The 72,089-nt window shown below is 36.7% G+C and overlaps 1 pseudogene across 1 annotated transcript; it reads left to right on the forward strand.

The window, feature by feature from the left end:
- The first annotated feature begins 33,970 nt into the window (after window positions 1-33,970).
- On the forward strand, window positions 33,971-34,518 carry LOC116559511 (annotated as a pseudogene). The gene has a single exon (XR_004272486.1). The product of XR_004272486.1 is annotated as a 40S ribosomal protein S19 pseudogene (transcript).
- The last annotated feature ends 37,571 nt before the right edge of the window (window positions 34,519-72,089 follow it).

Raw genomic sequence — 72,089 nt, forward strand, 5'->3', positions numbered from 1 at the left:
CATGTCCACCAAAATGTCCCACCAGCTCATGATTGAGACATGGACATGTTACCCAAGCAAAGGCAATGAGATAATTTCTTCGAATTTTGAATCTTCAACTGAATCTCACAGAGTACAAAACCAGAACCGACCCATGGACCGAACCAAGGATCCTGTCCATGAAAAGATGGGATTCATTAGTTCCCATAACCTAGATTCATAAATGTTCTTTTCTGTGCCTTGAATGGTTATTTTTTTTTGTTCTTTAAGCTACTTATATCTACCTGTATCCACCTTGTATCTTTTTAAAATACTCATTTTATTGCCCAAGTTAGCCAGAGTCATTTATGAAAGCCAACAATGATTACTGATATCCTGGAAAAAATATGCAAAGTAAGTCTTAGAGAATGAGAAACAGTTTGATATGATATGGGATACGAGTTGGTGTGGGATGAGCATGACATCAAGGGCAACAAATGGTCAAAGTAGGAGAAGCAGGTAAAGCCAGGTATGGCTAAAAGAAAGAATGAGTGGATTAAAGCATGTCCAGATATGGGAAAGATACCGAAGTCCAAGAAATAGCAACAAGGATTTCTATATCACCCTAATGCAGTTTAGATTTGACCCTGAAGAGAATATACATGTTCCAGCCAGAGAAGCACGCCTGCAGACACTGAAGAGCCATAGAAGGCTTTTAAGTAACTGTGACTTCACCATTTTTTTTTAATCTTTGGTCTTATTTAGATAAGTTTTGCATAACACAAAATTTACCAATTTAAAATGCACAATTCAGTGGTTTTTAATATGTTCACAGAGTCATGTAACCATCACTACTATCTAATTTTAAAATATTTTTGTCACCCCAAAGAAAACTCAAACCCATTAGTAGTCATTACCTATTTGCCTAGCCCCTAACAACTATTAGTCTACTTTCTTTCCCTAGAGATTTGCCTATTCCGGACATTTCATACAAATGGAATCATACAATATGTAGTCTTTTTTACTGGCTTCTTTCTCTTCATGTAACATTTTGAAGATTCCTTCATGTTACCCTTCTGTATTCTCAGATTCTCTCCATGGCACCACCATAGTAGAGTAGTTAGACTTCCCAAATAGAGTTCCAAGAACCCAAGTTAGTCCTTTTGAAGGTGAGGTCTGCAACTGGCATAGCGTTGCTTCTTCTGTACTCTCGTCAATGATAACAATCACAGGACAATCCAGATACAAGGGGAGGTATAGTGGTCTCAATCTCCGAATTGAAGGAATGTCACAAAATGTGCAGCCCTCTTTGATATGCCTTATATACACTGAGAAAACTAATATTGCTTCAATTCCTTCTCCCTAGCTTTCCATAACTGCCAGTTTTAGGACTAATTTTTCAACCTTCCAGTTCCTATTGTAGCCCTCAAGGGCTGCCAACAAGTTCATGTCTCTGTACGTTGTTTTAATCCAAAGAAGCCAAACTGATGCAGCCTAAGAATTAGAAACTGGTTAGTGAAAAATAATGAGGGAAATAGACTTCCTCTCAGGCTTGTAGTTTGGTAGATTAAAATGACTGTGCTGCCACTCTATGATATATGAAGTGCAGAAGCAAGAGGTTGAGAATAATATAATGAATTCTACTTTTCATAAAACAGTCATTTCAACAACCTTTTGACTATATGGGTGGTAATTGTGACAAAGATTTGAAAATCATAAATACATTGGTGATAACTGAAGCCAACAGCACGGATGAGGTATATAAAATGAAAAGAGAATTAAGCCAAAGAATGAACCCTTTGTAGAGGAGAAATGAAAGAGGAAATGAATGGGCGAGAGAGGTAGAAATCATGAATGGAAATACTTCGAGCTGGTTTAAATCGGGGGTAAAGAATCAGGATAAGGGGAGAGTTGAAGATCCAGTAGAAGATAATGGACTCACGGGTTTTCTGTGGGGAAAGAAGCAGATGAGATCCAGACTAAAATGGAAACGTTTTCACAGAAGGATACTTTCATGATTCCGAGATGGAGGGACGAAGTCATCTGGAGAGTTCTTCTTCTGGGGCAGGAAGAGATTGGAGAAAGATAGTTATGGGGAAAGATGAGTCTGTAAATTAGAAAAAACAATTGCTGAAGAAGCTCAGTTATTTGTTGTGTAGTTTTGGTTTTCAGTCTAATGGCTCTATTTATAATACCAATATAAAGGGGATAGGCAAAGCTATCTGTTGAAATCAATGTGAGGCAGGAACTGATGTTGTACATCTTTGTTCCCAGCATCATCTTTTCTGTCTTCCTCCCTTTTCTTCCCAATGTCATGTTTACGCCCTCATTCTAATGCTCTGCCTGAGGATCTCTGTGACACCTGTCTCTATCAGATGTACACTCATGCTTTTGGCAAGTGATCCATTTAAGACACAATTCCAGTTATATGACCACTATATATATATACACGTAAACACATATAGAGACTCAAGGAATTGATGTCTTATTCCCTACTGAATTCAGTGCTATAGAATCTACCACCATGTGCCTCCAAGAATCTACATTTTATTCTTAAATATTTTCTATGCCCCAACTGCTATGGTTTGAATGTTTGTGTCCCTCTAAAATTCATGTTGAAACTTAATACAATAGTATTAAGAGGTGAGGCTTTTAGGAGCTGATAGGCCATGAAGGCTCTACACTCATGAATTGATTAGTGCCTTACAAAAGGACTTGAGGGACAAGGTCACCCCTTCCTTCCCTTCTACCATGTGGCAACACAGCATTCCTCCCCTATGGAGGATGCAGCAATAACATGCCATCTTGGATGCAGACAGCCCTCACCAGACGTGGAAACTGCCAGCACCTTGATCTTAGACTTCCCCACCTTCAGAACTGTGATAAATAAATCTCTATTGCTTATAAATTACGCTGTCTGTGACATTTTGTTATAGCAGCATAAACAAAGACAACAACTAAAATCAACAATTCATTATTCCCCAAGCTCCCCATGTATCTTCTTTCCTCGATAGCTCGGCACTTTTTTGTCTTCCACCTGAAGTGCCTCCCTTCCAATTCTACCTTTTTACATGTGGTCATTTCCTAATCTGAGGGCCTATTATGGGGTGGGGAGGACCATTTGCTTTAAATGTTATATATACAAAAGACCTCGCATTTACTTCAAAGTGATTAAATTGATTGATTGTTATTACAATTCTTGGTGTTAAAAGTATTAATTTCTTATATGTGAAAGTTTAAAATATACCTCCATTTTTTACAATCCTACTGGCCATTTTGTTTATTAATATGCTAGGTGCCTCAAAAAATGAAAAAGACTTAGGTCTTTCTGGAATTCTGAGAATACATGTTCAAGCTTAACAATAATAATTATTACAAATGTTTAATAACTTAATAATTTTTATATAGTGCCTATTACATGCAGGCACTGTTCTGAGTACTTAATATTTTATTTCATCCTTCAACAACAGTCCCATGGAGTAGATGCTGTTATTATTTCATTATTACAAAGAAAGAAACTGAGGTTTACTGAGTGATATAGTGTGTATATTTGTCCCTGCCCAAATCTCATGGTGAAATCTAATACCCAATGCTAGAGGTAGGGCCTTGTGGGAGGTGTTTGTACCATGATGGCAGATCCCTCATGGCTTGATATTGTCTTCATTATAGTGAGTTCTTAGGAAACCTGGTCAATGAAAAGTGTGCAGCACCTCTCTACCTCTTTCTCAACCCCACACCCTCTCTCCTTCTTGCTCCTGCTTTCAGCATGTGAGACACCTGCACCCCATTCACATTCTGCCATGAGTAAAAGCTTCCTGAAGCCTTCACAGAAGCAGATGGCATTAAGTTTCCTATACAGCTTGCAGTGAGCCAAGCAAACCTCTTTACTTATAAATTGCCCAATCTCAGGCATAGAATGGCCTAATACGTTGAACATCGGTAGAATGGTTCAGGTTAAACAACTCAGATGCCATCTATTCATAAGTATTTTTTTTAAATTCTGCTAAATAATAAGTCCAATAATAAGTCCTCTCTTTTTTCTTTGAATCCCCACAGCAAATGTTTGTGAGATTCTCTTTATTTTTGTATTATAGTTTTGTAAAAACATGACAAATCCCCAAAATAGTCTCATAGCTTCTTAAAATTAAGAATTGAGGCAAAACGGGTTTGTCTTTTTTTTTTTTTTTTTTGGAACCCCACTGCCAACGCTGAGCTTTGCACACAATAGGACTTCAATATATCCAGCACATTATTTTGGGGAATTACTGTTACTTAATCACAATTAGCTTTCAAACAAATTCAACATATGTAGGAAAGCAAATGCAGGTCGATGTTCGTGTAATTACTACTATAGTAAATCAATAAGTACTGAAAGCATTACCTCCATAAAGAATACGAGTCCAGTAATGACAAGTAATGGAGAAAAATCTTATGTTTGTTCTTACAGACGTTTTCTCTCATTCTCCATTCCTTTCCACCTATACTTAACCAGCTTCTGGTAGAGTGTTTTATTCTTTTTCCTTTGACATTATATGTTTCAGCACTTGTTGGGTGATGAAAATAATATGTAAAAATGTCCTTGTTTTTGCATTTTTGATTCTAAAAGTGACAGAAATAAACCAAAAGAGTAAGTGACTTAATGGTAATCTGTTAGAAATGATGAAATTTGTTAGATGTTCTCCTATAGAATATAGATCACATTAGTCTTTATTCTCTCCTAACTTTCTGTAATTTTTTTATGTCCTCTTAGAAATCATATTCTATGTTCTTCTCTTTCTTTTCCTCTCACTACCTGGTTGCTTCTTTCTTACCTTTCTTCCTTTCCCTCTGTCTTTCTTATTTTCTAAAATCGTTTAGGGTCTCCTGTGAAAATCTAAAGGACTTAATAAAGAAAATTTTAAAAAAGAATTAACTCTACAACTTGCAAAAAAAATATTTTTCATGTCACCACCACAACTTGGCATACTGAGATGTACATTATTCTCTTTGTGGTAATTATAGCCTTGATGTAGATTTTTTACAACACATCTTTTAGTCATACACTTCCAAATTTAAATCTAAAAATTCAAGAGCATCTTAATGTAAAAGTCCTTGACAACTGGTCACAATAATTCTCATTTGACATGAATAATTTATTCATTTTCATGTTGGTGGTATTGGGCCATTATTTTTCCATTCACAATTTAACACTGGATAGTTCCTATAGCCTTCAAGATAGCCACAATTTTGTTTATGTTATTGTTTAATACATTGTAAAATGTTAGCCAAAGCTTTATTGCACTTGTTCATTTTGTAAATTAATAAAATGTTTTCCTTGTATAGCCTTTGGGCACACAGACCATAAGCAAGCAAAATAGTAAATTGATAGGAGTAAAATATATCTGGTTCTCATTACAGCTTGAATACGATGTAACTAGAACTCTTCTGCCTTTTGCCACAACTTTTCATGAAGCACAAAAAAAAAAAAAAGACTTGGCCCCACCAGTGTACATCTAACTCATCTTCCTTTGGAGGCTGAAAAGACTTAGGGATGCAGTCAGATGTTATCAAATTTCAATGTGTGGAAAAGAAATTTAAAAATAATAATCCAGGAACTATGTGTAACACCACATAATTTACACAGCAATTTCACATATATTATCTCACATGTCATTTCAAGGAAAGCATGAAGCATGTCCCACCTTCTTATAAAAATGGGGAGAGAGGACACTCTTGGGAAGAAACCCAAATTAAGACATAAGGAAGTTTGGCAATGTTTCTAAAATTGAGCCTAGATCTAAAGGAAGTAGGGCACTATTTTTATATGCATACTTAATACATGCCCATTTTTAAATCCTAAAATATAGTTAAGAGCCATCAGTTAAGGTCAGCTTCAGGCTGCAAATAACAAAACAAAACAAAAATCTAGACTCATCATGACTTAAAAAAGATAGAAATTTATTTTTCTCAACAGTCCTGGGCTAGAACAGCAGCTCTTCCAAATCCTCTAGAACTCCTGCTATGTTACTCCAATACAGAGCCTTTATCTTCATTGCAAGACATGACTGCTTGATTCCCAGCTATTACATCAGAGCTCCAAGCCATAGAAGGGAGGAAGACGGAAAACAGACAAGCCCTCTCTTGTGTAAAGAGACTTCTGAAATATCTTATACAATATTTCTCCTTGTACTTTATTAACTAAATCTTAAATATACAACAACCCCAGTTGCAAGAAAGGTATGGAAGTGTGGTATTTTAACTGGTTGGAAATAAACCCACAAAGTTAAAGTGGTACCCACCTATTCAGTGGGTAAGGTAAGCCCACCCACTAAGTAGGTATGGGGTAGGCAGGTGGCAGACCTTGCTATAAGAAAGGATGGAAGAAGAAAGGTGAGAAGAGAGGTAAGAATAAAAGCTACCAGCTCAAATTATTTATTACCCCAGGGATTAATTTCTAGCAAGATTTCCAACAATGAAGCTTTAAAATTTGACTTGCTGATAATTTGGAAAATTATCTGAGTAATATGCTAACATAACAAAATGTTGGTGATGGCATTGTGGGATTGGTAGTATCAGCAGTAGGCTGTTTGTCACTGAATATGTATTCCCAAAGCTATGCAAAACTAATTATCTTTTTATAATGAAATTAAACTTCTATTTGAATAAACATATACTTTTATTCTCAATGCTTTTCTGAGTTTTGTTCTAATTATTTGTAGTTGATGAAACTTCAAAAAGTTGATGAACATTTATACTATAACTAATGGGATTGAAATAGCCTTTTAAAGGCTAAGGTAGTTGGTATAGCTTGTGTTTGAGAAGATTAAACTTGAGGTTGAGTTTACACTTGGGCTCTATCACAGAAGAGCTATATGTTACCTTTCACCTTCCATGATTCACTCTCTAAGCCTCAGTTTCCTGAATTATAACACAGAGAAGACAAACAACCCAAGAATATTTAACTTGAAAGGCTACAGTGAGGGTTAAATAAAATAATGCATAAAATACATATGATTTGGTAAGTGTTCATAAAAATCTTTTTTCAAGATCTTCTAAACAAAGTACTAAAGAGTAATCAGAGATTACTTTTTTTTTTTTTTTTTTTTTTTTTTCTAAAGAGTCTCGCTCTGTCACCAGGCTGGGGTGCAGTGCCACGATCCCTGGCTCACCACAACTTCCGTTTTCCTGTTTCAAGCAATTCTCCTTGGCCTCCCAAAGTGCTGGGATTACAGGCATGAGCCACCATGCCCGGTGAGATTACTTTTTTAAAACAGAATCATTCTAAGGGCAAAATATCCCTGAATAATGTGGTAGTATACATAGAGTTTACAAAAAAAAAAAAAAACTGTAAAGATAAGTACAGTTTTGGGTTTGATGTTAAGGACCTGGGGAAAATGTGGTTCATCAGATAATGCTTTCAGGAAGAAATACGAATATGTATTCCCTATAGCTAATAATAAATGGTTCTCAAAAGAACAGAAATTAAATATTGTCTAACCTAAGAATGGTTCCAAAATATCAATAACTTGTTTTTAATTTATGAATGTGGTATAATTAATAATCTTATCAAATTTTATTTTTTGGAAACCAAATTTTCTAAATTACCAACATCATAATGAATAAGCAGAAAATCTTGAGTCTGAACTGAATCCAAACTCTGAGATTATTTCTCAATCTTTTCTTATTCACCTGACTTGAATGATTGTGGTCTCCTCATCACCACTCATTCAATCTGTCACCACTGTATATCATATATTTGTGAATTAACTTTTCCTAAAGAAATACTTATGGCCGGGTGCAGTGGCTCACACCTGTATTCCCAGTGCTTTGGAAGGCCTAGGCTGGAGAATCACTTGAGGCCAGGAGTTCGAGACCAGCCTTAGCAACATGGCAAGGCCCCATTTCTACACATTTTTTTTTAATTAGCCAGATTTGATGGTGTGTGCCTGTAGTTCCAACTACTCAGGATACTGATGTAGGAGGATCACTTGAGCCCAGGAGTTTGAGGCTGTAGTAAGCTATGTTCACTCCACTAGGCGGCCAAGAGACACAAAAGGAAGAAGAAAAGAAGGAAGGAAGTGAGGAAGGGAGGGAGGGGAAAGGGGGGAGGGGGGAGGGGAGGGGGAGGGGGAAGAAAGAAGAGAGAAAGAAGGAAAGAGAGACAGAGAGAAAGAAAGAAAGGAAAGAAAAGAAAAGAAAAAAGAAAGAAAAGAAAAAAGAAAAAAGTCTTTTAACCCCTTGTAATTGTCAACCCCTTTGGTAATTGGGTAAATGATCCAGTAAATGTCTCTTTCAAAATCAGCCTATGCACGGGTATTTCAAGCTGTGTAAATGTGTTTTGGGTGTCTCTGAGGGGGCTGCAGTGCTCTCAACCTTCTTCATCAATTATCTAGGTTTCCCCTCTTCTTCATGTCCCTTAAAGAGTACCCCCTTGTCTTTCTTTTTTTTAAGCTGCTTCTTTTCTTTTTGTCTTAGACAGCTTCAATTACTGCTATGGGTAACATCCAGAAAATCAAGTCTTTGGAAAGCTAAATAATATACTTATATATCCATTCATTTAAGAACACACAATAAGTACTTATTAAAAATGTACTGCAAATACTAACTATTCACAAATAAAAGACAGTATCTTCAAGGAGTCTACAACTTTGCAACCAACAGACATTTGGCATCACTGATAAACCCAGGCTATCATGCAAGCTTTATCCTATAGGCAGAGTTTCTGAGCTACTCATGGAGCAAAAGGCTTTTGAAGAAGGATGAAACATCTAATCCCATTATATTCTTTGTGGCTTCAGCCTAACTAGATTGTAAGATCCTTGAAGTTCAGATAAATGTATTTTTGCTTGTTTGTTTGTTTGTTTTTGTTTTGCTTTGAGATGGAGTCTCATTCTGTTTCCCAGCCTGCCAAGCTGGAAACCAGTGACTTGATCTCAGCTCACTGCAACCTCCACCTCCCGGACTCAAGTGATTCTCCTGTGTCAGCCTCCTGAATAGCTGGGATTACATGCGTACACCAGTAGGCCCGGCTAATTTTTAGTAGAGACCAGGTTTTGGCCCGTTTATCAGGCTGGTTTCAAGCTCCTGACCTCAGGTGATCTACCCACCTGGGCTTCCCAAAGTGCTGGGATTACAGGTTATTATTATTATTTTTTAAATCTTCTATTCTGCCAAGAGAGTTAGAGGTATATGTTTGCCTGCTGAATAAAGGAAACTATTCAGACTTGCTGATGCTGAGGCTGGAGCATCCCTAAGTGCAAATGATTTTGTTAATTTGTCCAAAGGACAAATTGTAACTTTTTAATATTAGCCATTAGCATCTCAGTATGGATTCATTAGATCTTTTCCTTAGGGTGGGAAGTTGTGCACAGCAAACAATTTATGGAGTAGAAAGAAATCATGAAAATGCATGGAACATGTAGATGTTATTAACCTTCAAGAATTGAAGAAATCACAGAAAGCGATGGCTGGGGGTTCTGGAAGATAAAGTTCGTCAAAGAACTCCTACTCTGAATAAAACAAGACTTTACCTACATCGGGACCTTACTTATGTTTCAGAACTGAGCACTGCCAGCACACAAAACCATCCAAGATACAGTTTTTCTTTTTAAAAGTAGTCTTTAACAATAAGTTAACCTCTAAAAGGGACTTCAAATACTGAATATTCAAGACTAAATGGCAGCATAAGAAATGTTTTAGAAATCAAGTTGTAAAGGATTAGATATTACTCTTAATCAGAAAGATGTGGTAAGGTTATGAAAATATGAAGTAGTTAACTGAATTTTCCTAATTGTAATCACTTCTTAAATTAATAAAAAAGGATATCAGTGTTCCTTTCTATTTTTTAAAACACAAGATTTAAGAGTGATGATAAAATACTGATTAATTGTTTTGTTTTAAAACAATTAGATTAAAATATTGTTTGAAGTTATTCATTTTACCCAATTGACATTTTAATGTATAAATATAATTACAGACTCTTTAAGAATGCTTAATTTTTGCCTTGATATATACGTTTGCAATTGTGTGTTTGAAAGAGAATCGTAAAATGTAAAACTTTATGTTTAATCACCAGTGTCAAAAATTATTAGGTAATAACCACCAGAGAAGAGAATGTGGTAAAAGATACAAAGGCCCATATCTAAGACATAATTTTTCTAATAGTTTCTCTGATTTTAAGATGTCATGGCGTCATATGAAGGTTAACAGGTCAAATACCAAATGGGCTTTTTAAAAAATGTTAAGTGATCAATTTGCACTCATAAAAGGGTTAAGATTACTGGAAACTAAAGTCCTCTTTGATAATCATCTAGGCACATCACTAACTACAGAGACAATATAATTGGCTTCTCCTGAGTCTTCAACTTGCTGAGCAAAAGTAGATCGGAGTACTTGCTAAAAAGAAGATGGCCCCAAAATTGGGAGCAGAATATACGCTAGTGTCAAAACTAGAATTTTGACACCAGAAAATATTGTTTGAACATCTGCTTCATTAATCCTTGTCCTGCTCTTGTTTCTCCCTGTCACCCCAATCACAGTCCTCCTTTCCCCACTATAAGAAGCACAATGCCAGGGTATCACGACTGTGAGGTTGCATCAAGGAAAGAGAACAGTCTTTTGACAAAGCTGATTTGTTTTGTAAATTGCATTTTTTACTGTTGAAAGCTTTGGCTAAGACTGAGTTCTAAATCTATTATGATTGCAAATATAATATATTTTATTCAGCCTGTGTCTACATGCTGACAAACAAAACTTTTGGGTAGGAATAAATAAGAAAAAAGACATGTTTTGAGTTTCCTAACAGTAGAACTAGATTTTCCCAACAAAATATGACACCTAATTTTTTTAAATGCAAGATGAGTGTTTTTAAATTTTTCAGAAATGTTTTTTTGTTGTTTAAAAAACACTTTACAGGGAATATTTTTATAAAGTTAAAGTTAGTTTTTATCAAACTGTGAAAAGCTTCTGCACAGCATAGAAACCAAACAACAAAGTGAAGAGACAACCTGTGAAATGGAAGAAATTATTTACAAATGATACATCTGATAAAGGGTTAATATCAGAAATATATAAGGAACTCAAGCATAACAGCAGGAAAAATGCAAATAATGCAAGTTAAAAATGGGCAAAGGATCTGAATAGACAATTTCCCAAAGAAGATATACATATGGCCAACAGGTGTTTAAAAAACTGCCCAACATCATAATCATCAGAGAAAAACAAGTGAAAAACCCAATGAGCTATCACCTCACCCCTGTTAGGATGGCTATTACAAAAAAGTCAGAAGATAAGTGTAGGAGAAGATGTGGAGAAAAGTCCATTGTAGAGAACAGTATAGACATTCCTCCAAAAGTTAAAAATAAAACTACCATATAATCTAGCAATCCCATTACTGCCTATATATCCAAAGGATATGAAATCATGTCAAGGAGATATCTCAACATGAGATATCTGTTTATTGCACCACTATCCACAATATGGCAACAGAAGTGTCCATCAATGGACGAATGGATAAAGAAAATGTGGTATGTGTACATAATGGAATAATATTCAGCTGCCTTAAAAAGGCTGTCATTTGTAGGATCCATGTGACAACATGGATGAACTGGAAGGACATTATGTTATGTGAAATCACCCAGCCACAAGAAAGACAAATACAGGATCATCTGACTTATATATATGTGAAGTGTTTAAAAAGCCAGACTCAAAGAAACAGAGTAAAATGCTGGTTACCAGAGGCATAAGGGTTGGAGAGTTTGGGGAGATATTGGTCAAAGGACACAAAATTTCACTTACACAGGAGGAATAAAATAAAGCAATCTATGGCACATCATGATGACTATAGTTAATAATAACATATCATTATACTTGAAAATTACTAGGAGAGTCTATCTTTATTTTAATTGTTCTTACCACAAAAAATATGAGATAATTCATATGTTAAATAGCTCAATTTAGCCATTCCGCAATGTGTACATATATCAGAACACTATGTTGTACATCATAAATATCTATAGTTTTTACTTGTCAAATAAAAAATAAATAACTTTTTTGAATATGTAAGCACTTTTTAATTTTTTAAAGTGGTATAGATTTTATCCAAAATCAGGATAAGCAATGTTAAGGAATCACAGTAAATGAAGAATACTTTTGCACTGCACAACTACCTTCCATCATTAGACTAAGTATCTCGCATTCATTTTCGGTCATGTTATGATAAAGACTTAGTGTGGACAGTGTCAAAATATCCAGATGCAAATGAAACAAGCCACACAACCAGGCTGCTTTGCTTAGCAGCTACCCAGCTTCTTGGGTCTGGAGGCATCCAGATGATTGTCTGAAATGTTCATGTTGCATCTGGTTGTTTTAGCATTGTGTAGCCCAACAAAAAGACAAAGTGCTACATTTTACAGCTGTTAGGGTAACACCCTTTTTTTTCTTCTTATGCTTCACAGAAATAATCTGCTTTTACAGGCCAATTTTTATATGAAATTATTCGATAGAATCTGAAAGCCCAGAAAATAGGAATCCTGTTCAGAGCAAAAGGGCAGAGCATCTTGGGAGTAACAATTCTAGTGAAGACTGTGGGTGGGGGAGGTAATGGAAGTCAGAGTTCATTCGGAACACCCAGGTAAAAGATAATCTAATAGGTATGACAGATTTGAGGGAAAAGTTGAAAAAAAAGAAGGAGGAATTAGCAGAAAACTATGTAAGTGAAAATAATGGGGATTTATTTATGCTGGAGGTAGAACAGAAGAAAAGTAATTATAGTATATTACTTAGTGCTGAAGCAACAATAAATGCTACAGATTTAGCTAAGTAAACTAAACTAAAAATATATATAGATATATGTATGACTTTATATATAAATATGTGTGTATATATATATTATATATATATATATATACATATATAAGTTCCACTGAGATTTATCTAGACTGTTGAATCTTTGAAAATGTTAATGACTTTATATTAAAGCTAATGCTTATTTTAAAAGTCTCAAACAAGAACATCTCTTCTCTCTGAAAATATGAGCATTTTGAAAGTCGTTGTTTAGTGGAGAAGTGTGGCATAATTTCTTCAGAGCTTTGCCTTATGATTTTCTACCTTTACCTGAGTCATGTTGATTAACTTTTGTCTTTCTTCCTTTCCCCAGCTACAAAATAAAAACAAATCCTTTTCCTTTCCCTGCCCCAAGTTCTCTTATTCTTTCCAATCTGACAAGCAGTTTGAAATATATTAAAAGCTAAGAAATGTTCTCAGTTGCAGGAAATTGAAACCATCAGACTTTCACTATAAAATATCACATAGAGACAATTATCTTGTTTAGGATAAAATTATCTGATTTAAGTCAGATAAGTTATACTATTATACCTTATTCACAGTGTAATAGAGTATATCTCTATTTTTTAAAATCATCATCAAACTTCTCTTTTCTAATTCATGTGAATTCATGAAACATTCCTATGACTTGGAGTGTATCCATTTAAAGGACATTTTAAAGAAAACACTAAAAAAAGACATAGAAACATTAGGCATGCTTAACTTCTCAATTGAGAAAAAATGTTAAATATATGAAAATAAAATTCCACTGATATAAATATTTTTTATGTAAAAGATGGTTTGTTCTTAGGAAAACATATTAATTACTTGCTCTTCTTGGATATATATTCTTTCTCCCACCTCTAACTTAATTAAGGTATGATGAACAAATGAAAATTGTATATATTTAAAGCATACAACATGTTTCTTTTGATAAACATATACAATCTAAAATGACCACTACAATCAAACTAACATATCCATCAACTCACCTACTTACCATGTGTGTATGTGTGCATGTGTGTGTGTGTGTGAAGAATACTTGAGATCTACTCCTTCCACAAATTTCAAGTATACAATACATTATTAACTAGAGTCACCATGCTGTGCAATAGGTCTACAGAACTTATCCATCTTATAACTGAAAGTTTGTACCCTTTGACCAGCATCTCATTTCTTCCAACCTCAGCCTATGATAACCAACATTCTACTGTCTTCTTTCTATACGCTCAACTTACATTTTTAGATTTCACATGTAAGTGAGATTATGCAGTATTTTTCTATCTTTATTTCGCTTATTTCACTTAGTATAATGTCCTCTAGGTTCAACCATGCTTTTGCCAATGGCAGAATTTTCTTCCTTTTTAAGGCTGAATGGTATTCTACTGTGTATATATACCACATTTTCTTTGTCCATTCACAAGTTGATTCTACACCTTGGATGTGGTGAAAGTGCTATGATAAACATGAGGATGAAGGTATTTCCTTGACATACTAATTTCACATCCTTTACATATATATTGAGTAGCAGAATTGCTGGATCATATGGTAGTTTTATTTTTAAATTTTTGAGGAACCACCGTACTGTTTTCCATAATGGCTGTACCAATTTACATTTCCACAAACAGTGTACAACAGTTCCCTTTTCTCCACATTGTCTCCAATGCTTGTTATCTTTTGACTCTTTGATAATAGCCATCCTAACAAGAGTGAGATAATATCTCACAATGGTTTTGATTTTTATTTCCCCAACGATTAGTGAGATTGGACATTTTTCATGCAACACTTGGCCATATGTATGTCTTCTTTGGGAAAAAGTCTACTCAGGTCCTTTGCCCATTTTTGACTTGGATTATTTGTATTTTTGCTGTTGAGTTGTTGAATTCCTTATATATTTTCAAGATTAACCTTTTGTATTAATCAGGATTGCAGAGAAGCACAACCTATAGGATATATATAAGCATATAAGAGAAGATCTATTATGAGAATTCACTCATGTGATTATGGAGGCCAAGAGGTCTCAAAATACACCATCTGCAAGCTGGAGAACCAGGAGAGTGAATTGTATAATTCCGTTTTAGCCCAAAGGCCTGAGAAAGAGGGATGGGTGTGGTGAGGAACAAATTGTGCTAGTGCAAATATTGGAGTCAAAGACCTGAGAACCAGGAACTCTGATATCTGAAGGCAGTAGATGGATATTCCAGCTGAAGAAGAGAGATTTCATCCTTCCTCTGCCTTTTTATTCTATTCTAACCCTCAATGGATTGGATGGTGCTCACCCACATTGACGAGGGAAAATCTTTACTCAGTTTATTGATTCAACTGCTAATCTCTACCCAAACCATCATCACAGACAAATCAGGAAATAAAGTTTTACCAGCTAACTGGGCATCTTGTAGCCCATTCAAGTTGACACATAAAATTAATCATCACAAGTCTACCCTTTATTAACTTGGCACCGATACCCATCTCCTCAAACCACACTTGACCTCTAAATAAAGACGATTACAAGATCATAATACCACCTGTCATGATACAATTATCCTACATATAATTGAAACCACACTAATCTTTTCCCCAAAAGATGAGGCAAAGTCTGTGAATGATGTTTACCCTTTTCTTGATATGTCATAGCTTATATATGATGATGTAAAATTAACAATATTTAAATACTGATATAAGCTCAATACATCTTATGTTACATGATTCCAGAATAAGAGAGGAATGAAAACAAATATATCTGCTTAATGTATGTATATAGCCAAACAAATGTTTATAATAAACTAAGAAGGAAATATGCATTACAGTTACAGTCATCATTTCTGCACCTATTCAGGTGGTCATAGCTGTTATTTATAACTACATCCCTCTACTGTCCATTATGTATTCCCTTTGTCTTCAGAAAAAATGTCAGCTGGTCACAACAGTCACCTGGCTGGATGACCCAAATTTTTATTCCCGAAAGGTTTGGGCTATTTGTGGTACTGTCTGGATTGGGTTCTTGCAGTGTTCTATTAATCAGGGCAATCAGGTAAGAGTAATATTAAAAGACTCACTAAGGAAATTTCCTGTATTCCAGACATATTATTCTTACCTCCATATGGAGTAGTAGTCCAGTTTCCCCTTGATAGTCTGGATCAGTCACTTCAGCCAACACCATAGCTGTTGGCCTGTTGACTCAGAGACATAAAAAGACCAAGATGTCTGGGTGACAGTCTTAACTTCTAGTGCAGTGGAATCATTTGTTTGTACTGTTTTGTTTTTGCTCTTGTTTTTAGAGATGGGGCCTCACTCTCTTACCCAGGTTGGGAGTGCCCTGGCACAATCACAGCTCATTATAGCCTCAAACTCCTGAGCTCAAGGAATCCATCTCCGGCTCCTGAGTAGCTGGGACCAGGAATACAGGCACAATGCACCACCATGCCCAGCTCTTTTTTCCTTATAGAGGCAGATTCTTGGCATCTTGCCCAGGCTGGTCTTGAACTTTGAACTCCTGGACTCAAGGAATCCTCTTGCCTTAGTCTCCCAGAGACTAAAAATACAGGTGTGAGCCACCACACCTGTCCTGGAATCATTATTGTGTCTGCTGCTTGTAGCAAGCCTCCCTCTTGAACTAAGACCCCCAACATCATCAGCGCACAAAGTCATGGGAACAGGAAGCAAAAACAGAGCACAAAGTCATGGGAACAAGAAGCAAAACTACTGCTAGTAAGTCAGTAAAAGTAATTGTGAAGAGTACCACTCCCATTTCCACCTCTTGATTCCTAGAGATACAGTACCACATATTGGACACTGATTCAGAGAATATACAGTGTCCTAGAGAACCTTGCCGTAGCCCTGCAAGGTATTTATACCTAGCTGGCACCATAACTGCATCTTCAAAAGACAATTTTATAGTTCCATCAGGCAAGTTACCCCAGGATGGTGGGGAACATGATGAGACCAATACATTTAATGAGGATGTGTCCATTGCCTCATTTCTTTGTTGTGAAGTGAGTTCCTTGGTTAGAAGCAATGCTGTGTGAAATACCGTGACGGTGATTAAGGCATTCTGTAAATCCACAGATTGTAGTTGTGGCATAAGTATTGCATGTAGGGAAAGCAAACCCATATACAGAGTAAGTTTCTATTTCAGGAAGAACAAAATGCTACGCCTTCCATGATGGAAGTGGTCCAATGTAATCAACTGATTGCACTGGGTAATGATGCCATATAGGAGGCTCAGTGTTGGTCTCTGCAGCTGACTGTTGGACTCTTAGGGGTGGCTGTAGCCAGGTTGACCTTGGTGAGTGGAATGGAAGTCCATGTTGCTGAGCTCATGCACAACCCCCACCCCTGCTACTATGGCTGCTTTGTTCATGAGCCCAGTGGGTGATAACACGAGTGGCTGGGGAAGGAGGCCAACTTTTGTCCACAGAAAGGGCCATTGTATCCACTTGATTATTAAAATTCTCCTCTACTGATATCACCCTTTGGTGACACGAGACACAAATATATTCGTACTTTTTGCCCATTCAGAGAAGGCTATCCACACACCTCTTTCCCAGATTTCTTGGTCATCAATTTTTCAGTCATGTTCCTTCCAAGTCCCTGACATCCAGCCAAATCATTGGCTACCGTCCATGAATTATTAAATAATTGTACATATGGCTGTTTCTCCTTCCAAGCAAAGTGCACAACCAGAGGCACTCCCTAACATTCCATCCATTGGAAAGATTTGTCTTTAACACTGTCCTTTAGGAATGTCCCAGGAAAGAACTGAAGTGCTGTAGCTGTCCACTTTCAAGTTGTGCCTGCATGTCCAGCAGAGCCATCTATAAACTACACCCAATTCTCCTTTTTCTCTATTAATTGATCGTGGAGAACTCCCCATGAGGCTATAGGTGCAGGCTGAGAGAGAGAACGCAGCATAGCAGAAGTGGTGACCATGGACATTTGGGCCACTTCTTCATATAACTTACTTGTCTTTCAGGGCCTGCTAAGGGTGAATCACATGTATACTACTTCCATTTGATGGAGTGTTACTGTGTAACCGTAACTTTATGGCTTCTTGGGTCAAATAAAACCCAGTTTCTAATGGGCAGGTCAGGTCACATTGGTATCACATTCATCACATCCCTGATCAGATAGATGATTTGCAAATATTTTCTCCCATTCAGTAGGTTGCCTTATTGTAATCATTTCCTTTATTGTACAGAAAAAACTCTTTTATTTGATGTAGCTCCTTTACTTTTGCTTTTATTGCCTATGCTTTTGGTGTCAAAGTGGATTTTTTTTTAGAATAAGAATGAGAATCCCATTTATTTAATTGATTAAGTTATGTAATCAATTATAGGCCCAGCATTGTATTCACATCTGTGGACAAAGAATAAAAACATCCTCCTTACCATTGATTGATTTATAAGTTGATGAGGGCAGGATTACTATACTTTAATATATAAGGCTTGGTTTGAATTAACAATTTATTTAACCTCTCTGAGTCTTAGACTCCTTGCATTTAAAATGTGAACAATTATAGCTGCTCATATCACTGTGTTAGAATTCTCAAGCATTAGTGACAAAAATGGAATTTTTTTTCTTACATTACCAGAAGTCACTTTGTTCCAATGTTCCTCAGTGGTTCCTGGGTTCATTCAAGTTTCCAGATCCTCTGTGATTTAACTGGCATTTGCGTCATAGTTGTTTTCTAGAAGGAAGTCAACAGACTTCTCATTTGATTTCATTGGTCAAAGCTAATAATTAAGCCTATCCCTAGATAACAGCAAGGCGAAATTGGTATAATACAACTAAACCATTCATTATTCCTCCCACGAAGCTAGGATAGCGGCCATCCTTCCCTGAGTTTAAGGTGTTATCACCCACTAACTGAAAAAAATTAGAGTTCTATTAACAAGTAAGAAACCAGGACAGACAACCAACAAACAATGTCCACTATGATCATAAAATTGTGTAAAGAACTACAATATTAAATAAGTTAAGGTAAAATTATTCTCCTAACTCTAATATGTTGTGGACATAATGTTACTGTTGTGGTTATTGTTGATAAAGATGATATTTTTATTATTGCCACTCAACATGGAAATCTGCATTTGCAACCAAAATTATATGTTCACTTGTCCATTACCACTCCACCTCTCTTTGCATCTACACACAACTACTCAACTTAAGGGCACTTTATCCACATAAGAAGTGTTCCTTCCATGTTCTGAAAGCAGCCTAGAAAATGTTATTTATTATTGCCATAATTTCTATTAATCTATAGCAGGTCTGCTTTCATATATCAATTATTATCATGCTAATTTGATTAGATACTTTTCCTGGGATCTGACAGACAGGGCTTGGAACAGAGGAACTAAATATATAAAATACCATCAAAACCAGATGAAAACAGAAAAATTTTAACCAGACATGGTTTCTTCATTGACATAATACCAGCATAGTTTCCAATTGTGCTTCCCACTTAGTTATGGACTTTGTGGCAAAACTTCATTTACCTTCTTCTCTTCACTATGTATTTAATGTCTACTTCTAAGACATTGTGTTGCACAACCACCACCTGTAAGTACACAGAAAAAGAAAACAAATTCAATGCATGTCTGGCAGAAGTAAAACTGATATAAAATTCAAGCAAAGGGTTAAAATGCTTAAACAAATGAGGGGAAGTGTTTAAGAATTTGTTTAAAAATATTAAAGGTATAAAAAAGGTATATGAATGAAAGAAAAAAATTGACATTTTCATTTATTCAAGTCAAAGACTTTTTACTTAAATAAGATTGTTTTGGTGAGAGGTTTTGCAAGGTACTTTCATCAGACAGAGTAATCAATCTGCTCAGAATGTATTAGCTAGATAACCTTAGTTGTTATAGCAAACAAACTAATAAACGGATGGCTTGAAAATGACAGTTATCTCATGTTCATGCAAAGACCAAAGTATCTCAGATTGGTGAGTGATGTCTTTCCAATCAATGACTCAAGAACCCGGGGTTCCCTCCACCTTGTGGTTCTGTCATCTTTAAGATGTGTCTTCCAATTGACCATCTGAGGTTCATCATGTCACAGAAGGGTAACAATCAGGAAGCAATAGGCATGAGTGGATTTTTACAGGCCAGTCCTGAAAGAAACAGAGTAATTTAGTTGGATGTCCACCTGGTCACTTAGCCTTCTTTACCACATATATAATTAAAACTTTTATATTAACCTTGTTTATCTAAAAAATTTCAAGTTAAAATTTAATATTTACATAAAATTAAATTAATTTATATTATATAATATAGATCTTTATAGCTATAGTAATAGTATTAAGAAAATTTTGATTTGCATTTCTGTAATGACCAGTAATGATGAGCATTTTTTCATATGTTTGTTGGCCTCATGTATGTCTTCTTTTGTAAAGTGTCTGTTCACATCCTTCACCCACTTTTGAATGGGCTTGTTTGTTTTTTTCTTGTAAATCTGTTTTAGTTCTTTGTAAATTCTGGATATCAGCCCTTTGTCAGATGGGTAGACTGCAAAAATTTTTTCCCATTCTGTTGTTTGCTGATTCACTCTAATGACTGTTTCTTTTGCCATGCAGAAGCTGTGGAGTTTGATTAGGTCCCGTTTGTCTATTTTGGCTTTTGTTGCCAATGCTTTTGGTGTTTTGGTCAGGAAGTCCTTGTCTATGCCTATGTCCTGAATGGTTTTGCCTAGATTTTCTTCTAGGGTTTTTATGGTGTTAGGTCTTATGTTTAGGTCTTTAATCCATCTGGAGTTAATTTTAGTGTAAGGTGTCAGGAAGGAATCCAGTTTCTGCTTTCTGCACATGGCTAGTCAGTTTTCCCGACACCATTTATTAAACAGGGAATCCTTTCCCCATTGCTTGATTTTGTCAGGTTTGTCAAAGATCAGATGGTTGTAGATATGTTGGGATACCATCTCACACCAGTTAGAATGGCGATCATTAAAAAATCTAGAGACAACAGATGCTGGAGAGGATGTGGAGAAATAGGAACACTTTTACACTGTTGGTGGGAGTGGAAATTAGTTCAACCATTGTGGAAGACAGTGTGGCGATTCCTCAAGGACCTAGAAATAAAAATTCCATTTGACCCAGCATCCCATTACTGGGTATATATCCAAAAGATTATAAATCATTCTACTATAAGGACACATGCACAAGAATGTTCATTGCAGCACTGTTTACAATAGCAAAGACCTGGAACCAACCCAAATGCCCATCGATGATAGACTGGACAGGGAAAATGTGGCACATATACACCATGGAATATTATGCAGCCATCAAAAATGATGAGTTCGTATCCTTTGTAGGGACATAGATGAACCTGGAAACCATCATTCTCAGCAAACTGACACATGAGCAGAAAATCAAACACCACATGTTTTCACTCATAAGTGGGTGTTGAACAACGAGAACACATGGACACAGGGAGGGGAGCACTACACACTGGGATCTGTTGGGGGGAAATGGGGGACGGACAGTGGAAGGTGGGGAGTTGGGGAGAGATAGCATGGGGAGAAATGCCAGATGTAGGTGAAGAGGAGGAAGGCAGCAAATCACACTGCCATGTGTGTAACTATGCAACAATCTTGCATGTTCTTCACATGTACCCCAAAACCTAAAATGCAATAAAAAAATTAAAAAATAAGAAAATAATAATAATAAAAAAAGAAAATTTTGAATAAATAGCTATAATAATGGTAACTCTTGAGTAGTCATTACTATATTCCACACACTATGCTAAGGACGGTATAGAGATAAATCATCTAAACTTCACAGAATATTTCATGAAATAGATGCTATTGTTATTGTCACCATAACTTAGAAAGGGAAATTATAGCATAAGAAAATTCAGCTAACGGCCGGGAGCAGTGGTTCATGTCTGTAATCCCAGCACTTTTGGAGGCCGAGGTAGGTGAATCACTTGAGGTCAGGAGTTCGAGACCAACCTGGCCAACATGGAAAAACCCTGTGTCTATTAAAACCACAAAAATTATCCTGGTATGGTGGCAGGCTCCTGCAATCCCAGCTATTCAGGAGGCTGAGGCAGGAGAATCACTTGAACCCAGGAGGTGGAGGCTACAGTGAGCAGAGATCATGCCACTGCACTCCATCCTGGGCAACAGCATGAGACTCCATCTCAAAAAAAAAAAAAATTAGCTATCTTGCCCAATGTGGTGGGTGATGGGCTGTAAATAAAATAGTAAGACTTGAATGCATGAAATAATAGGACTTGAAAGCATGAAACAGTATGATATGAATGCAGGAAAAAGTTGCCATTGCAAATAAACCAAAAGATTCTCAACCTAAGGTTTGTAATTATCAGCTTCAAATTCCAGTTATAGCAATCATTTTTCTGTGTTCAAAAATCTGCCAAACAAATTCTTACATGAGCATGGTGTATTAAAAGTACCATTTTTATATTCCAGGTAGCTTACCTGCTTGAGATAATGTGATGGGGGCAAAAATGGTTAATAAACCAAATTGTCTTTTTGTCCCCTTTATCCAATACCACCATCCTCTTCCTGGACATTGCCAACACAGCACTTTCCACTACTATGTTCATCCTTATTCTGTATCTAACAGTAGTTGGTAGAATGAAAACTCAAGAAGTTATAGGGGATTAGCTCTTGGTAGAGAGAAAAAAAATGCAGAACAAAAGTTGGGTGGGAGACTAGGAAGAAAACACCTTAGTAGATGTGGTGGGTAGAAAAAAAAATTGATGGAAGAGTTTAGAATATACCAGAAGAGAGTTAATATCCTATTTCAGACAAAAAGAGAAATAAACCCAAGAAAACAGAGGCAAGAAAATTTAAGAAATCTTTGCTGTAGATAATTTTTTAAAACTCTTTTAATTGTGTCCAAGCAATTTTTTTTAATGATTGTAATTACTTTTAACTTGCATTGCAATTTATGGTATCCACTTGTTTTTAAGCGGTTCCAAATTGGTTCATTAGAAGCCCTGTGTTTTCTTTGGGTTACATCGAGATCATGGCAACTCAGAATCTTGGAGTTAAAAGCAAATATAAAGACATGTGGTCTGCTATCTTTCCAAATGCAAAAATTTATTCTTTTCCAACTCAAAATGTGTAATCCCCTAACTACCACTTGAATAGGATTTATAGTAAGATACTCATTCCCTGATTCATTCTCCATATAACTCCTGAGATATTTGAAGATACTCAATATCTTTCCTTCAAATTTAATTTTCTTTGGCTTATTGATAGAATTGTACTAGGACCTTATTTCTCACCCATGTTCAACTAGTCACCCTTGGATGAGGTTCACTTTCAAATACGTTATTCCTGATTTCTCCGATATATGTTTAACAACTTTCCAACTATTTCCCCATGTATCTTCAAACATATAGACAGTACCGCCTAAGACCTGAAGATATAGGTAGAAAAAGTGGTTGCCAGTGGAAGGAGAGAATTGTACAAAGTCAACTACCTTCTGAGAAGGTACATTGCCAGCTCAAGATAATTCACAGGGAAAAAAACAGGAAATAAATGTATGACCTCATTCTTCTCACTTCCACCAAGCACTGGAAGGCTGTCTGTATTTACTGAACTCAATCAGAAGCCAGAAGACCAACCTCCCAGAGCAGATAGAAAGTATGAAGAGAGGATACACAGAAAGAATTGGAAGACATCTGATAAATTTCATAATGTTGTTATGAGATATCCCAAAAAATAGAATCTTCTGCTCTCCAGAAGGGGATCTGAATCTTTCAACTAGTTATGTTGCTGTAAGAGATTTACATTGTATTCTTTCTGCTAAGCAGCACATACTTTGGTTTCTTTTTGCCACTTATTATAGGCATATAGAAAGCACTCCCCAAAGTAATCATAATACCAAACTGATGTGTGTATGGTTATATTCTTGACATTTCACATATTTTTTTAAATTTATTTTATTGCATTGTAGGTTTTGGGGTACATGTGAAAAACATGCAAGATTGTTGCATAGGTACACACGTGGCAGTGTGATTTGCTGCCTTCCTCCTGATTGTCCATAATGAAATTTAGCCTTCTGGTGTAAAGTGGCATATTAGAGTCCGAGCATGGTGGGCTATCATGGTTATTGATACTGCCTGTTATAGCAAACAATACTAAAAAAAAAAAAAAGAAGAAGAAGAAATTAAACTCCTAATAGAGGTAGATTGCTTTGTTTTTTGTATAAATGAAAGCAAGGAATGGTTTGGATTCCAAGGGAGGAACAGAGAAATGAGCTGGGGAATTGACAGTAGAATTGGCTACATGCCATCCCTTTTTAATCTATGCTTTAGTAAGCTTTTTGCCAATATGGAATACAATAGACTTCTTTGCATACTTGATGTTATTCTGGATAATAGCCCAAACCTTAAGAAATCTCGGCTGGACACATAAAAAAACCTAGAAATATTTGCATTTTTTAAAAATCTCTGACTAGAAGTGGTTTTTACATAACCAAGACCATTATTTATAAGTTCACTCATTTGTTGAAAAATGTACTTTTTTCTTGCCCATCCACTTGCCCTTAAAAAGAGTATATATAAAGCAAAATGAAATAATCCAATGAACTCCCTGTACCCATTATAGTACTTAAAAAAGAAAAAGAAAACATTCCATCAGAAAGCTGAGAGTGCCTTGCAGATATCATCCAATTTACTTTTACAGAGTTTCTGGGATATGGCTAGAATAGTTGTCATCATTCCTGGGGTGCCTTCATGCCTTTGTTGCCTAGTAAATTACAAAACAATTCTGGGCCTAAAAATAAATACTTCAATTCTTGGTACAGCCTGGTCAAATTCAGCGCTCAATAGCTCATAATGTTCCCTCAAATCAAGTATATCCTATTTCGTGTTTTGCTTCTCTCTTGAGATTCATTTCAAACTTGTAAAAATCATTTATTTCAACCAAGTCGAAGAATCTCAGAGATGGTAGGTTTTAATGCTAAAAAAGAATTTGGCAGCTATTTCCATGATTGGCTTGGGAGTGGTATTCCAAGTCACCCTTCATAAGCCCTTGCTCTGCTTCTGTTCAGATTCAAGTCACAATAAGAAGTAGGAAAAATGTCATAGAGAATAAAAAGAAAGTCAAATAGGTTGATATTTGAAATGAATTCTGCTAGAAAGCACAGCAAGTATGAGATACCAGTGGCCAAATTTTATTCAAATCTGAAAGTAAGTAATTTTTATGTTAAGCATTGTTGGGAGGAGAGGAAGACTGATGTGGATGTGTCAATGTAAAATCATGGTTGATAGACACCTACAAATGGGAGCATAAACTTCAGTTAGCTCCTGTCGGCAGAAGAGCCCAACAATGCCTCCAAGGACCTTAAAGGTTAACAATAAAATCTCAAATTGAATCCTCATTCTCAATGTGAGCCAATCTGTTATAAAACAATGAATTGGCATGAACATACCAAGGCCAATGAGTACAGTTAAGCAAGAGCCTGTCAGCATATCCATACTTTATCACCCATGCAGAGAGTAACTCTCCATGACATTAAGGATGCTGTATTTGATGGAATGTCACAGTTAGTTGACACTGGCCTTATCCTGGATTGTAGATTCTCTGTCACATTCTGCCAGTTTAGAGCAGGACCTAATGATTACAGTGTTTTACCTTATAAGCCATGGTGGGAAACTAAAGCTGAGTTTAACTGTGTAAATTGCTGCCCAGTATCACAGTTGCCAACTGGAAGTGATTGATAAAGGGTATGACCAGCCATATGGAAGAAAAGAAAGTGAAAAATGTTTTCAAGATCAGTATTGTGCCCTCATCATGAGTAGAAAAGTTTATAATCTAATCAAACCAAAAGAAAAGGATTATAAGAGTTTAAAGGATCTTTGAGACTGCAGATCATTCCATTCTTTGGTCACTTGAATGTAACAAAATTCATCTGCATGGTCAGAGGGCAGATAATGCCCACAAGCAGACAGCTGTTTGAATGGATTATTTTTAAAGGATTTAATTACATAAACATCTATTGTCTATTATGTGTAGGTATTGGGAATCTAGGACAAACCCAGAGCTGCATAAGATCAAACAAGCACAATTCATGGGATCTATTCATAAGATGACTTTAATTTTATGTCCTACCACCCCCTTAAATTTATCACCCTCTTAAATTTAAGCATGCTGGTGCTTCCCTTAGATGAAAGCTCAGACAGTTTGAAGCCTTTTCTGATGAGTATTAGGCCATGCAAATTGTTAAATCTAAGAATATAAATGTCTGTTTTCATGTGATAATCACATAATAGTTGATTTAAAGTTGAAACTGCTACTTCTCCAGTTTGTTTTTGCTGTAGACAGGGAGCCTGCAGGTGGGGCAAGCATTTTATGCTCCACTTCTCTATTTCCCTGCCTTGAAGTTCTACCCCTCCTAACTCAGTTTGCAAACCTCAGATTTGGACTGTGTCAGAATTGGAGCAGGGCATGGAAGAAGAAAAGGATGCAAGGATGTTCTCACATGATGAGTACTGTTATGAGGACCCAGCATGCATGCTCTCTGGGCTTGGCAGAAATTGAAAGATGACTTTTTATCTTAAAAATATTTTTGTCAGTTCTTTGCAAAGCCCCAGACAGTAGGCATCTCTCCTGAAGTCCACTTGTTGTGCGTGAATGGATCTCCATTCCATTTGTGGAGGACCTTGGAAAGTCTAAGACTTCCTCCAGGCCTTAGATTTTCCAAGGTCCTCCACAGACTTCCTTCCATTAAAGCACATTTGCCGATCTGGGGACCCCCACAGCAGCTCCCTGTGGCATATAGTCCAAATCAGCTCCACAGGAAACATTCATATATCTTTTGCTCTGAAGATAACCAGTAGTATAGTCACTTCTCAAACCACAAATCTCTACTCTAATACCACGGGCTCCTTTGCCCAGACACTCAATTTTCATAAATCTCCCGTGTGTTTTAGATATCCATCTTCTGTGTTATCCAAGTCATACAAATCTAAACACAGGAATCAGGACATCTGCAAGGCCCAAGTGACCACTCATTATTCTAATCCAGCGGTTCTCAAGCAAGTTTAATTTGCCTCCTGGGGGATATTTGGCAATGGTTGGAGACAATTTTGGCTGAAACAACTAGAAAAATGCTACTGGCATCTCTAGTGGGTAGAGACCAGGTGGCTGGTCCACATCCTATGATGCAAAGGACAGGCCCCACATCAAAGAATTATTCAGCCCAAAAGCACAATAGTGCTAAAGTTGAGAAGCTCTGTCCTGTTTAAAAAAAATTATTTAAAATTTTTTCTTGGCCAGGCGTGTTGGTTCATGCCTGTAATTCCAGCTCTTTGAGAGGTCAAGGTGGCTGGATCACCTGAGGTCAGGAGTTCAAGATCAGCTTGGCCAACATGGTGAAATCCCATCTTTACTAAAAAAAAAATACAAAAATTAGCTGGTTGTGGTGGTGGGCATCTGTAATCCCAGCTACAGGGGAGCCTGAAGCAGGAGAATCACTTGAACCCTGGAGGAGGAGGTTGCAGTGAACTGAGATCGCGCCATTGCACTCCAGCCTGGGCAACAAGAACAAAACTCCATCTCAAAAAAAAATCTTAATTTGTAAGTGGAATAGAACTATAATAATAGTTGGGACACTTCCTCAACTCTTTATAGTAATCAATTCAGTAGCCATAAATATTAAATATTTACTAAGGGTTGGGCACTGTTAACAAGGCTGAGGATATAGGAGTTCTCATAGAGTTTACACACTAATGGGTGATACTGTAAGACAGTAAACAAGAATCAGTGAACAAATACATCAACGATATAACAATATAGAAATAATGCTCTAAAGACAAAAAATCAGATAATGGGACAAAAGCATTGAAAAGGGATGTCATCACTTTGTATCAGAGTAGTCATGGAAGGCCCATCTGAAGAAGTCGTAACTGGACCAAAGCCAAAGGATAATATGGGGCCATTCTCGGGGAGAAGCGTCCTAGAAAATACAAATGGCTAGTGGAGAGGCCATGGCACAGAACAAGCTTGGGATGCTACAGTGACATGATGAGATACCATGAGTGAGGAGGAGCATGAAACAAAAGGAGGATAGATCTGATTATAAGTGGGCACAAGATCTGAATAGACATTTTTCAGAAGAAGACATACTATGGCAACAAGGATATGAAAATGTGCGCAGCATCATGGATCATCAGAGAAATGCAAATCAAAGCTACAATGAGATATCACCTCACTCCAGTGAGAATGGCTTTTATCCAAAAGAAGGCAATAATGCTGGCAAGGATGTGGAGAAAAGAGAACCCTCATACACTGTTGATGGGAACATAGATTAGTACAACCACTACAGAGAACACTATGGAAGTCCCGCAAAAAAACAAAAATAGAACCGCCATATGATTCAGCAATCCCCCTGCTGGTAATATACCCAAAAGAAAGGAAATTAGTATATGGAAGATATATCTGCTCTCCCATGTTTATTGCAGCACTACTCACAATGGCCAAGGTTTGGAAGCAACCTAAGTGTCCGTCAACAGATGAATGAATAAAGAAAATGTGGTACATACACACAATGAATGCTATTCAGTCAGAATAAGTAATGAGATCTCACTTGTGACAATATGGATGGAACTGGAGGTCATTATGTTAAGTGAAATAAGCCAGGCACAGAAAGACAAGCTTCGTATGTTCTCACTAATTTGTGGGAAGCAAAAATCAAAACAATGGAATTCATGGACATAAATAATAGAATAATGGTTACCAGAGGCTGGAAAATGTAGTGGGGTGTGGGAGGTGAGTGGTGATGGTTAATGGGTAAAAAAAATAGACAGAATGAGTAAGATTATTATTTATTAGCACAGCAGAGTAATTACAGTCAACAATAATTTATTGTACATTTTAAAATAACTAAAAGAGTATAATTGGAATGTTTGTATGAAAAAGAAATCATAAATACTTGAGATGACTGATACTCCATTTACGCTGATGTAATTATTATGCCTTGTATGCTCGTATCAAAATATATCATGTACTCCATAAATACGTACACCTAACTTATACTCATAAAAATTAAAAATAAAGAATGATAGAGAAGACTCCAGAAACCCAGACTAGGTAGAACCTCCTGGAACAACAAACAGGATGTCTTAGATGACCCCGAAAGAAGGCGAAGATTAATAATCAGAAACCTGTTGTTTGCACAGAGTAGAAATCTATGTCTGGTTGAGGATTTTTACTGCTCCTCTCAAAGTATGTCTTAAGTCTATAAGGAAGCACAGCCCTATTTTAGGAAATTTATAAGATCTGGGTAAATTCCAGATCCTGGAAGCACTCATTTATCTGATATCAAAGCTCCTATCTTATTGTGATTCTAAAAGATATGTTAGAAAGCAATTTCTAAACAAAGTAGGGACCACAGTTATGCCCCCAGATTACCTACTGTAGTAGTTCGTTCTCACACTTCTAATACTTTCCCAAGACTGGGTAATTTATAAAGGAAAGAGATTTAATTGACTCACAGTTCCACATGGCTGGGGAGGCCTCACAATCATGGTGGAAGACAAAAGATCAAAGTCATGCCTTACAAGGCAGCAGGCAAGAGAGAGCATGTGCAGGGGAACTCCCCTTTATCAAACTGTCAGATCTCGTGAGACTTATTCATTATCACCGGAACAGCCCGGGAAAAACCTGTCCCCATGATTCAATTGCCTCCCACTGGTTCCCTCCCACAACACGTGTGAATAATGGGAACTACAATTCAAGATGAGATTTGGGTGAGGACACAGCCAAACCATATCCCTAAGAAGTTAAATGCCCTTTGTCCCTGAGAAAGAGGGATGGGGTGTCAACCTGGATGCCCTAGAGATCTCCAGAGAGAAGAGAGAAATGTTCCCTTCTCCCCTCTCTCTAGGATAAACAGCCACCAACCCTCTGACCAGAGGGTCTCCAAAGAATATATCATTTTTTATATCCCACCATACAACCCCTTTCTGCTGAACAATGAAATAGCATGGATAGCTTAGAGAGCAGGATCTGAATGCAATGGGGATAAATTAAATTAAAGAGAATAAATACCAGCAGCCTGAAGCCTGGGGAGCTAGGAGGCATTCCATAGAAAACCTAGAGCGAAGAGTGGCCAGAGCAAAAGGAAAAGGACAATGCCGAAAGAAATGACAATATCCAGGGAGCAGAGCCAGTTTAGTTATGGCAGCTAAATAATTTCAAACCACAAAAGGAATTTTAGGCTTCAAAATTCCAGCTCCCAAATAGTGTTATAATTAGTATTATTTTCAGATTAAAGAAAACACCACTTTTGTGTAACAAATTACCTCCATTTTAAAAGCAAAAATAATATATTTCACTTCATAAAAAAATGCCTAAATGGAAGCATTCTTACATTAATTATTTCACTCTATTCAAAAAGCATATCCCTGCTTGCTTTTTATTATGCCTTCCAGCTTCTACTTTGAAAAACACGTTAAGAAGCTGGAAGGTATTTTTTAAAAATGAAAGGAAAAATAAATAATCTTTGAAGCAATTAGAGCCAAAATATAGAATGCATAAATATACATGTATATATTTTTTATTTGCCCCCTAGATTTTATTCCACATTTTCTTCCACCTCCCTTTTTGGCATCAGAATATGAAGCATCTTTCTTTCCTTGAGCTTCAACAGCAGGCAAATGTTTGCCCCAGAATTAAATCAGATTCTGTTTTGTGGATTGATTGGCAAGAGTTTTCATAAAGGAGGTGGGGTCCCCAGAGGGCAAATACATAATTTTCGTAATGTATTTCTTCCCCCTCCCCCCCGGAGGCTAGGAGCCTAAGTCTATTTCTGAGCCATTTTGTCTGAGAGTAATAATTAGCAGTGCATTGCAAAAGACAAAACACCATCGTTATTGCTTCGTGGGGTCTGTAGTTGCTCTTGTAACATTACCAAGAATATAATTTTACTGTGGGAACAAAAAACATATGTAAAGTAAATATTGTTACAGATTTTAGAGTTTTGAGAAGAAATTTTTTAATTTGAATATTATAGAAAACCACGGGAAATGGAATTTAAAATGGATTCTTCCTGCACTTTCCTTCACTCAACTGACTGTGGCTAAGGTAAATGTTGTCACTTGGTGACATCAAGGAAAGCTTTAGCACAGGCCTTTCTAAACAGGGTATCCAAACACTTGAACTTAAATCATCTAAAAACTGAAGATATTCCCCCCTCAAATGAGCCCCAATATCCAGAAGTCAATCTACATTGAAAAACAAATATGCTATCATCATTTGACTTTAATATGAAAATATTTTAAAATATATTACTATTTAAAATGATCTTTACATGTAATAGATCTTTAATGGGAATAGGAATAAGAAGGTGAAAATCAATTTGTTATGATAGCATTTGTACTGGGATTAAAATGTTGACTGTGCCCTGTATACGTAAGGAGACGTGATTATTTTTTAACCAGATTTGGAGGAGCATGAGCTCTGATGAACTGACAATGTTGCTCAGCTTTGAAAACAGGTAAAATCAGTGTAGTAACATCCTTTCTGAAGGTCAGGCTTCTGACAACATCACCTATCCAAAACACAGGTATAAAAGAGAAAGCCCCAGCCCTACGCCCTAGCCGGTGGGTTCCAGAAGCTCTTCTCAGGTACCAAGCAAGAGTTTCCTGACTCAGATTTTTACCCCTAACCCTTACAATGCTGCAGTCCGATTCATCACAGCACAGCACATTAGTCAGTGTGAATTAGAAATGAGGGTTGGGGATACCACAGGGGCAAGGACTAAGCTGCCAATATGAGAGACAGCAACAAGAAGAAGCAATGGAACTACTGCACCGGAATTGATGGTCATTAAGATGAGCTAAGCCATCAGGGAAAGCAAAATTGTCCTCTAATACTTCACTTATGAAAGAAGGATATCATACCAGAAGTCTTCAAATCTCACTGAATATCGGAATGACCTTGAAATATTCTGATTCAGGTGTCTGTATCAGATGTGCCTAACAGCATGCATTTTAACATGAGTTGGGTGACTTCAGATTTAGCTGATCTAAGGAATGATGTTTGGGAGTGACTATACATGCATTATCTAATGTCACAGATGAGGAAACTGTGGCACGTAGAGGTTAAATAACTTGCTCATGGTCATCTGATCGGTAATATGTAAAAGAGCTGGCACAATGCACATCAGCTCCAGCCAGATTCTTCCAGGGTTCTTCTGCTTTTTATAGTTTGTTGGATCCTTAGTTTGGCTTGAGTCTAAGTTTTTGTATCTACTAACAAATGGTTGTCAAAGTGCATCACCTGGGAACTTGTAGGAAAAGCAAGTGGTCAGGTCTCACCCTAACCTTGTGAATCAGAATCTCTGGGATGGGACCCAGCAATCTTTTTTTTTTTCCTGATTTCTTTTTTTAAAAAATTTTTTATTGCATTTTAAGTTTTGGGGTACATGTGAAGAACACGCAAGATTGTTGCATAGGTACACACGTGGCAGTGTGATTGATTTGCTGCCTTCCTCCCCATCACCTATATCTGGCATTTATCCCCATGCTATCTCTCCCCAACTCCCCACCCCCCGCTGTCCCTCCCCATTTCCCCCCAACAGACCCCAGTGTGTAGTGCTCCCCTCCCTGTGTCCATGTGTTCTCATTGTTCAACACCTGCCTATGAGTGAGAACATGTGGTGTTTGATTTTCTGCTCTTGTGTCAGCTTGCTGAGAATGATGGTTTCCAGGTTCATCCATGTCCCTACAAAGGACACCAACTCATCGTTTTTGATGGCTGCATAATATTCCATGGTGTATATGTGCCACATTTTCCCTGTCCAGTCTATCATCGATGGGCATTTGGGTTGGTTCCAGGTCTTTGCTCTTGTAAACTGTGCTGCAATGAACATTCGTGTGCACGTGTCCTTATAGTAGAATGATTTACAATTCTTTGGATATATACCCAGCAATAGGATTACTGGGTCAAATGGAATTTCTATTTCTAGGTCCTTAAGAAATTGCCACACTGCCTTCCACAATGGTTGAACTAATTTATACTCCCACCAACAGTGTAAAAATCTTTTTTAAAGAAAATCTCCAGGAAATTGTGATTCACTCTAAAGTTTGAAAACCACTGTACTAATTCACTTCAGATGTAATTTAAATAAATCTTAAAAAAAAAAAAAAAAGAGAGGAAGCATAATGTGTCTCATTTGGAGCTTTCATTGGTACCCTATCTTCTTGGTTTCTACAAAGGGCAGGTGTGTCCCCAAAACTTTCTCTCTGTGCATTTCATCTCTTTGGTAGGAATTCTTATTTCCAAGCCTAAGAACCCCATAGTTCTTATATCCTCTTATTCCATGGCCTCTTAAAAGCCTTTCTCAGTGAATAATCTCTCAACAATATCTTATCAGTCAAGGTTCTTGATTAGAAAAATAGAAGCCAATTCCCAATAATTTGGGATGGGGAACTGATACTCTATGCTTTATTTTCTTTTCAGTCCTTTACCAAGCTGCTAACCCTATAAATTCTCTAACAATGGAAAGACAAATCACTTCCCAGCTCTGAAATCTGTGCATGCTTTAGAAATAAATCAAAGCCTATCTCAATCATCTGTTTTAAAAAACCAAGGTCATCCCCCATCACAATTGATAACTACCTAATTTTAAATCCTCTCTACAGAAATAATTTGGATATAACATCTTTTGCACATTCTCTATTTACTTATTGAAGAAATGTTTCTTGAGAACCTATTTGGGGCCAGAAATAATAACAAGTACTAAGTATACAACAATGCTTAAGTATATCTTACCTTCAAGATGCTTTCAGTCTATTTTAAGTGTTCTTAACCTGGGATCCATAAATGCACTTCAAGAGTTTTGTAACTCTCCTGAAATTATTTACAAACTATTACTATTTTCACCTATCTTTCTTTCTATAAATATACACTGGGAATGGGAAGAATGGGTAGAAATCCCACACTTTTCAATTTGCTACTCAAATTGATCTCAGTTCCTTCTCTCCCTCGCAGCCTCTCTGATCTTACCTCTCTGCTCCTACCTCTCTGCTCCTGTACATGGCAGGCAGAAAGTGAGAATTCACATCCCTCTCTCCAGCAGCCATTAATCAAGAACAGACTGAGTTAAGGTACACTCTACGTCTCTCTGCACAGCTGGTGAGACAGCTCCCAGACTCCAAGAGCTCCCCACGGGGATTAAGCTCCAGTTACTCATAGTGGAAACTGCTCGATAAAGTATATTTTGCCGTTTTCCCCTGGCTGGCAGTGCGGAGGCCGCATGATGCCTGGAGTTACCGTAAAAGACGTGAACCAGCAGGAGTTCGTCAGAGCTCTGGCAGCCTTTCTGAAAAAGTCCGGGAAGCTGAAAGTCCCCAAATGGGTGGACACCGTCAAGCTGGCCAAGCACGAAGAGCTTGCTCCCTACGATGAGAACCGGTTCTACACGCGAGCTGCTTCCGCAGCGCGGCACCTGCACCTCCAGGGTGGCGCTGGACCAAGTGGTGCTTGGCTCCATGACCAAGATCTATGGGGGACGTCAGAGAAACGGCGTCATACCCAGCCACTTCAGCCGAGGCTCCAAGAGCGTGGCCCGCCGGGTCCTCCAAGCCCTGGAGGGGCTGAAAATGGTGGAAAAGGACCAAGATGGGGGCCGCAAACTGACACCTCAGGGACAGAGAGACCTGGACAGAATCGCCGGACAGGTGGCAGCTGCCAACAAGAAGCATTAGAACAAGCTATGCTGGGTTAATAAATTGCCTCATTTGTAAAAAAAAAAAAAAAAAAAAAAAAAAAAAAAAAAAAAAATTTTGCCGTCCACCTTCTCTTCTTTGCCTCCCTTCCTCAATCCCTCCTACCCATGTTTCCAGGGATCACATCTCAAAGACACTGCTCCCACTAGAATCCTTGCCTCAAGGTCTGTTTCTGGGGGAACCCAAACTAAGACAGGATCCTTGAGCCAAAGAAATTCAAAATCTCTAGTCTGGTGGAAGACAAACAAACCAGAAATTTCAGTTCTCCCCTAACAGGATAAGTGTTTTTAAAGGGATGAACATGGGGGTAATAGGAAAACCCCTGGGGGAGGAAAGGGAATTAGAAAGGAAAGGGAAAGGACCTCACCGGGTAGAAACAAAGGAAAGCACTTATCCAAATATTTTTAACATTTTCAATCATTTCTCTCTACCTCACGTCATTTCCTAAAGTCAAACCCTCAACTCAGAGGACAGAGGAAATTTGCAAACATTATTTATGTTTGATGAGGGAGAAAGTGTTATCAGTGCTCTGCAATAGCGACAGGTAGTGCCTCATCCAAGGCTGAGCTTTGTGAGACACTGGGGATCTGTCCTGCCGTGTGGGTGACAAACCAGCCAGCAGAGCAGGAATCTGAGCATCACCTATTTCCTTGCCTGCCTGCTGAATGTGGAGTGGAGTCTAACATGATAGGAACTGTTTGTTATATTATTTACTATGTGTCTCTAATCTAACCTTTTCATGTGTACAGGCTTCATACACAGAGAGGAGACAAATCTGCTCCCAGAAGAGACGTTACAAGAATGTTAGCTGAAATGTTGAATAACGATAACTTCCTTTGAGTTCCTTGCAATGTTCTAATCCACCATGATAAAACTTTCATGTTTTGTCAGCTATTGTAATTTTGCTTTCACAAATGCAATACAAATTCTTCTCATATAAGTGACTTTCACGTTTAGCGGTAACTTTCAGGAAAATTTTACTATTGTGATTTTAGATGGCATGTGTTTTAGGAGCTCTATAAAACACACACACCTAAAAGGTTTATATTTGAATTCCTTTCATTTTAGTCAGCTGTAGACAAGTTTTAGTCAACATTTTTAAATAATTGACTCCATTATATTTGATAAAATATAGGTTAGTTCTGAGGCAATAGTCAGCACTTACTTAAAGAGGTATTTTTTTTCTTTTAATATTCAGAAAGCTTGTAAACGTAAAATAATTTTCAGGTCCCTGTGAGGCAAGTAAGGAGCTCCAGAATTCCCAACTTTTATAAAAGAAAACTGAGGCACAGAATGGAGCTCAAATTGAATTAAATATATTAAAGGTAAAGGTCTTAAAGGGGCAAGTGTTCTCTGTTTGGCTGAGCCAAAGTTGCTACATTTTGCACCCCTCTCATCAGCATCTGTTGACATAAGGAGAAACATCCAGACTTGTAATAATTGTAGAGGTTAGAAGCTGTAATTAAAACTACATAAAATTAATTGATGGACTTAGAAAGATTTATGTGCCTTGAAATAAAAGTACTTTCAATGAGTTTAGATTTATATCTGTGACTTGTCCATTTCGCATGAGTGTGACATTTTTAAAACGAAGTAAGTATGCAGTTATTCAAGTGTGCAAAAAGGCTTCTGATTTCTCTGAGCTACTGGCTTACACCAAAGCAGGATAAAAGAGAGCCATTTGAGCCATGCCGTTGTGGGTCTCTACCATGAGCCATGATTGCCATTTTAAAATGACTATGTCTAATCTATAGCAAGCCACAATTCTGTCAAACCAATACCTTGGAGTTTTATGGATTGCTCTGCCGTTTCCTGATACAGGATTGTATCTGGCTGATTTTCTAAAATCAAATTATCCTAGGTTTTAGAGGGTTGCCCAAAAGGTGGCATAGAAGTGAGCAGAAGAGAAGTTACAATAATTTTCTAAGCAGCAATCACTTTTCCAGTTATTCTCTACCTTTGATCTCATTATCTCTGATTGACCACCCTTATTAATTTTTTTAGCTCATGTAAATTACTGTTTGGAATTTTAAACTTTTTCTATGTAGTGGTTTCTTAAAAGAGATTTTAAAAGACTATCTCAAAGGTTGTACCTGTCATGTTGTCCTAGCTTTCAAGTCCCTAAAATGATCAGATAAGTATTAAGATTGCTAAACTTAAAAAAAATACTTATTATTCTGGATAGTTTTTATTGTGAAATCAAACTTACACATATGTAAATGTCTCTACTTGGATCACTTAATGGCAAACATTTTATCATGTTAAATGTAAATGAATAGTAAGGCAGTGGAAATTTTTTTCAAATCCTTACCCCCTTCCCAATTAAGAAAACACATTTTCCAGATGGAAGCAGGTGGTTCAGAATGTGACTGGTATTTCCGGTGAGTGCTGTGTTGGAATTGTGAGTGCAGGAGTAATCACGCTCCTTACTAAAAGAAGGAGCTATCTTCACATCTCCATTTGCATAATTGATCCAGTATGAAGTAAGTCCTGTAGCAGATGAGCACTCTGGGGATCCCTTGTTTGTCTCGGCATGTTCAATGTCTGTGAGGCATTACCCATCAAGCTGATGTATAAGTGCATCCTCCTCCTGGCTTACCTGGATTCTTAACCAACCTTCTTAAACTAATGATAGTATAATCAGAGAAATAAAAATGCTTCTTTTGGACAAATTTGTCATGTTACAATGATAGAGTGTTTGTGACTCAGAGTCACCCCCTTCGCTGCCACCGCTTTATTTAGCAACAGCAGGCAGTATAGGGAAGCAGGCAGCTGCAAAAGTTTCCTACCAAGATGAAAGTCACGAAATTCTTACTAAACACGGCTTGGCTATCAATGATGAAACAGGTCTGGATTCTTGGGGCTGTGGCTCACAGAAGCACCATTGTCCCCATCTCTCGTCTGAATATTTTAAGGTCAGATTGCAATTCAGACACAAACAGGTGGGAATCTCAAAAATGAGATGTGGTTTTATTAAACTGACCATGTCGTTGGGGAAACTCCGTGGTGGTGGTTGGTTTTCATTTTCTATCAAGCTATTTATGGTACACATATAGAAGCTAGAATCTTGCAGGGCAATGGGGCCAATCAGACATACACAAATTTTAAAAACACACACACGCAACTCTACAGGAGTGCCCAGACCATGAGCAGTGGTGGCCACACACTTTGAAAAAGTTATAGCAGAGATGCAAATGTGGAAATGCCTACCAGTAAACGAAGCAAGTAAATTATTTAGAGTGTAATTGTTACACATTCATATACTGAACTAAAAATGACTTTGATGTGCACAAAATTAAAGGTCTCATCTGAAGCCTAAGAGAATTACCTTCAAAGTGTCAGGAGGCTGGAGCCAAGCCTAGGATGTGGGGTTTTGCGGGGCATTGCTCTCTGCCCTAGAAGCCTGCTTGCGAGTATAGAAGGTGGTTGCTGAGGATTGAAGAGGGAGAGAGTGGGTGGGCTGGACGGTGTGTACAAAGGCCGGGTAATAGAGGATATTATCTACATTTCAGGGAGCTTAAGGTTTATCCTACAAATAATGGAAATTTGCTAAAGAAGTAAAACAAACAAAAGAATAAAAAGTATCATCAAATCTGCCTTTTAGAAAGAGTTCTACATATGCAGGATAACTTTCTCAAGGGTATAATTAAAGGAAAGAAAACAAGTTAGAAAGCTGTTTCTAACTCAAGTGATTTGGTGAACACTGATGTCATTGGAAGATTTAGGTAGGAGAAGCAGGTTTTAGAGAGAACATAAAAATTCACCTTGGATGTGGTAAATTTGATGAGTTCTTAGCATATTCATGTACATGTATAAATGATTGACTGAACAAGTAAAAACAATACAATAAAAATATTTGAAATATTGATTGGGGACTTATCAGCACAGAGATAATAGTGGGTAAACATAAACTAAGAACTAATTGATCAATATATGTAGAGTACTTAAAACTGCAGGGAGATTAGTGAAAGAGTGCAGTATCTGTTACAGGATGAATAAGTTCTGGAGACCAATTGTACAGCCTGCCAACTATAGTTAATAGTAACGCATTGTATTACTGTTTCCAAGAGAGTAGATCTTAACTGTTCCCACCACACACAAAAAAATAGCTATATGAGGTGATGGACATATTAGTTAGCTTGATTGTAGTAATCATTTCACAACGCACACATATTTTAAAACATCACAATGTTTTGTGTGATGCCATATACTACATCATTTACAATTTTTACTTGAGGTTATATCTCAATAAAGATAAAAAGAAATACTTAAAAGCATTTCTGGCACATAACACATAGCACACAGTACAGTTAGCCCTCTATATTCATGGGTTCCACACTCACACATTCAATCAACTTTGGATTGAAAATATATAAATATAATAATAATAAATATAGCACTAGAATGATAAAAATAAAATACAGTATAAGAACTCTTTACATAGCATTTACATTGTATGAGATAGTATAAATAATATAGAGATGATTTAATGTTATGGGAAGACTTTAGTGGGTTATCTGTAAATATTCTTGTCATTTTATATTGGGGACTTGAGCATCCATGAATTTTGGTATAGGGGTGGTGTCCTAGAACCAATGTCCTGTGGATACCAAGGGACCACTGGATGCATTAAATAAATGTCTGTTCTTAATGATTAGTATAATTATACTCTCTCATGAAGTTTCTTTTCTTAAAAGCAGTTATGTACATCTGTAATTACATATTTGTCTCCATGATTATTTGGTTGAATATCCTTCTGAGGAGAGGACAAACTCCATGAGGGCAGGGACTGAATCTGTTTTAGTTTCCTTTTTTTTTTAAATTATTTTTATTTGAAATAATTTTAGACTTCCAGAAAATTCCCAAAAAATAGTACAGAGAATTTTTGTACATTCTTCCTCTAGTATCCCCTAACATTGAAATCTTATATAACTACAGTACAATTATCGAAACCAAGAAATTAAAACTGATAAACAAGACACTCGACTGAACCAAACATCTTACTTGAATTGCCAGGTTCCCTCTAAGATGTCCAGTGCAATCCAGGATCCTACCTTGCACTCACCTTTGAAGGGTACTAGTCTTCAACAAACCATCCACTTGGATTTGTCTGATGGCTTCTCATACTAGAATATAGGTGCACTTTTGGCCAGAATACTACAGAAATGATGTCATACCTTACCAGTGCATCCCCCAGGGGACACATACTGTCACTGTGTCTTATTACTGGTAATATTAACTTTGATCACTTGATTACAATTGTCTGCTAGGTTTTATTACTGCAAAGTTACCAATCTATTTTTGATCACCATTGTGTCTTCAACTGTTTGCACAAGCCTGGCACATAATAGTTAATTAGTAAACATTTGCTCATGAATGAATGAATGCTGACTAACTAAGTTTCTTTCCTCAAAGGAGGGCAGCTGAGCAATGCTCTGCCTTTCTGTTTGCCCAAGCTGGGGACAGCCCCTGTTGGAAGCAGTTGTAATTTCCAAGATTTTCCCTGAAAACAGCAAATAGGTGCTACACTTCTCCCCTTGTATGACATCAAAACTGTACTTACTAAACGCACAGATTGATCATTATCTTTTTGAGGGGATAGGGCCCCAATCCTATTGTGAAAATGAGGGGTAGCTGAGATTAGGTCACATGGCTCTGGAAGTCAGAATTCCAATAAAGCAAAGGTCACCTTTTCATTTTTTTTCCCTTTGAGACTTTTCTTTCCATAAGGATAAAGGCAGTGTCCACATTTAAGAAATTCTTCAGTGACAAAAAGTTTACAGGCAGGAGAGCTAGTAAGCTCTGCCAGGCTTTTGTATAAATTCTTGAGTCTTAGAAATATTATAAATATTAGACATTTCTCCATTTCCGTAGTTAAAGGGAAAAAAATCAAAAATGTTCTTGCCCCCAATCCTAATTTACTCAGTAATTAATCTGAAATGAAAGCTAATTTCTTTGCTTACTTTGACAAATATTTTAGAACAAAGGGGTTACTTTAATTTTTTTAACTGACTCGCTAATCTATTTTTGATGACACTAATCTTTTTTGGCTGGAGGCAGTGGCTGAGTGGCCTTCACATCGCCGTTGTTCAACCTAGACTCCCTGGAGCCAGAGGTTCAAATCCGAGCGGGGTCACCCCAGCGGAAGGCTGATAAATTGAGTGCCTTGTGATGTAGTCCTGACAGAGAGGCGATCTTTCAGCAGAGCTCTTGAAAGCTTAAGTTTTCTCTGGACATTAATGATTCCCAAATAAAATGGACCACAGTGTCTAAAGCATATTTCTCATTAGTCCTCTAACCCCAAATGCATGAGAGAATGTTTATGATAGAGGGGGGAGGTCAATCCTGTTGAAAAAGACAAACTATGCCAAACACTAGAAGATCCCAAACAGGTGTAATGGAAGGGAAATCTACTGGTTGCCTCAACAGCATACACAAATCTAACCTTCTCACCAGCAGTAGTGGAATCCCATGCCTTTTGACATTAAATATTCCTTCTGAAACAGACGGTAAAATATGCTTAGAAAGCATAAAGACGGGTGTTATGGAAATTTAGGCCCCGTGGAAATGGTGCAAGTGAAAATTGTGAACCAGTCCCTTCGTCCTCTCTTCATTCTATTTTCCTATGAGCTCTCCCTTCACCACCACACACAGATATACGCAGGCAAACACAGTGAGCTAAAGTATGCTCATGAGGCATAAAAATGTCAGTGGAATACATTGTTTTCTACACATGATTCGGTAAGTATGTGATTACAGTAAGGGAAGAAACCCAGCAAGCTTGCAAGAGACCTAGGGTGAAAAATAAATAAGTCAGTCTCGCTTCACAAATTTCACCGAGGAAAGCAATGCAGTTTGTATGGACCTTCTTTTCATTGTATTACACACTCACACACACAAGTGATATTAAATACATGTGTAATATGTAAATAGGTGATATGTAAATACACACAGATCACAAACAGGTGATATTTACAGATCACCTATTTACGTATTACACATGTATTTAACATGTATAATTTAACATGCATTACACATGTATTTAACATGTGTAATACATAAATAGGTGATGTGTAAATACATGCAAATTCACATGTACATTCTCTATTACATTATCTTTCTGGGTTTATGTTTTCTACCTGAAATAATCAAAGGAGTAATTGTTGATAATCAGAAGTACAACTAACACAGTTGTGTTATTTATGGGCTATGGAAGTAATTACTCAATTATTAACTGCATTTAACTATTTTCCCTCAGGTTCAACTCATTCATTTATTTTTCATTCAACAAATGTTAATAAACGCTTTTGATCAAAGCAGCATTCCATTCACTTTACCTCTGTTCCATTTGTGCCATTTGTGTGTGTAGTGGGGTGTGTGTGTGTGTGTGTGTGCCTGTATGCATGCCTGATGTTCATCTAGATGTTAACCTTCTAAAAGGCAAGAATAATGACCACAGAAGAACAAGAAAAATTATCCACAGACTAGTGAGTTCAGCTCTGGGGAAAGTGATAAAGGAATAAGATTTCAATATTCCAGTGATGACCAAACAGAAAAATTGTTTACAAAACCAGAAAAAAGAGAAATATGCCAAGTGGCCCCCCTGGACAACACTATTTCTAGAGTCAGTCCAAAATGGAGTAAAATTGTATTTATAATGGAAAGTATTTATTAATGGCATTAGGAAGCATTTCCTGGCTAGAAGTCTTGTGAAAGAATAAAACATTGCCTTCTCTTTTTGAAGGGTAGATTCTTACAATTTCAGAGCTGAGAAGCACTATAAAAGTGAGCTAATTCATTGCCTTTTAATCTTTTGAGGGGTCATGTACCCCTTTTAGAATCCAATTAAAACCATAGATTTTCCTCCCCCTAAAAAAACACACACAAAATGAGGTATAATATTTCAGACAGTTTATGCATGCCCCCTTAACTAAAGGTTATGAACTCTTTATCTCATTCAATATTCCTGCTGTACAGATAAATAAACTAAAGCTCAGAGGTTAGGTAATCCCATTGTACAGATGAATAAACTAAAGCCCAGGGGTTACATAATGAATGTTATGCACGGAATTGTGTCTCCCAAAACTTCATATATTGAAGTCCTAACTCACACTGCCTCAAAATGTGACTGTATTTGGAGTTAGGGTCTTTAAGGAGGTAACTGTGTTAAAACGAGGTCATTCGTGTGGTCATTAATCCAATAGGACTGGCTTCCTATTGGAAATTTGGACACAGACACATACAAAGGGAGAACCATGTGAAGATACAGAAGACAAGCCAACCATAAGCCAGAAAAAGAGGCTTCAAAAGAAACAACTTTGCCAACCTCTTGATCTCAGACTTCCAGCCTCCAGAACTGAGAAAAATAAATTATGTTGTTTAAGCCACACAGGCTGTGGTCCTTTGTTTTGGTAACCCTAGCAAACTAGCACAGGTAATAAGTCCAAGTTATTTAACTGTCTAATGGTAGAACCAGAAATGGCATCAGACTTCTGTCTAATCCAATTCTCTTTCAAGTGTTGTATGTCTTTGAACGGAAAATAATGAAACAGACACTTTGATGTTCCAAGATTACTTTTCTCCCACTAACTCTGTGATAGCATTCTATTATGGAATTAAAATTTTATATGCCTTTTGTCAAATCTTCTAAACACTTGTAAAATTAAGGAAAAGAACTTATGCTCTGGCTCATTAAGAAAAATCTAAATATACTTATTTACAATAAAAATTTTGTAAATGTTCTTTGTAAATGGTGAGTCTTCCACATTCCAACTCTTAAATAAATATCTATAATACTAAGATGTTTTAGTATGAGTCCTTTTCCATTTATAGCTCAGAATAAGTCATTGTAATTACTAAGAGTCAAAACTGAGTACGGAATCCCATCTAGAAGGAGCCCCATCATATCACAGATAAGATTACACTGCAAGTATAATTAATTTAGTTGGCTAAAAGCAATACTTCAAAATAAAAATATATAAATTTTGATCTCCATTACCCCACTAATTGGAGTAGTGACCTTGGGTGAATTTCTTAGCCTATCTAAGTTTCAACACCTTCTTCGATAGTATGAGGATAATAGTAGTCTCCACAACAAAGGGTTATTGTGAGGATTAAATAAAATAATATATATTATATGCTTAACACAGCATGTGACCAAAATAAGTATCTGATAATACAAAAATATACAAAAGATACAAATATTTTTAAATCTACAAAAATATACAAAATTAACTCAAAATTGATTATAGGTATAGGAAAACCTAAAACTATAAAACTTCTAAAAACAATAAAAGGAAATCTGTGTGGCTTAGGTTTACCCAAACATTTTCAGATCATACACAGAAAGTACAATCCATAAAATAAAAAAATTGGACTTTCTCAAAATTAAAAACATTTTGCTCTTCAAAGGAACTGTTAAATGAAAAAGCAAGCCACAGAATACAAGAAAATATTTGCGAAATGTATATCTGATAAACGACTTGTATCAGGCTGTATGAAGAATTCTTGCAACTCAATAAAAAGATATCAAATAATTGAGTTTTTCAAAAGGCAAAATATTTGAACATGTATTTCATCAAAGAAGGCATATGAATGACAAATAAACAAATGAAAGATGCTTAACATCATTAGTCATCAGGGAAATTAAAATTAAAATCACACTAAGAATCTACTTCACACCCACCAAATGACTGATGTGTCTAAGACCCACAACAGCAAGTGTTGGAGAGGATGTGGAGCAACTGAAACTCTTATATACCACTTATGGGAAAGCAAAATGGTACAACTTCTCAAGAATTCCATTTTTCAGCTGCTTAGAAAGTCAAATATAACACCTACCATATTACTCACCAGTTCAACTCTTTCCTATTTACCCAAGAGAAATAAAAACATGTGGACAAAAAACTTGCAGCACAAATGTTGATAACAGCCTCATAATGATACTGAGGTTGGAAGAAAAGATGGACTCCAAAGAGATCAAAAGAATCTCTTGGTGGTGACAGAAATGTTCTTTATCTTGAATATGGCTGTATTTCATTGCTGTATAGATCTTTCAAAGGTCAAATATATATATATATATAAAGTAGATACATTTTATTGCATGTAAATTGTGCCTCAATCAAGTTTAAACAAACAAGTGAACAAACAATGACAGATCAGGCATCAGGACATTGACGCATGAGTTCCTGTTCTGTTTCTACAGGCCATTTACAAGTTACTAAACTTTTTGGACTCTAAATTGGTATGGAACAGATTGTCTGTAAATCACTGTGCTTATATGAAATGTTATGGTACTTTGAATTAAGTACTAATGAGGTACGGCACAGAATCTGAAGTCGGACTATTTGCTTGACAAGAAGTTTACAGCCTGGCTCCACTACTTACTATCTGTCTGATCTTAGACAATTTACTTTACCTTTCTGTGTGGTGTTTCCTGATCTGTAAGATGAAAATATTAATGGGAAGTTAACATATCAATATAAGAACAGAAGGCATGTAAATGACAAATAAATAAAGCATTATGTAGATATTTGTGATTATGGCTAGCAAACATTATTGTTAAGAGCACAAACGTAGAGTGTAAATCCTGGCTCTGCACATTTTGGCGTAGGCAAGATTCCCAGTTTGCCTGGCATATTAATTTGCTAGGGCTGTAGATTACTCGGGGTTCTCTAGAGGGACAGAACTAATAGGAAACAGGTATTTTATCTGTATTTTTCGGTAATGGTAAATTCCCATTACTGAAAGGGAGTTTATTAAGGATAATTGACTCATAAGTTAAAGTCCCACAATAAGCTGTCTACAAGTTGAGAAGCACAGAAGCCAGTGGTGAATCAGCCCGAGTCCCAAAATCCCAAAGTAGAAAGCTAACAGTGCAGCCTCAGTCTGCACAACCACTGTTGCAAGTTCAAGAGTCCAAAGCTGAAGAACTTGGAGCCTGATGTTCAAGGGCAGGAAGCATCCAGCACAGGAGAAAGATGAAGTCCAGAAGACTCAGCAAGTCAGCTCTTCCATCTTCTCCTGCCTGCTTTATTCTAGCCATGCTGGCAGCTGATTAGGTGCCCACCCAGACTGAGGGTGGGTCTTCTTCTCCCAGTCCACTTACTCAAATATTAATCTCCTTTGGCAACACTCTCACAGATACAACCAGGAACAATACTTTGCATGCTTCCATCCAATCAAGTTGACACCCAGTATTAACCACCACAGGCTGCCATAACACAATATCACAGACCAGTAGCTTAAAGGACATACATGTATTTTCCCACAGTTACAGAGACTAGAAGTCCAGGGTCAAGAGGGCCAGCAGGGTTCTTTCTTCTGTGTCCTTTCTTTTTGACTTGCAGATGACTGTCTTCTCCCTATGTCTTTACATGGGCTTTTCTATGTACATGTCTGTCGGTATTTCCTCTTCTTATAAGGATTTCCAGTCCTATTGGACTAGAGCCCACCCTAATGATCTCATTTTACCTTGGTCCTCCATTTAAAAACGCTATCTCAGCTGGGTGTAATGGCTCATGCCTATAATCCCAGTGTTTTGGGAGAACAGATCAGTAGGATTGCATGATACCAGGAGTTGGAGACAAGACAGGGCAACATAGGGAGACCTTGTCTCTACATTAAAAAAAAAAAAAAAAAAAAAAACGTAGCCAGGCATGGTGGTACGCCCTTTAGTCCCAGCTGCTCAGGAAGCTGAAGCAGAAGGATTGCTTAAGCCCAGGAGTTCAAGAATACAGGGGGCTGTCATTGCACCACCGCACTCCAGCCTGGGTGACAGAGCAAGGTCCTATCTCTAAAATAATAGATAGATATGTGACATTAATACAAACTCTATCTCCAAATATGGTCACATTCTGAAGTACTGAGGGTTAGGATCTGAATTTGGTGGAATAGAGACATAAATGAGCTTGACTTGAAGGATTCCCAGAACACGAGGCATTCTGTGCTAAAACTAGGGGAGTCCCGGGCAAATTGGAATGATTGGTCACCCTAAATTTAGCTCTTAACTTCTCTATGCCAAAATGTGTCCATGAATAAATTAATGACTATGGTAGAGCCTACCACAAAATGTTGTTTTGAAAATAAAAATGGGCAAATATGTTTAATTACTTGAAACAGTGCTTTGCCCATAGAATGAGGATTTGTTGTTATGTAAATTTAATAAAGATGAGATGATGAAACGGATTTGAAATTAATGACCTCAGGATCTTCTGAGGTCAAAAAGTCTAAGGGCTTCCTGTTAACTGAAATGTTGAGAAGTACAATAAATCAAAAGCTAATAAGATAATCAAGATTTTGACAATTTACTGAGAAATGTGGCAGTACTATCTCTTATGTGCCCAAAGTTGGGATTGTTCTACTTATTCCGGCATGCAGCCTAATAAATTAGAGTGACCTTAAATATTCCCCTGGGCAGGTTTACATTCCCCATTTGTAATGAATAAGCTTTAAAAAATATACAAAATAAACAGGAGATGGGAGGGAGTTCTATGTCCATGTCAGTCATAGCTCAAATGCTTTGTCTTCAACCGATGGCAGATTTCCTCTACTATTTCCCATATTGAAAAGTTCCTATTTGACCTTTCCCAAGGTCATTACATCTTGTATGTTATGAAGACTGTAACTATATGCAGCAGTCTGTAAAAGTATCTTCATTCCTCAATTCAATCATTACCGAAATGAATCTGTTTGTTAATTAAAAGAAATCATTGCATTATAGTATATATAACTTTGAATTCCAAGAAAGTTTCTTGTCATTTCTTTGGGAGCTTATTGGTCATGACCATCATGTAATTCTGGTTACTTTCAACAAAGCAAGGATCTTGAGATGCTTTAAAGAGTAAGAACCAGATCAGACTGATGAAGGATATATTTGCCACTTATGTAATAAAAATGAAGCAAGCCTGAACACTTCGTTTTAAATAATCCAAAAATGTTCATTTCTTCTCCCCCACCTGGATAGCCAGAAAGACGCAGGCACAGTTTTAGGTGTGTAACACCATGAGCATATCTGAAAAGAAGCATGTTTTAATTAGAAGGATTTTTAGTTTCAAATGAGAACTGAATATGGCATACTGTGGAAAAAGGGTGCAAGCTTAATTCTCCTATCCCCATGGTATTTACCGTGAAGTTCAGAAAACAAAACATACAATTAAAAGAGGTAGATATTAACTTGCTTAGCAACCCTGAGTGAATCCCAGACCACAAAAGACTTAGACCCCTTTAGATTTTATCCTTAGAATAAACACTTATGCCCTGCATAACATTTAAGGTGCCACATAATGGGGCCCCTTTTTTCTTCTCTCACTCATCTTATTCCATCTGTACTTTAGGCATGGTGGCCTTCCTTTTTCTTCCTGTAATATAACACGATCCCATACATTGCCATAAATTTACCCTCTTTACACTAATGACTCCAAAATTTTTATCACCAGCCAGGAGTGCTCTCTTGAGGTCAAAACCCACGTACTCAACAGTCTACTTAGCATCCTCACTTTGATAGCCAGAAGATTTCTTAGATCTAACTTGCCTGTATTAGGTTCTGTCCCTAGAAGCAGACTCTAAGACAAATATTTACATGCAAATTATTTATTTAGAAGATGATACCAAGGAGCACTGGGAAGAGAGTGGGGAATAAGATAGAAAAAGGTAGAAAGCCAATTAAAGATGCATTTTTGAGCAGGTTTCTGCTGTAGACAACTGGGGCACAACCCTTCTGGGAAACTCCAGGAAACAGTGTAGAACATGCTTTTTAATTACACTGCTCAAAAGCTGAGGAATCTGGTGGATTCATTCAGCAACCCCAACTTCATTAGCTCTGGGACGCTCTGGAAGATATAACCCCCTGGCACTTCTAGCTTCCCTACACCACAGGCTTGAGCAAGAGCTTTTGGAGGGAGAGTTGCAGGTGCTTACCTGTTGTGTACTGAATGTTTCGTATGTTGAAATCTAACCCCGAATGTGATTGTATTAGGAGGTAGCAGCTTTAAGAGTTAATTAGGTCAGGAGGGTGGAGCCTTCAGGAATGAGATGATTGTTCTTATAAAAAGAGACAGAAGCAAGCTTGCTTTCTGTGACGTGAGGATACAGCAAGACAATGGCCATCTGCACAGCAGCAAGAGAGCTCTCGCTAGAACCCAATCATGCCAGTAACCTGGTCTCAGATTTGTCGGCTTCCAGAATTGTGAGAAGCAAATTTCTGTTGTTCCAGACACCCAGAAAATGGTATTTTTGTTACAGTGACTTGAGCTGACCAAGACACTGCCTTTAGATGCCATTGGCATAGTCAGGCTCTGTGAATGCAAAGGGTATATGAATGTGATATCAACCATATCTGCTACCCTGTCCAAGGCAGAATCCTTTCTTGGGACTTCTTCCTTTTAGTTAAAATAGCACCTCCATGGCGGAGGTTGCGGTGAGCTGAGATCGCGCCATTGAACTCCAGCCTGGGTAACAAGAGCAAAACTCCACCTAGAAAAAAAAAAAAAGCACCTCCATTCATCAAGTTGCTCAGGCAAAAACATGTTGTCATATTTGATTCTGTATTAGTCTGTTCTCATACTGCTATGAAGAAATACTTGAGGCTGGGTAACTTACAAAGAAAAGGAGATTTAATGAACTCACAGTTCCAAATGGCTGGGGAGGCTGTGCAATCATGGAGGAAGGTGAAGGAGGAGCAAAGGCACATCTTACATGGCATCAGGCAAGAGAGCATGTGCAGGGGAAATGCCCTTTTAAAAAACCAACAGTCCAGCCAGGCCCGGTGGCTCATGCCTGTAATCCCAGCACTTTGGGAGGCCGAGGCGGGTGGGTCATGATGTCAGGAGTTCAAGCTCAGCTTAGCCAAGATGATGAAACCTTGTCTCTACTAAAAATACAAAAAAATTAGCTGGGCATGATGGCTGGTGGCAGGCGCCTGTAATTTCAGCTACTTGGGCGGTTGAGTCAGAGAATTGTTTGAACCCAGAAGGCAGGGGTTGCAGTGAGTGGAGATCACACAACTCTGCTCCAGCCTGTGTGACACAGCAAAACTCTGTCTAAGAAAAAAAAAAAAAATGAGTTCTCGTGAGACTCATTCACTGTCACGAGAATAGCATGGGAAAAACCTTCCCCATGATTCAATTACCTCCCATCAGGTCCCTCCCATGACACATGGGGATTATGGGAGCTAAAATTCAAATTTGGGTGGGAACACAGCCAGACCATATCAGGTTCCTCTTTTCTTTACCATCCACATCCAAATCCATCTGTCAGGTTTGGGCAGCTCTATTTTGAGTTACTCTTCTAAATCTGACCACTCCCAAACACCTCTATAGATACCACCTTAATTCAATCCACATCATCTTTCACCTGGATCACTGTTACATAGCCTTTTCTAACTTGTCTCCCTCTTCAATTTTATACCAAGAATGTATTTTTTAAATACACATTTATTTTTTAAATGTATGTCAGTCACATTCTTCCCATTCCTGAAATCCTCCAGTGTTTTCCAGATTCCCATCACGCTTAGAGTAAAATTTGAGCTCTGTACTATGGCGTATTAAGTCCTATGTGGTCCTGTCTCCCAGACTTCACTGCCTACCTCTTTTTCCCACACTTGGTATGTTCAAGCCATGTGGGCCACATGGCTACTCTTTGAACACACTAAGCCCCATTTTCCCTTAAGCGCTTCATAGTTGATGTTTCTCCCTCTTCAGATTTTTGCATAGATGCCTCCTTGCCATTATTCATATCTGTTTCAATAGTAACTCTTCAAAAAGACATTTTCTAAAAGCTGTCTCTAGAACATCCCCCTCACACACAGACACTCTAGTATTTCTTCTGCTTTATTTTCTTCATATAACTTGTTAGCTGAAATTATAGCATTTATCCACCTTTTTCTTTGTTTTGTTTCCTCCACCAAAGTGTAAGCTTCATGAGGCCATAGACTTTATCTATCTCATCCAATGCCGTATTCATAGCATCCCAGGATGGGAACATGGAAATATTCAATTAATATTTACTGCATGGTCTAGGTGCCCTGGCTCACATCCATAATCCAAGCACTTTGGGAGACAAGGCAGGTAGATCATTTGAGGCCAGGAGTTCAAGACCAGCCTGGCCAACATGGCAAAACCTTGTTTCTATTAAAAATACAAAAATTAGCATGGTATACTAGCACATGCCTCTAATCCCAGCTACTCAGGAGGCTGAGGCACGAGAATCACTTGAACCCAGAAGGCAGACATTGTAGTGAGCTGAGATGACACTACTGCATTCCAGCCTGGGTGACAGAATGAGAGTCTGTCTCAAACTAACAAACAAAAAGATTTACTGCAAAGAATCAAGGAAGAAATATTCTTTTCCGCTATAGAGTCTTGTAAAACTGTTTCCTCTGACTGTAATCTATGCTCCCATCCAGCATCCCACTTTTTTCCCCATTTCTTCTACTTATTCTTCAGACACCAGCTCAAACATATCCTCAGAGAGGTCTCCCCCCACGCGGCTGCCCCCATTCTAAAAAGTAGGTTAGCATCTCTCTCAATTACACATTCTCTCAGGGTTCTCTGTACCTTTCCTTTATTCAAGCATTTATCATTGCTTATAACTGTAATTTATTCAGGTGATAATTTAATTAAAATCTGTCTCTTCTTTTAAACAATAAGCTCCACGAGTATATGGCAAAAGTCTGGTCTTGTTTTTTATACATCTCAGCACTTTAAAAAGTGCCGGGCCCATGTTGTGGTTTTAGTAAACTTTTTTTGAATAATTTAAATGATAAGAAATAGAGACACGCTGAAGGTGAAATGAACTTAAGTTTTATTAAAAGATATGAGTTTTGACCTTGGGCTTCAAAGAAGTAAGAAAATGCTTAAACAGTATGTTCAAAACACATTCATGCACAAACATTCACAAAGAAGCTATAGTAAGGCCCACACACAAACACATTATCTAATCAAAGCATACTTTCTCACTTTGTTCTCTTGTAAATTTTTTCATACAATGAAGAATCATTACCTGAGAATATGAATGCAGTCTTTTGTGCCATATTGAGTTTTCCTCTATAGAAATTTCTTGATCTATACAAAAGCAATACAGAAATCTCCTTTCCTGCATCATGCTTTCAATCAAGGATTCTGACTTTCATTGACTCCAAGTCAATGAGACACAGGCTCAGAAGATCATTTCTGTCTTATAAATATTAAGAGGCAATATTGTCTCATTCCACCAAATTAACAAGAAGACTGGAGACCAGAGTCCAATTGGAAGACTGGAACCAAATAGAAGGAAGAGACTAGAAAGATGGAACAAAGCATAGCCATGTGAAAGGAGTTAGAAGAAAACTTAAAGGATACTTTTCAAGAACATAGTATTTGCAGTTACATCAACACATATGCGTACTCTGGGACACCGAAACACAAAGTTTTAAACATAGCCCTTCCTTAATTAAGAATTTATACTGGAATTAGTAAAAAGTTTTTAAATGAAAAAATGTAATACATGATATGGTACATCAAGGGAGACACTCATAAATTTCTATGGGAATTGGCAAAAACTTTCTAAAAATTATTAAGCCGTATTAATGATGAATCTTAAAAATATTCCTGCCTTATATCACAATCATGTTTTTAAAAGTTATCATAAGAATCCTGGGCAACATGGTGAAACCCTGTAGCAGTGGTGTGCACCTGTAGTACCAGCTGTTCGGGAGGCTGAGGTGACAGATTCTTGAGCCCAGGAGGCAGAGGTTACAGTGATCCAAGATTACATCACTGCACTCCAGCCTTGGCGACAGAGCAAGATCATGTCTCAAAAAATAATAAATTAAGGAAATGTTTATAAATATGGACAAAGAATATTTTTTGCTAAGAAATATTCTTTTCAGAATCTTATAATATTTAAAGATAAGGGCCAACTTAAATGCCTAACACCAAAACAATAGTTACAGAATTCATAATAAACTAGGTAGTGCTTGGTATACAACCATTATAAATCATAATTTCAAAGACTGTTTAATAGAATAGGAAAATATCTCCAAAGTATAATGTTAAGGGTAAGGCAATATTGCAAAAAAATCTTTTTATAAAATATAATCCTCATTTTGAAAACATATATCTTAATATGTCTAAGTTACAACTAGTAACATCAGAAGAAATATTGGCTTTAAAAAACCAATGTAATTGTACTTATTATCATACTGAATATTTTCCCTGGGCAAGCCTATAAAAATAGAGAAAACTGTCTTCATTTATATTCTTATTGGCTTGCCAAAAATGGGGATTGTATAGAACATAGGAGCAAGGTTAAAGTGAACCTGGACAACAGAATGATGGAACCAGGGATCTACAAGTTCATTCTCTTTTTATTTTGTTTTATTCTCATTGTTTTGCTCTGCACATATATTCTGATTCTTTCTCTCTCCCTTTAGATCAAGTTTTCCACTTCTATCTACATGGCAGAAAATAAGGATACAGACAACTCCCAGTTTTATCTATTAGAGTTTCAGGCACTAAAAACATATTCAATCTTTCTCTTAGTTGGAATTCAAAATTGCTCTATTTGGTGTGAGTTGCACTATCTTGAGACAGGCAAATGCAGACACAAAAGATGAATGCCAATGTCTTACCCCTGGGACCAGGCAGAGGAGCACTTACCAGAGGGAAACAGAAGCCAATATGAACTGAGGAGATAGTTCAGAAAGTGTCTAGAGCATAAGAACTCCATGATGTTAACTGTGTTGTTGTCAAGTAGGATGTTTCAATGACAAGTAACACATATAATTCAAACTGGCTTAAACTATAAAAGAACTTTACTGTATTCACTTTTCTAATGAAAAGCCTCTAGACATGGGGTTTGTTTCAAATGGGGTTTTATTGAGCATCCAAATGTAAAGACCAGGACCACTTCTTGTCCACTTGGCTGGACACTAGAGAGTCCTTGGCTGTTTTTTGTGTGTTTGTTTTTTGTTCTGTTTTGTTTTGTTTCTGTTTTGACTCTTTGCTCCTTATCCTTCTCCTGTCATAGTACAAGGTGGTTGACAGTGGTTCCTAGGGCTGCATGCTCCCTTATTCATATCCAAAGAGAAAAGGAAACGTTATTCCCAAACATTAAGCAAAAATTCTGAATTTTTGCTTAATTTTGGGGAAAAATTTTCCATTAATTTAATTGGACCATTAATTTTCTTAATTTTCCATTAATCTAATTGGACCACCTTAAGTCATATGCCTATCTCTGAACCTATCATGGCAACCATGTATATGGAACTAAACTAAAGTCTGGACCACCTGCCCAATCCGTAGAGTCACAGAATTCAACTATCCCTGAAATACATGGACCACAGGGGAGGATAAATACCTTTGCAATTAATATAAAATGGATCTTAGGTTACCCAAAACAGAAAATATCTACTGTACTGTTTTTTTAATTAAGTATTGGTACAAGGAGTGATTACATTTTTGCAAAGCGTGCACTCGTTTCTAGATTTTCTGACATGAACATTTATTACTTCTTTGGTCACATACTCTACAAAACTAAAAACATTGATGTGATTTTTTAAACGGTTTTCTATTCCTCATAGAACAAAATCATAATTTTATTCATAGCCTGTATCCTTCCTCTCTGTGCTCCAGCCTCACCAACACACACTCCTCCACCTCCAATATTCTCATCTTTTATAATCCCATAAGTCTGTTTTTACTGTTTTTCTCATTAGAATTTGCACCCCGTTTCTATCTGTCACTTCTCCCGTTTAATCTGGTGTAAACATTACCTGTTTTGAAGTATTTCTGAGCTGCCTCCCTACCCTCTCCCTCCCAAGCAGAATTTCCCTGTTCTAACCAGTAGTTTGATACATCTCGTTTCGTTTTCTAGTTGTATATTACCTAATATCATTTTGTGGTTAGGGACTACTTTTATACAATTCCTAACCTGATGCCACACTAAAATATGTACAACTTTCTAAAACACTTTCTAACTTTTGACAAAATTAACCTTTTTAAAAAATAGCCTCAGAGATTCTTCAATATTAACCAGGTATGCTAGTCTCCACCAGATGATTGAAATAATTTAAAATGCATAAAATTTAATCGTTTCTGTCTTCTATGAATGTGCTTTGCACTTATAGTTGCAACACTGGCTCCAAACTATGTATACTAATTACCAGATATTCTTTAAATATTTTGCACATAAAGAGTTTAACATAAATAGCACAGACTCTACATCATTTTGCATCAATCAAGGTAGTTTAAATTTCTCACTATGCCATTACTATTTGGGCCATACCATGATTATGGAATCCCCAGTGATGACACTCGGGAATCCTCATGTCCCTCCTGGATTATTTATCTCCCGTCCTCAAGGTTAATTCACATGAAACAATTTCTCTTGTTAAATGCGAATTTTGCCCTAAGGTATGAATGTTTAATCCTCATGAAGGTAGTGGGAGTTACATGTGTGCACTGGTTACAGTCCCTTAACTAATTAGTGGTGAGAGGATGTTAATAAGAGAGTGATTTATATAATACTAAGGAACTGCCAAATAAAGTAAAATCTAATTTAGACTGACTGGTGGAAAGCCAGACTTAACTGGTTAAAAAAAAAAAAAAGTAAGAATTATAGGATATTTTTAAAGAAATTGTATATCATAACTTTCCAACATATTTGGTAATTCAAAGTACTTCTCAAGCTTTAACAGAGCAGAGCACAAAAAATGCTGCCAAGTGGAGAAGCTTTAGAAAACACCTTTAAATGAGTACATAATAATGATTATCATTCTATAACGTTTTTCAAGATAGATTATATTTTCTGAGTTTGAGACATTTTAAATGAACCTAGTGTTGTCCTGCATAATTTTCCTTACATTATTGCAGGGCTTAAAAAGTTATTCATAGACTTGATGTGAGCAGCTGTACTTTCTGGGGACACAAAAAGGCAAGCAAGTAGCTCCTAGCTTTTCCCCAGTTTACAAACCACCTAGTGAAATAAGGCATATAAATATTCTAAGAGCCCAGGGGGGAGTTAGTTGCTCCCTCACTCTTTATATACAACACATAGTTAAAGAGTTCTTACAATATTCCAGTCAGTGTTCTAGGCACTGGAATGCAAATCAAGGGCTTTATAAATCAAGTTAATCTAGATTTGATTTGAAGTATCATGGAAAACCACTAGACCAGTTTTAATGGACAAAAGTTGATTTCATTTATGTAAGTAAAGTAGGTTAGACCCAAGGTGCAGAAGATTGAATTAATCATATGTCCCAGATCATTACACCATCATCATGGCCTGCATAAGGCCACTTTCTCTTTATTTATATTTACATTCCCTTTAGCTGCAGAACCCACTTCCATCCTACCACAGGTCCTCGTGCTAACTCATTTGATGCCTCTTCTTTTATTTGTATGTGTTCCTGTAAAGCAAATATTGCTAGTTTTATTTACATGTTTGATGCACATAGAGTGCTATATTACATAACTCTTTTAGACTTTCTTTTTATTCAGCACTATTTTCTTAGCATTTGCCAGGTTGCATGAGCCTTTGGTAACCAACCATGCAACAAACAACTAGATTGCTTCCAACTTCCCAATACCATAAAGCTAAGAGAAACATTCTCATGCATGGTTATTAATCTGAGTGCGACTACCTTTTGTATATACACCTAGGAATGCAATTGTCCAGTTATAGAGAAGAAACATGATTAATTTAACTAAGAACTCCAAAGGACTATACGAAGGCCCTACATTCATTAAAAATGCCTTTTCTCAAGCTGCAGCCCCTCTGTTAAGTTTTTCCATTAGACTTTCCATTTGAACAAAGGTTTTGATTTTGTTACAATAAAATTTGTCATTTTTTTGTTTATGACTGTGTTTTGGAGTATTTATTTTAGAAATCCTTTATCTTTTAGGCCTTACAATTATTCTCATACATTTTTTATAATCACTTCATGGTTTACCTTTAACACTTAGATCCTTAATCCATCTAGAGTCCACTTTTGAATATGGCATCAAAAGGAATCTAGTTTTATTTTGTTTCATATATCTAAGATAGTTTACCTAACACTCTAGCAATCAAATATTAAGTTTTTTAAGTTCTCCTGTGGGTTCCATTGGTCTATCTATTTTGGTACCATCGCATATAAATTTAAAATGACTTCTTTTTTTAAGGCATGCCAATATTCACTGTTCTTCTTCTTCTTCTTCTTCTTCTTTTTTGGTTGTATAAATTTTGAATAAGCTTATTAATTTTCTAAAACAAGAACTTCTGCTGAAACTTTGATTGGCATTCCATTGACTTTAAACATTATATTAGGAAGAACTATCTCTCCTTTTATTCAGTTCTTCTTTTATATTTTTAAGTTCAGTGTTAAACTTTTGCTCTGAAGGGATCTAGCTTTTTTTGTTAACTGTTAGATTATAGGTTCTTTCAGCCATTATATATAATATTGAATTTGATTATATTTTCTAGTTCATTGATGACGGATGGAGAAAATTAATTAATTAATTTCATTTGTTGGTAATGTAAATAGCAGCCTTCTGAATGCCTTATGTGTTTTGATAGCTTATCTTTTGAAGCTGTTGAATTTTCTAAATTGATCTGCACTGGTCAATATGGTAGCCACTAGACATATTGTGCTCTTGAGTACTTGAAATATGTCTAGTGCCACATACTGAAAGAAGTGTATTCTGGAAGATTGGGTTCAGTAAATTATATTATTAAAATTAATTTCACCTGTTCTTTTTAATTACATTTCTGATGCACATTGCATTTCTGTTGGACAGCACTGATATAGATGATCATAAATCCATAATGATAGAATTATCTCTTCCTTATAATTCTTACATATATTATTTTTTTTCTTTCCCCAGAGTGTTGGCTGCCACGTCTTGTACATTATTAAAAGAAATTATGTCCAGGTGCAGTAGCTCACACCTGTAATCCCAGCAGTTTGGGAGGCCAATCGGGGCAGATCACTTGAGGTCAGGAGTTCATGACCATCTTGGCCAACATAGTGAAACTACGTCTCTACTAAAAATACAAAAATTAGCCAGGCATTGTGGCGGGCACCTATAATGCCTGCTACTCGGAGGCTGAGGCAGGCGAATTGTTTGAACCCTGGAGGTGGAGGTTGCAGTAAACCAAGATCACACCACTGCGCTTCAGCCTGGATGACAGAATGAGACTCCATCTCAAAAAATTAAGCATCCTGTATTGTTCCCAATCCAGAAGGAAAAATATGGTTAACAGTTTATCATTATGTATGAGGTTTCATAAATATTTTTGCTATAACTACCAGCTATAAGGAAAATTCTTTTTGACTCCTAGTTTGGGTCTTCGGCAAATGTTTTTTTCTGCATTTATCAAATTTATCACATCATTTTTCTCCTTAACCTTCTGATGTGGTTAATTATAAAGATGAATTTTACTTTTTCAAACCATCATTGCACTATAGGGATAAATTCTATTTTACCAGGCAGAATTTCAGTGTATTGGCTCCCATAATCTGATTTGGAGTTTAAATAGATCACTCTGGCTGCTCAGTGGAGACTGAGTTGCAGGAGGCGTGTGAAATCAGTGTGCTTGTGTGTGTTTGTGTTACATTTTTTACTGTATAATCTACCTGGTATGTTGTCCTTTTGATCGTTATGAAGCAGTCCACTTTATCTCTAGTGATACTTCTCTCCTTTTACAGCATAATTTTTTAAAATTATTTTTCATTTCCATAGGTTATTGGGGAACAGGTGGTGTTTGGTTACATAAGTAAGTTCTTAAGCAGTGATTTGTGAGATTTTGGTGCATCCATCACCTGAGCAGTATACACTGCACCTAATTTGTAGTCTTTTATCCATCACCCCTTCCCACCCTTTTCCCTGAGCCCCCAAAGTTTATCTCCCAATTAAGAGTAGAACATGTGATCTAGTGATACTTCTTTCTTTCTTTTTTATACTTAAGTTCTGGGATACATGTGCAGAACATGCAGGTTTGTTACATAGGTATACATGTGCCATGGTGGTTTTCTGCACCCATCAACTTGTCATCTACATTAGGTATTTCTCCTAATGCTATTACTCCCCTTGTCCCCCACCACCCAACAAGCCCCATTGTGATGTTCCCCTCCCTGCGCCCATATATTCTCATTGTCCAACTCCCACTTATGGTGTTTCGCTTTCTGTTCCTGTGTTACTTTGCTGAGAATTGTGGTTTCCAGTTTCATCCATGTCCCTGCAAAGGACATAAATTCATTATGTTTTATGGCTGCATACATAGTATTCCATGGTGTATATGCACCACATTTTATTTATCCAGTCTATCACTGATTGGTTGGTTCCAAGTGTTTGCTATTGTGAATAGTGCAGCAATAAACATCCATGTGCATGTATCTTTGTAATCAAATGATTTATACTCCTTTGGGTATATACCCAGTAATGGGATTGCTGGGTCAAATTGTATTTCTAGTTCTGGATCCTTGAGGAATCGCTACACTGTCTTCCACAATGGTTGAATTAATTTACACTCCCACCAACAGTGTAAAAACAACTGAAACAAAAGCCAAAATTGACAAATAGGATCTAATTAAACTAAGGAGCTTCTGCACAGCAAAGGAAACTCCTTTTTTTAAGTACATTTTGTCTGATAGCAAAATAGCTTCTCTAGGTTTCTCATATTTGCAATTTTTCTCATTCACTTTCCATTTATTTGTACTTTTTTATTTAAAGTACGTCGCCTGTAGACACTATAGAGTTGGTTTTATTTGTTTTTTAAACCAGTCTAACAATCTCTGTCTTTTGATTGAAATGTGTATTTCATTGACATTTAATATAATTATTGATATGGTTGCATTCAGGTAGATATGGTTGCCTTTTGTAATTTTATACTTGTCTCATTTCTTGTTTGCTCCTCTCATTTGTCCTTTGCCATCCTACACATCCTCTCCAGCATCTGTTGTTTCCTGACTTTTTAATGATCACCATTCTAACTGGCATGAGATGATATCTCATTTTGGTTTTGATTAGCATTTCTGTAATGACTAGTGATGATGAGCTGTTTTTCATCTGTTTGTTGGCTGCATAAATGTCTTATTTTGAAAAGTGTCTGTTCATATCCTTTGCCCATTTTTTGATGGGGTTTTTTGTTTTTTTTTCCTGTAAATTTGCTTAAGTTCCTTGTAAATTTTGAATATTAACTCTTTGTCAGATAGATAGATTGCAAAAATTAAATAACACTACACAATACAACCATCTAATCTTTGACAAACCTGACAAAAACAAGCAATGGGGAAAGAATTCCCTATTTAATAAGTGATGTTGGAAAAACTGGCTGGCCATATGTGGAAAACTGAAACTGGACCCCTTCCTTACACCTTATACATAAATTAACTCAAGATGGACTAAACATTTAAACATAAGACCTAAAATCATAAAAAACCCTAGAAGAATTTCTAGTCAATACCATTCAGGACATGGGCATGGGCAAAGGCTTCATGACTAAAACACCAAAAGCAATTGAAACAAAAGTCAAAATTGGCAAACAGGATCTAATTAAACTAAAAAGCTTCTTCAAAGCAAAAGAAACTTCGTTTTTTAAGTACCTTTTGTCTGATAGCAAAATAGCTTCTCTAGGTTTCTCATACTTGTAATTGTTCTCATTCACTTTCCATTTATTTTTACCTTTTTATTTAAAATACCTCGCCTGTAGACACTATAGAGTTGGTTTTGTTTTTTAAACCAGTCTAACAATCTCTGCCTTTTGATCGAAATGTTTATTCCATTGACATTTAATATAATTATTGATATAGTTGCCTTTAGATAAATATTTTGTAGTTTTATGCTTCTCTCATTTCTTGTTTGCTCCTCTTATTTGTCCTTTGCCATCTTTTGAGTTATTCAGATATTTTTTAGTATTCCATTTTAGTTTTTTTATTTGCATCTTACCTATGTCTCTTCAAATGTTTTAACTGGTTGCTCTAGAGACTATATCGTGCCTCTAAAATTTATTCCAATCTACTTAGAGATAAGGTATTAATATTATTTAAGGTAAAATATAAAAACCATACAATAGTTTTAATTTTTATGTTTATCCTATAGCAGACAGAAGTCTAAGATGATCCTTAGGATTGCTCTTCACTAGTGTGTATGTTCACTTAATTCCTTCTCTTTGGACAAGGGTAGAACCTGTGAATGTGATGGAATATCACTCATGATTAGATTATTAATCAGCTAACTGTGGATTCATCAAAAGAAAGGTATTTAGCAGGCCTAACATAATCAGATGTACCTTTATAAAGCACTGGGCTCTTTCTGAAGTCAGAAAGATTAAAAACACAGCAGGGCCTATGGAGTTGGCCACATGGCAAGAAAATATAAATGGCCTCTAGAAGCTGAGAATTTCCCCTGGTCAACTGTCAGCAAGAGAATAGGGGCTTCAGTCCTACAATTGGGAGGACTTGAATTCTTCCAACAGCCACATAAGCTCTAAAGAAGACCCTGTTGTTTATAAAGAAACACAACTCAGTTGATATCTTGATTTCAACTTTTTGAAATCTTGAACAGAGATCCCAGTTCAGACTTAGGACCTACAGAACTGTTAATTAATAAATGGATGTTGTTTTAAGCTACTAAATTGGGATAACTTGTTATGCACCCTCTTATTCTTAGAACTTTTGTAATGATACATATTATATCTACAAACATTACAACCCCATTTAATACACTGTTATTCTTAGAACTGTTGTCACAATACATATTACATCTACAAACATTACAAGCCCATTTAATACATTGTTATCATTTTTGCTTTACAGAGGCATATGTATTTTAAATAGATTAACAAAAGAAAAATAGTCCTTTACATATGCCAACAAAATATCATTTCCAGAGCGCTCTGTGTGTGTGTGTGTGTGTGTGTACATGTGTGCACGTGTGTGTAATTTTTCTTCAGACTAAAGAACGTCCACTGGTATTGCTTATATTGCCAAATAGTGACAAACACACACAAAAAATTCTAGGCAAAAAGTCAGTGATTGTGATCCCCACATCGTTTGCCACTTCCCTTCAGGGATCAGTTTTCTTCTGCTGTTGTTGCTTTCCCAACGTCTGAAAGTAATTATTGCATATTTTTATACAATTTTGTCATGTGTAAAAGGGAGGGATAGTCTGGTAGAGTGACTCTGCCATTAATAGAAACAGAAATCTCCTGATGTTTAAAGATGAGGTATAACTGATGATTCATCTATATGAGGAAAAGGCGGGTCCCACAGCCTGTTGTAGCGCCACAGCTAATGGGAGAAATGCAACTATAAACTAATTGGTATCATTACAGGATTCAGGATTGATCTGACCCTGGAACTCCATGAGATTCATCTTTCTATCTTTCCAATCAATCCTCCATGAGATCAGTTTTAACAGAAGTTTGATTCTCCTCATTGTTATATGATGGCTGTCAACATCTCCTGTCTACACATTTGCTCACTTAAGTCCAAAAGGGGAGCATTTCTGTCTCAAACAAATGTCCTTAGCTTCCCTCTCACTGAACCAACTTGGATATCATAATGTTTACTCCTGAGCCAACTACTTAGCTAAGGAAGAGGGAAAGCTTCATGAGTGTACTTTCTAAATAAATCATGTGACGAGAAAAAAGTAACTGTCATTGGATCTTCCCTAGAACTGAGCCTGGCATTGGCAATACTCTAATCACATAGATTCAGCATAATGGAAGAAGGGTACAACAAATGTTGTACAACTGTAATTGATATTACAACTGTAATGCCCATTCTCATTACACTAAAAAATTTGGAAATATTCTACTTTTTGTTTATAGGACATATGCTAAAATGTTTCTTATATTGCAGACTGCTTTCTAATTATTAGATGCATTTATCAAAATGAAATAAAATTCTCAATATTTTGAATGAAAAAATAACATGTATGATATTTTATAAAAAAAAATTGGGAGGAAATCTTTATATCAAAATGTAATTGAGGTTATTTCTGAGTAATAAAATTGTGATGAGTTTTCAAAAATTATATTTTCTTTTTGTTCTCTTCATTAGGCAGATATTTCTTATGTAATTGGGGATAATAAATAAATCCATTGAGACAATGTTTGTGAAGTTGCAAGAAAAAGCAGTATTTCAGCACTAGGAGAAGCAATTCATGTTAAAAGTGGAGCATAGATTTTGGGATCAGCTAACCTGGGTTCATGACCTGTCTTTACCACATGATTCCTCTACAAAATGGGCCCACTAGCATGGTACTATCACATAAATGATAAAATGAGGCACTTTGAAAAGTCCATTCACAAATAATATAAATTTAATCTTTACATTAGTGTGGGATAAGAATCCTTTTTTACATTTCAGATGAGGAAATTCAGACCTTCAAAGGTTAAGCAAATGGCAAAAATAACATAGCCAGTAAGAGAACAGGCTGATTTGGACCTGCCTCTGTCTAACAGAAAAGCCCTTCCTCTTCACTCCTGCACAAGTGAATCAGAAACTGGTGCATATCAGAATCACCAGGAGGACTTGTTAAAACTGTCTTTTGGGCCTTACCTCCAGAATTATATATTCAGTAGGTCTGGGTGTAGCTTGAGAATTTGCATTTCTAACAAATTCTCCAGTAATTCCGATGCTGCTGACCTGAAGACCCTACACTGAGATCTGCTGGTATATACTGCATTTTCAGAGTTATTGTGCATACATAATTATCTAACAATTTCAATGTCATTTCTCAAAAATGAAAGTGTTGCCTGGTCTTTATTTGGGTGTCTGTTGCCTAATCCCTTGCTTTTGTGATTTTTGTATTCTGATAAAGTTCCCAGATATACAAAGAAGCTGGAGAAATCCTCTCTTGAGTCATTATTTCTAGTACTTTCTCCAGTCCAATGCCCTAAGTAGCTTTCTGGTGCTTTAGAAGAGTTAATGCCCTTCCCACTTCGTAATTTAATTCTACGGAGTAAATAAGCTACAAGACAAAATTTGTTATCATATCAATCCATTTATCAAGGTTTTGAAAGCATTAAAGTAACTTATCAAAAAATCATGTCACATGAATAAAAAGCTCCCTGAAAGCTGTTGGTTTCATTTTAAACTTGATTTTTCTCCCAGTATCTACCTTTTGTTATAGGTTTATGTGGAAGTTGGTAATAAATTTGCCCTATGGGGCTCTATTACCTTCAGGAGAGCTTTTCTCTTTCATTATGATATTGAGTGTTTCTACGGGTCCCAAGCTTTGGTCAGGAAGATCACATGCAGCTGCACCAGAGATTCTGCGTGCAGTTTACTGAGTAGTAAAATGTGTTATTACTTTCTGCAGGTTGTGTTTCTGTGATCAGTTGTGATGTGGTCAGCTTATGGGGACTAATGTGACCACCCTCTAGTTAGTCAGCAATTGTATGTGTCCAACCGGAAGGTAAGATGTTTCCTTCTTAAAATTAATGAGATTGTAGTTAAAGCACACATCTTCATCTTATATCAATAGATACTTGATATTAGGAGTTGATTGTATTTATTTGGCTATATAAGGTACCTCTAGCATTTTTATTCCCAGAATGTTTTAGATCTAAGAATCTGAAATAAATTCGCTTAATTTGGATTATTTTATTAGAAGAGAAAAAGAAACCCACTCCAGCCAAACTTGCTTAATCAATAAGAAGGATTATTTTAAGAACAAAGATGTCTTAACAAATTTCAAGATTAGGAAAAGCTAGGTCTCCAGAAGAGACCAGAATAAGGAACTGAATACTCAAGTACTCAAACCATGAAGCGAGGTTAGCTGAGCGCAAAATCCATGCTCCACTTTTAACATGAGATGCTTCTTTTAGTGCTAAAATACTGTTTGTTTATTTTTGTTTTTGCAACTCCACAAATGTCTCAACAAGAACCCAGCCAGCATCCTCTTTTTTTCTTGTCTTTGCTTTTCTCTTCTCCTCTACTTGAAGCTTTTATCTGAACATCAACTTTCTCAACTTCTCTTTGCATATGGAGGTAAGAAGATCCCCACCACCACCCAAGTGCACACAGCTAGCCCCTAAGAATACCTTATGCATCCGAGAAGTTGGCCTAGATGCTCAGTTCCCTCTCCATGTTATTCCAAATGCTAGCAGGAAGAATCGAATTCATTCACCTTAGATCATGTATCTAAGGGTATATAATACAGATATGGTGGCCAGGGACCTATCTTAGGATACTAACAAAATGTTTTCTGATAAAGTTGGTCATTATGAGTTGATACAAAATACCTACTTTTTAAACAAGTGGTTTTTTTGAATAGAGTTATTGTTTTAGGAATCCCGTGTTTGACGTCAAGTAAACCCTTACAGACATAATATGGTAAAATAAAGTAATGATATTTTTATGCAGTTAGCCTGCCTGGCATCTCTTCCTTTGTTCCCTATGGCAGCACCTCACTTTCTCATTAGGTTATGAATTTCCCCACTCCCTGAAGTCCTGGTGGTGATGCTACGTTCATCTCATGATTTTTCTCTCTGCCACAGTAACCATGCAGGCTAGGTAAAAGCAACCCAAAAGTCCATCAACAGAGGAATGCATTAAAGAAATGTAGAATATGTTTACAATGCAATATTACTTGATCGTAAAAATGAATGGAAGCCTGATACATGCTACAAACATAGATGAACTTTAGGAACAATATGCTAAGTGAAATAAACCAGACACAAAGGCCAAACATATGATTCCACTTTTATAAGGTACTTGGAATAGGTAAAGTCATAGCAGAACAGGAGTTACAAGAAGATGGAGGAGGGGTCAATGTGCTGTTACTGTTTAATAGGGACAGACTTTCTGTTTGAGATGAGGAGATGGGCAGCAGATATGGTAGCACAGCACCGTGGGTGTATTTCATGCCACTGAACTGTGTACTTTATAATGGTTAAAATGATACATTTTATTTTATGCATGTTTTGCCACAGTAAAAACAAACAAAAAGATAAAGAATGAGGCCATCTCATTTACTTTACATTGATAATACATGGAGTGGTACAGTCAAGTGAGCTGATTGTATTTATCTGTGCATGTATGTACATCTTCATGGTGCTTTGCTTTGCTTTTTTCTGAGAACTATGTATAGATTTGTCCCTTTTCCTCTAAGATCTCTGCAGTGCTCTCCAGATATCTGATTTGCAACAAAGCAACATCTCTACTGTATTTTCGACCAAGTTCAGGATCAGTAAGTAAAGGAAGTCATCAGAATACACTTTGCTCTAAAAGCAATCCTGCTGAGACAGTGACTAAGGAGAAACAGTTCTTCCCCGTAGAAATATAGAATGTTAGATCAAGTCCAGCATTTGCCAAACTTTAGTCTTTAGCAAGTCAAGGTCAAGTACACTGCCTGTACTCTTTTACTTTATATCAGCTCATTATTTTTACTGATATATAGCTTTAAAAAGAAAATTTTATTGTATTATTGTAAATATAAAACTGATGTCCATTGTCATCAGGACTAAATTTAAAAATAAATATAATTTAAAAATAAGGCAATATATCAAAGTCATTATTGCCTATTAAAGGATTAAGGCTTGTTTTCTTAAATAATGAGCAGTTGTTAAGCCATTCTAGCATTAAACAAAGATATTCTCTTTGATTTAAGAAGAAGATGGGGATTAGATTTGCAATGAGAACATATTTTCATGTAGAGATTCAAGCTTATTGAGTATTGTTTCCATGTAATACTTTATATTGTCTTGTTTTTAACATCGTCTTGTTTTTAACATCAGTGGTTGGCATCCTACTCCTCAGGTGTATAGATCTTATTCAGTCTTCTTATTTTAAAGATGGGGAGACAACTACCTGAGAAGGAAAGCACTTTACCAAGTTATACTGCTGACAGTAACTAACATGTACAAACGTATACCATCCCAGACACTACCATGCACTTTGTGCATGCCACAGCTTTAAACCTTTAAAACAGCTCTGCAGCATAGCATCTCCATTTTATAGACAAGGCTCAGACACGCCAAAGTGCTGGCCTGAGTCGACACACTTAGCAATGAACAACCTGAGCCATTAAAATCAGCAACCAGCCTCTTTATATTTGATGCCTAGAGGCTTCATGTTTTCTCACTCCTGGGTTTAACTCAAAGTGAATGCAGAATCTTGCTTTTCTTTCCAATCATGGAGCTATTTATTTGGTTTCCTGTCCATGAATAGTTGTGCATTTTTATCCTCTGTTAAAGAGAAAAAATAGCCATTGGGTTTTTATGCAGAAACATAGCCAATGAAATTTTAATTTATGGTACAGAAGGCATTAATTTCTGATAAAGACAAACATCTATTAGCCTAATTTCATTATATTTTTATTTTTATGTAGTTTATTTTTATCCTTTTTTTTAAAGGTACCTATTAATAAGTCTGGTCTAAGATTAACCCATGAGTAAACCTTTTACAAGGGCAATCTTTCTAAAATAGCAATGAGTGGAAAAGCATGGGAGGCCAGATAAATAAAAGCCATTTTTCATCTGAGCACAGAAACTTTTGCTTTTCTTTCCACTCAGCAGCTTACTTCTGTACAGTAACAGACTGGGAAAATCATGTTGCAAAATTTGGCATCTACAGAGTTTATATTTTTCAGAATATTTAATAAAAGGCCACCAAATGTTAAAATAATTATCCATTTCCTGTATGTGTGCGTTTTTTCCATTGCTAAAATTTCTTAATTAAAAAATTAATTAAATGGATTCTTTTAATTAAGAAGCAACTGTAGAGCTTGTAGCCACTGAAAACTTCTGTTCCCTTCATGGCTGTCTTAATCACCAACTCAGGAAAGGTCCTTCTAGCGGGCCCATGAACAGCCTTGTCTCCTTGGATTATCTAAATAAGAAACACCAATCTGTTGTTTCATTTGCAGATATTGGTTCTTGTGAGCTTTATATAGGATCATCATCTCCCCACAATTAGTGTCATTTGGTGTTTTATGATGTATTAACATGCACCATATACACTGAGATACAGCTCTGGATGCAAAGTCAAAAGTCTTTCAAGAAAGCTGTGTGTGTGTGTGTGTGTGTGTGTGTGTGTATTCATGAGATTTCCTTTATCTCTCTACCATATTATTAGGTCTTCTCCTTTAGCCTCAGTTTTCCCATTAGACTCTGTAAGACAAATTCTATCTAGTTGTCCTTTTTTCTCATTCCTGTACTCTACCTGCATTACTAATGGAAGGTGACCCTTTCCCTCATGCTTACAAGAGCTTTTATGAGTTGCCTATGCAACACAGGACATAGGAAGCTTTTACCTACAGATCTTTATTTTGTTCATCAAAGCCTTTGGAAAGAAAACACATGGGATCTGGGAGGTAGGAATGTAGAACCGGTATGACAGATCGAAGCAACTAGGCCAACCACCCCAGTGTCCACCACAACAAATGCATAGGCTTCTCTAAATAATACCCAAAAAGTATAGGTCATAAAGAAAAAAAAAAGCATGGCTGTTTACAACAAAATAAAGGTTTAATGAAAAAATCTGGAATATGATTGAAGGAAAGAGAAATTATAAATTTTAAATCAGTTTCATTTTTCTGAGGTGAATTAGAGAATAAGAAGGGAAGATAAGGACGGAAGTGAGTATAATGCTGGTCCCTTGCTTAGGAGCCTAAGTGAATGATGATGCTAATTGTAGGCTACAACAGTGTATGATGAGTTTAGACGCAAATATACAAGTCCAATTGCCTATGGAACACCCAGATAGATGTTCCCAGGAGGTAATTTATTCATTTACTTCTTCAAATACATTTTTCATGTAGTTTCTCTGAGTCAGGCATTGTGCTAAAGTGCTAGGGATACATAAATGAATAAAACAAAACTCATCCTTAAAGGGCTTACACTCTGCTAGAGGAATATAGAGATTCAGACATTTTATTAGTCCTTCAATGAACCACTATGTCAATGTATCATACATTGCCCTAGATTTTGAGTACACAGCAGTGAAAAAATAGGCAAGTTTTCTGCTCTTGTTAACAATCTAGTATAGAGAAATAGACAATAGGTAATTAAACTATACATAGCAGACACAATAGTGACAGGGAGAGAATAAGAATTTGGAGGGGAGTTATTTTTTAATTTGAATCAGGAAAGTCAGCCCACAAAGTTGATATTTAAGCAAAGATGTAAACAAGACAAAATCAAATATTTGAAAGAGAAGAAGGAAAAGCATTTCAGGTGAAAGGAAGAGCACACACAAAGCCTTAAAGTCTTTAAGGATCTTTGTGTGTCTGAAAAAAAGGACAGTGCTGGGTTACAGCGAAATACAAGAGCAGGAGACTGGCATGAGATTCGGTCAGCAGTGCATTCAATTTATGTGTCTGGTTTTCCTGATTATACTGAGGTTAAATCATATACCTTCTTAAAACACAAAGATAATATAAATTCAAAGAGTAGCACTGAGATTCTTAAAAGTAGAGTTAATGTCAGTGTTTCTCAAATTGTATGTGAAGGGGGAGAATTTTTTTAATACAGCAGACGAATGCATTTGTAAACTATAATAAATATGAAATCATAGGAAACTAATATAAGAAATAGAAAACACAAGCTAACTTAAAACACAGCAGTCATTGTTTTATTGCAAGTTGTGAAATGCTCAGTCTTAATTTCTATGTGTGTCCTGTTGCAGGCTGGTAAGCAGGTCATGACTAGCAGCAGGTCAGAGACCACACTTTGAGTAGCACTGGACTATGCAACTTGAAAGGTTTTATTATATTTTTAAAGCTCTCATTATTCAAAGACATAGTATATATACTGCCCTTTAATAACATTTGATAACTTGATTAGAAAAATTGTATAATCTCCCTTAAATCCTGATATTAATCGGGGTGTGTGTATGGATGTGTATGGTGGGTGTGGATTTGGGTGTGTATGTCTTATCTAGAATGTTATTAGGTTCTTGATTTCCTTAAAGTACAGTAATATATGAGCCCAATGTTCCCAATGTTCTTTTGGCATTATTTATAAAAAACAGTCTTTAATTACCAAGCTTAACACATTATCCTTGGTGGAGACTCAAATCTCTTTTCCAACTTTAAACTGAGCAAAAGCTTTCATCTGGCAAGGTACTGAAGCCCACTATGAAAATTTTGTGCATAGAATTATCACCAAGAGCTATTTGGCAGCTTCTCCATCTCAATGAAAAGGACTCTGGATTTTATCTTCACACAAATAACTCTTGCCACCATATAAATTATTTTCTCAATTATCTTTCAACCTTTTTGCAATAAGGTTTCCTGAATAAGAACTGGAAATATCTACATCACATTCCATGTCACGTTTCTTGATCCAAATTATTTTAATTGGTTACTTAACCCAAATCTATTTCAGGCACAACAATTTCCAGTCTATCTGGAAGAGAAGTGGGAAATTTTTACCTCATCTAACCCTATCATGGACCATAACCCCATATTAATCTGGGAGACGGCCAACGCTTTTCTCTGGAGTGGTGTTACTTCTCATTTAGCCTGCAAGATATTTTTGCATTGGAAGTGAAATTTCATAATTGTGAAAGAGATTTCCAACACACATTTTCTAGTCGATCCCAAGTGAAGCGTAAGCCATCGGAGTATCTTATGGCATCAAGTCCAACCAGAATATTGCCTCTTTCATTTTCAAAGCACAGATTTTATGCTCCTGGGAGGGAGCCAAGGGAAGTGCTGGTTCAGCACACTCAATTCCAAAGGAGCATCTCATTTTATTGTCTCTCCCTCTAATTTCAGAGAACAATGGGGTTAGCTAGGAGTCTATAGTGTGACTCAGATTGTTCAATTATTTTCAAATCAACTGCACTCTTAAACCAGTTCCCTCTCCACTTTCCTGGTAACATGCTGTCCCACTTCTCTCTGATGTACTCAAAAACATCTTATATCTCCATGTAACCACCTGAACCAACAGAGATCACTTCAAATTGGGCAGTCCCAAGAGACATTGATCACTGTTGACTGTGGCATGTAGTTTTAGGGCAAAAGCTTATGTGAAAAAGACCCATTGTTGGGCTTTGCTGGAGAGAGAGGTCTTCTTCCTTTGTAATCTGAGCAATAGCCTCAAATGGTACCATTTCTAATACACTGCATGTACATTTGAATGAAAGGCTCGAAATGTCATTAGCTAAAAATCTAATGAAACATTTGGCTCTATCTGAAAGAAGCACATGTTAATTGCTTATCAAACTATCAACTTTTATTTCACAAATGACTGATATCTCTATGAGTCTGGAAGGAGAAAGCACTACACTTTATTTCAAGGGCAATTTTTTTTTTTAACCACAAGTAAATAGAGAGCATGGATATAGACAGAATCCATTCCATCATTAATCCATCACAAATTTTCTCAGGTAAAGCCATCATATTATTTACATGCAAAATACTTTTATTGTGGGGATTAATGACCTTTGGTTGCAAAATCTGCTCTTTGTTTCCACAAAAAAACACAGACTTATTCATGGTTTAAAAAAAAATTCTTCTAAACGTGATTCCAAAACGAACTGGTGCTAGTGATGTGTCTCAAGTGAATTCCTCAGGAAAAAAAAAAGGCAGGGGGTTTTTGGATTAATCCAAGTCAGTTGTGAATTTCTAGGAGTCCATGATCCTTTCTCTCCAAAGGTGGCTTTTGGGGGAGAGGTTATCTTGGAAACAACAATAACAACAATACACCAAAGGTATCTAGTGTATTTAACAGAAACTCAAAGGAAAGTGAGTAAATAACAGCCTGAGTTAAAACAGATGTATTGGTGGGGGAGTGAAGCTATAAATTGCTAAAGTAGAACTTTCTAAATCTTTGTCCCTTTTTCCTGCCCAGTAAACCACAGAAAGCTTCACCTGCAACAAGAAACATTTTCACACATTTGATGGGAATGGAGAAACCAACTCTCCAACCTTCTAAGGAAATAAGAGCTGATAGGCAGTCAAACAAACCTCCCGGCCACAGCCAGGCAGGTAGACACACGCTTAGATGGGCTGAAATCATTCCACCCACCTTTACAGTTCTTTCCCATTTTAAAAGCAGTGATAAAACAAAAATAAAAACAAAAACGCTGCAGAGATTTTCTTCCTCCAGGCAGTACCTTCCTGTGTTTCTTTTGTTGTTCTGGCTTTTCTGACTGATGACTGTTCTAAATCAACATCCCCTCTACTTCAACCTGCTCTCCTTGAGCAGCTGGAGTAATTCTTTTTCCCTCCCTACCCTCCCACTCTATCCCCTTTCATTCTTCACTTGGCAAGAGGTCGTGATTGCAAGTCTTCTTCTCATTCTCATTTTCATGTCTTTCCATCAGACCCCTCCCCAGACTCCTTTGTCCCCTCTTGCTGGAGCACTCTACCTGCTCAGTGCCACCAGGACAAGCTCAGGCATTCTGCACCCCCCTGCAGATTGTCCCCTTCTCCTCATCTTCTTTCTACGTGCCAGGCAGGCTCTGTTCCACAATTTCATCAGGTGGCCTGGGGGTGAGGGTAAGCCAGCTATCACTTAAACTCCCTCCCTCTCAGCCAGCCTGAAATGGAAAGTGTGATAAATGGAACCATACAAGGCTCAATTTCGTCTGGAAATTTCAAACTTATGATGTTCAAATAGGTTCATAAATTCCCCTATAATGCATCTCTGCTCTCCCTAATGCCCAATTGCAGGTTTCAACTGAGCAGCCCTCTCTACCTGTTTTTACAG

The sequence above is a fragment of the Sapajus apella genome, unplaced genomic scaffold, assembly GCF_009761245.1.
Source record: "Sapajus apella isolate SASKATOON/1434 unplaced genomic scaffold, GSC_monkey_1.0 scaffold23, whole genome shotgun sequence".
Taxonomy (NCBI): Eukaryota; Metazoa; Chordata; class Mammalia; order Primates; family Cebidae; genus Sapajus; species Sapajus apella.